The sequence below is a fragment of the Protopterus annectens genome, chromosome 2.part0, assembly GCF_019279795.1.
Source record: "Protopterus annectens isolate FY-2018-M chromosome 2.part0, PAN1.0, whole genome shotgun sequence".
NCBI classification, from domain to species: Eukaryota; Metazoa; Chordata; order Ceratodontiformes; family Protopteridae; genus Protopterus; species Protopterus annectens.
Genome location: NC_056728.1, coordinates 1,839,605,580 through 1,839,677,668, shown reverse-complemented (window position 1 = coordinate 1,839,677,668; position 72,089 = coordinate 1,839,605,580).

The window sequence follows — 72,089 nt, the reverse complement described above, 5'->3', positions numbered from 1 at the left end:
CCAGGAACCTAAATGTACAGCATGACATACATAGGACATGCTGGAGGGACAGGAACATCTGTTGAAGGTGGGCACTCCTCTGTAGCAGGTCTCACATCCATGTCAAGCAGAGCACCTCTATTACCCTGTTGAAGGGCAGGCTGCATGAATTTCTGTGAAACTGTTATCTAACATAGATCACTGCCACTGTGGACCTTACTAAACAATAAGACATTAGTTTTCATCACTATGGTCATACCTACAAGACAGAGGTATGAGTCTAAACTGTGGACATTCAGAAAATATCAGTACAGTTGACAATTGTGCAGACAGTACATAAACCCAGCTAGCAGGCCTGGGATGACACTTTAGCTAATGCATTGAAATATATCTACATCTCTGACAAAACAGTTTTCAGCTTACCAGCAGCAGGAGCATGGCCTATTCCAATTCCTGACAGTCCTGAAAAAAGTTGAGGAAGAGGTAATAGCAACAGCACCACATGTTAAAGTATAACAGAGGTTAATATGTCCAAATATGTCATATCTACAGTAACTACAAGATTAAGAGGTATGTGGGTGACTATCTCTACATGAGCTTAAAACTGCAACTAACTTGCTCTCCTCCCAAAAACACCTGACACCCATGTAAGACTATATACACCTTGACAGGATGAATGCAACAGTATTCTACTGCTGATCTAACTAAGCATACCTGGAAGCTCCTCTTGAGAGGAACAGGTGGCACCCACACCCACAACATATTGACTGATGTATGTCTGGGAGCTGTCCTGTGTAGCAAGGTTTGCAAGGATTTCTTCTGTGGTTGTGAGGGGAGGTTCTGCTGCAGGCATACCACCAGTGACTTGCCAATCCTTGGCCACATCACCTACGTGTCTCCTTGCTATGTTAATCATGTCCTTGGCATGGTCACACCTGCTTCTAGGTATGATTTTGATGACCCATGGCATTGATGTTATGCACCAGTTCATGTGAAATGTGAACATTCTGACCTATTTGCCCTTCCTCGGGACAGCGTGACCTGGTAATGTTGCCACAATGCTTCAATGTTGAGGTTGTTTTCCGCCTCAGAAAATCATGGCCTGTGACGTGCATGCATAATGTTTGCTAAAATACAAAGAAATGAGAACACATGTAAGGATCACATACATATGAGTAAACTATGTAGAGATACAGCAGTAAAGGAAGGCTATAAGTATTCAACGCTTGGTTACACATCTCATATTCAACAGTGGGCCAAACATACAAAAGGTGTGGATGCAATTAGGATAGTAGCAGTAGTGACATATTCCTGTTTGTGCCATGACAGATACTCATGTATGCTCACACACCCAACACAGCAGTCTGTTGTAGTGTGCTCCATAGCAGGAAATACCCCCCAAAGAAAATGAAATAAAAACAACAGTGCTAACAAAACAGCAGTGTTCTATTACAACTGCTATCAAAGGCAGTACCCAGGAGACCTGTGTACCTAGTTATCAGACAGCATTATATCCTTGGTGTACTCTACATCCTCTCTACATCTAACAGGGCTGGGGATCAATGCCATGTCATCAGTACAGTTCTAACACAGGCTTAATGATGTAATCCCCATTCTCCCTAAGTATATTCAAACACATGCATCATGTATGAAACAAAATGGATACATACCTGATGGAGTACAATACTCCTCTGTTGAAAGATACTGTTATATAAGTACTGTGTCAACGAGTTAGACATAAGATGTAACTCTTATCCACACTGGCTTGCCTAGCTAGAAATCTGCCTTTTTATGCTGGTTCTCATTAGCAGTTGATTGTATCTGAACCAGTCTGTGGTTCAGAAATGTGGTGTAGTGATACATTGCTCTGAGTATGGTGTACAAGGTCCTGGGTTCAAGACTTGGCAGAGCTGGTTAAATGCTAAATGCAGCCTACATAGCTGAATTGCAGTATAATCACCCAATCCCATGTGACTACTCAACAAGATATAAGGCCTCAATGTGCATTCAATCCCCTTTCTCATATGTTGGGGTGGAAATTACAGGGTAAAGATACACATCAGCACAGAAAGAATGTTTGTAGCAGCTACTTTTTATATAAAGATGTGCATGTTACAGGCTGAAGCTGCTGCGGGACAGAAACACAGAAGAGTAACTGTGGGACCTGTGGCAGCCTTGATTAGCAGTCAGAGCCAGATTGAGGTAACTCATCCCACTGGATATTAAGGTATGTATTTTAAGGTAAGTATGTTAGCCAAAGGTATATTTAACAGAGTAAAAGGTTACCTGCTAAGTGTGTCCTAGAACAAGGTAGGGGGTACATTAACCATTATGTCAACCACTCGAACAACTGCCAAGTCATGTGTAATGTCTTGGTAGTCATCTTGAAGGTGTGTGCTGGCAACCTTTACTTCTACCATGACTCCCATATATGTGTGTTACTTTTACACCTGTGATTGTCTGAAATATCACTGGCAAATCACTGAGGACTGCATTCTGAAATTACTGGGCCATATTTGCACTACATACTTCAAATTCCTTTGGGAATTCATGGTAATGCAAAAACTGACATTCTAAGAACTTTCTAGTGTTGTAATAGCAATAGTTAAATGTGTTCCTATCTGTAGGCCTTTGACCACCATTGTTTAGAAGCAGACATTCCATCTGTACTGCATTAGGTGGATAAATAGGTGATGACACAGTCATACAGATCACAATTTGTAATGGCAATGTACACATACATACTTTTGAAATGTTAGACACAGCTGTATTTGAACACAGGATCATGTGACCCAAAGAAAAAAGTTTTCAAAGCATTTTACAGATTGAGCTACAGAATCAGTGATACCACAGGTGATTTTTACATGTTGTACAGATAATTGCACACTGAACTGCTGTTACATACTTCACTTACACCTACAACTATTTGTATGGCTTTATAGTGATGTATTTCTCTACCAGATTCCCAGTTAATTTCCTATTTTCCATTATTCTTTTAGCAGATTTTCTGCACACTGTGATGCAATGTGCAGCATTGTGTAAATACACTTAATGATGAGAAAATGACAATTACTATGTTTTGCTTCCAATGCTTGTGCTAATTCATTCGCTGTGTGGCTTGGTGGGTTGGTGCACTATTTTTCAATTCAGACGGTACTGGGTTTGCTACAGGGCATAGGTGAACTTTTTGAATGTGATTATCATGCTTTCACATGCAGGTAGTAATACACTGTCATTTAGCTTAGCTTAAATATGTGTGCAAAATGGAGAGCTATGTATGGGACGAGATTTCTTTTTTGGGACAGGTGCCAGATCCCATGGATGTCAGACACGGTAACAGTGTGACTTAAGTCCTCTCCCATAGGGCTGTCAGCACTACACCTTCACTGTTTCTGTGGAGCAAGTGGCTGACGCCAGCACCTTTGGACGACTGATGTACCAGAATGGACAGCATGCTCTCCATCCAGCATAAGCATGTGCTGATAGTCTACTGCACAAGCCTACAATTCATGCCTGGAAGTTGTGCATATGTAACATAGTCATCCCCTCCACCTGCACTCCCAAAGGGGGCACATTCCCAGCCTTTGGGGTGGAACTACCTGACAGAGTAGGTAGTGCAGGAGCAGCATGGGGGATGCCAACAAGCTGCAGCCCAGACATGCTGGATCCTGGTGCCTCAGCAGGGGAGCCAAAGTAGATAGATCACCAGGAACTGGCCTACCTTGTTGTGCTGTGGTAAATAAAATAGAAGCATAATGCAAAAAACGTAATCCAAACAAATGTAATGAATAAGATAAAAGAAAACAATAATGAATAATGGAAGAAAATTGAAAAATAATATAATGAGGAACACAACAATAAACAATGCAAATGAAAATGTATTTAACAACAAAGCAATATTAAATTATAGATAAGGACAACATAAGAGACAATACCAAATAATACGATAATAGCAAATGGTAGTAGTTAATATATTGATTAAATAAATAAAAGAAGAGAAGGGGGTGGGGTGAGAGAAGACAGGAGAGTATTAGTAACTTCACAGACACTATAACAAAATGGATTCACTTCAGAGGACTGAAAGATCACAATCTCAAATCCCATAAGACTGACACCCAAAATCCTGAAATTTCAAAAGACTGAATCTCAGAATACTGTAAACACACACAGGATACAAACACTTACTATATTCCACTACATGGATATAGAGAAACAAATACAAGACAAACCATACTACTTTCCACCAAGTATAAGCAGGGGTGGCAAGCCTCCCTGCACCCCACGTGTGGGGGCCTTGACCCCCCTGCTACTTAAATATATCAACACTGAGATCGTATACCACAGAACAAAATGGCAAACATACCATTACATGTTTCATGACATCCTGTTGTAACCTTACTAGTGTTCCCTTCTAACTTGCTATACTATAACATAACTCATGTTAGTGCAGTGAAGTGCGATCTCAGAGTTGATATATTTAAGTAGCGGGGGAAAGTAATATGGTTTGTCTTGCATTTGTTTCTCTATATCCCTGTACTGGGATATAGTAAGTGTTTGTATCCTGTGTGTTTTAAATATTTTGAGATTCAGTCTTTTGTGTTTTCAGTCTTTTGAGCTTTCAAGATTTTGGGTGTCAGTCTTATGGGATTCAAGATTGTGAGCTTTCAGTCTTCTGAAGTGAATTCAACAAAGCATACTACAAATAAGTAATTTTATATATGGTATATTTTACTTATAACACTACTGGCTGCTATGACGTTTATTATTTGAAATACTACCCTGTTCCTTACACAGACACTAGCTCAGATCATATTGCATCCAGCAATCATTCAATGTTGCTTATATTGGATATATGATATTCCAAGCACATACTGTACCACTCAACCTCTTAGCATGAGACATTATGGCCCAAGCCATACATAATGGTGGAACAAAGGCACAACAACAGGGAATATTCTTAAATAGTGTGCTCTTACAATAATAGCAAGGTGTTCAGATAACAGATTTGCCATTAAATTGCATTTTGAGTGATATTGTATATCTGCAAATCATAGACTGACATTTTTTTCTGATGTTGATCCTCAGTAAGGTGGCAGACACTGGCCAGTAAAACAAGATCATATACCAAACAGACCAGACATATGGGGCAATACTCAGTACATTCTGCAAAAATCATGACAGTTGAGAGGTATGTCCCTGTACACTGATTACACTTGATAGCTCGACATTCAAGGCACAGGTCTATGGGTATGCATATCACATGCAAGCATGGTTATGTTTTATTGATGAAATGCTATAACAGTATTGAAAACCACACAATTTTTTCAGTTGCCTGGTGTGGGATTAGAACCCACAAGCAGTGACTATAGTACTATTGAACATTTTATTTGAAACACAACATTATAACAGCACTGTCTCCTTTTACACTTTATTGATTCATGTTGTTTCAACTCTTATATTTGCATGCATGGATAGCTGCCTAGGACTTCTGTTAACATACATGTTTACCCTAATCAGTTATTGACTGCAATCAACAGCATATGTCTGACAATGAGTGGACCACAACATTCACTCTTTATCTGGGTATTCTGCAACATTAACTAATGGTGGAAGCTATGCTACACAGTACTGCATGCTTACTTGCTTTAACCTGCTTTTATAGTCCAGGTATGCACTGACACATTAATGAAAGTCTATGATGTCCTAGGTATTTAATACATGACTGTTAAGATTTCAATATCTGTATTTATTTTATTTTATTAAGTTATGCATTCATTTATTATTTTCTTGGTTTTCTTACATACCACGTGCTTGCCTCATCCTGGCCAAACACCTTGCATGGGACTGGTTGTTGCAAGCCCTCTCTTCTGAGGCTGTGGTAAGAGAAAGAAACCATCATGCATACCAGTTTTACACAGCTTCAGCTTGTATATCTATAAATTACTAGAAAACATACTTTCATATCTGTGGGGTGTTCTCTGCCCATGCCTCTTGGATCCAGTGATCTAAAGTCGGCACAGTGGTGCAGTGGTTAACATTGTCACCTCACAGCAAGAGGTTCTCTGGTTCGATTCTCGGCTGGGGTGCCTTCTGTGTGGAGTTTACATGTTCTCCCTGTGTTCGCGTGGGTTTCCTCCGGGTACTCCGGTTTCCTCCCACATTCCAAAGACATGCATCTGGAGCATTTCTCCCCGGGCCTCCGCTGAAAACAGGCTCTGTGGAACCTAGTCGGACATTCCCGGTCAACAAATGTTAAATAAAATAAAAATAAAATAAATAAAAATAAAAGTACCCCTCTTCCATCAACAGAGGTCATCATAATGGTGATGACACTGCCCACCAGTGCAGGGGATACCAGCTGCACTGGTCAGGTCCCTGGCCAAAACATCTCAGGCCTCAAACTTGCATTCTGAGCCAAGATAGTTGACCTGCAGCAACTGGGGCCCATGGTGCTGTACCAGGAGTCCAATAAAAATTCTACACTCCTGAACACTTCAACCTTGTGCCTGAAAGCACACTCCTTTCCCACGACAGCCATATCCACACTCAGGATCAGGCTCCAAGGAATAATGTGCAATTCCAGCCTATTGCACTTTAAATAGGATGCATTCCCATCATTGTGCATCATTCTGAAATTTTCAAAAACACTCTGCATCATTTAGCATCGCACAAACACAGAAACCCTCTGTTTAAGTGATGTTTAGCAATGCGCAAACATGGAAAAAATTTTTTACCCATGTTTAAGCGATGCTTAGCATCATGCAGCTTTTCTAAATATAGTAATAACTGAATTTAAAGTGTACGGATGTTTCAGTGACCTAACACAGTTTCACAGCAGTATATGTAAAAGGTATCACTGCCTAGGACTCAAACCCAGGACCTGGTACACTATAGGTCATCCCTCAACCTATCTCACCACAAGAGTAGTGAAGGGACCTCATGTATCTTTAGATATACAGTGAAGGTGCTATTGTAAGCATAGCGCAGCTTCACTGCATGGGTTTGGGCAGTGCTAAGAACCATGCAGCTAAGACAACTGAAAGCATCCTGTTTCTATATTTTAATGTCTGGTGCATATCTGATGTGTGGTTAAGCAGATCACGTGGGGGATCACACAAACATATACAGAAAGAGCAAAACTGTTACTACACATGAGATATGATTACATAGGTCTGGATTACAACTCTCACTGCAATGCACCATCAGAAAACAGGAGGGGCACTTATCCATCTTTGTCCTACAAACAGCTTTGCAGCAAATACATGATGCAATTCCTCACACAACCAAGTGCAACTGAATGTACACTCATATCAAGGCATGACATGTTATTTGTAAATGTATTCTATGTAATATATTTGGATGTAGTGCATTTAGTAATCACACAACCTGCTATGATTATTCCTTGCAAATATACAGCTGTGTCCTACCTTTCTGTGTTTCTTGATCATTCATCTGCTATCTGACCAGTACTCAGAGACATGCAGACAGCTAGCCTATATCATTTATTATAAAATGTTTGAGGATATTAACTGGGAACACCGTGATATGCAGTTGACATCAAATTGACATCAAATTAGTGGCAGGTTGGATGGCATAAAGAAGAATAGACTGTTGTTTTTGGAGGGGAAATAGGTTACTGTCATGGTACTTGCAAGGGTATAATGTTCTTTTGAGGGGGGTGGACCCAGGCTGAACTACTGTTATGGCACAAACAAGACTATGTTGCTCTTGTTACTCTTCTTGTTTTGCATCCTGCTGGTTTGATCTTGCGAGGGTGGTGAAGCTGGAAACTGCTATGTGTCCCATCACTTTCAAACTTCTCTCTGTTATGATTTCCCATTACAAATGTACGGTGCTTAACTGTGGGCACTCAGTGATCATCATTACTTTGGGGAGGTATCAATGTGTGAATCTTTGAGGCCTGAGGCCTACTACTTGTTACTAGACACATACAAGTCAAATAACTCTCTGCTGTCACACGTGACATTAATTTCCATACAAATCTCCCACCTTGTAGTTGCTTACTGTACCAAGTGATGAAATACAAGGACATGTCATAATATTACTATACAATACAGTACATGTGCAGGACTTACCTTGTAAATGCAGCAGTTGCCACAGTGTTAGTTCAGGGCTGACTGTGATGCAAGCAGTACACAGCCAATACATGGGGAGATAAAGGCTGTGATTCTAAGATGAGGCTGCAGAGGTCACTGGGTTCCTGTATTGGGTCCATGTCCACCCTATAGCACTCTACAATGTCCATGTTGTGTATGTTGTGATAAGTTAAATGTGGCCTGAAAACTCTTTTCTGTCTTGGCCTATGCCTATTGGCAGCAGCAGCATTGCCTGCAGCTTGTAGCACATACAGATGGAGTTAAGCAGTAGCTCCTAACATTATGTCTGTGTAGACTTTCTGTGTCTGTACTCCACTACTTTTGAAATCCACAGGAAAAACCAGCATGGAGTCTACTTGGTTGCTTTATAAGTTGTTGAATAGCTCCCCCCAGATTGGTTGATTAGCATGCAATTCAGCTGCTTATGTTGTAATTAGTATCCCTGAAACACAGCCCAGACAGATGCAATCTGTTAATAATATATTCCAATATAAAAAGGCAAATGTATAGCTAGCCAAACTGATAGTGAGGATACTTGCTAGATGTTCAGAAAAGCAAAATATTTCCAAAGCTATCTTTACAGAACAGTATTGAACTCCAGCAGGTATGCTGTCATTTTGTTACCTACATAATGCATATGGTGGAATATATTAATGAATAATGTTAAGCAAAGCCTTTTACACTATATGTATGCATTAGTTAGAAGTATACTGATGGCTTGGCTATTTTTGTCAAGCCATTTCAGAGGTACAAATGATTAACAATACATGAAAATAATAAGCTGTGTGATACATATATACAACTGTTTCAGGGACAGATCCTTTGAATGCATGTTTAGCACTTCAGATGTGTTTTATTAGCAAAATGGTTCATATGTCTGTTCTTTTGAGGGTGGGGGTGCAAAGATAAGTTACTGTTATGTCATAAACTAGAATGGACTGTTCTTCGGGGGGGATCACAGTTGAGTTACTGCTATGGTACATACAAGGATCTGTTGTTCTTGCTACTCTCCTTGTTTTGCATTCTGCTTATTGTTAGCATTTCACATCTGTAGTATATTTTCTGTTTTTCCAGTGGGTACTACTGACTGCCTACCTTAACTATTTTATCCAGTAACAGTTACTTTGTAGTTATGTGATAGTTATGTGTATTATCATTCTGTTGTCTTTTAGGACCAAAAATGTCATTGACTTATGTATATTATCATTCTGTTGTCTTTTAGGACTGAAAATGTCATTGAGGCACAGATTCCCCTTCAGTGAGGCCGAAAATACTATTATTGTGGATGTATTCCAGCAACATGGTGCTTTTCTTCTCAGAAGGGGTCATCCCAATGTGCCAGAGAGGCTGAGACTGAGGCAGCAGATTGTTGCAAACATATATGCCGTGGGTGCCCATGGATGTACTTATGAACAGGTGTGCCACAGGGTCACTGACATGTTAACATCTGCACAGAGGCATGCAGCTCCTGTTGTCCGAGACCAGAGAGTAACCAGGGGTGGGCCTGCTGCAGAACCACCTCTCAACCTCGATGAGGAACTCCTGGTGAATCTTCTACAGTAGGACAACTCACAGCAGAGTGGCCCCTCAATATGTGATTGATGTGGGTGCCCTCCTTCTCAGTCCCAGGAAGAACTTCCAGGTAGGCTTTGTTATATGACCAGTTGAATACTGTTGTATAGTAAAACAACTGAAAAAAAGTTACTTCTGTGTCACATGTTTTTTTGGGGGGGGGGTTGAAGATTGGTACAGTGGTAAGCTCAGTTTGGAGTTGTCAGCCACATTCTTGTTGAACAAACACTTCATGCAGATTGAGGGGAGTACATGTAGTACCCCTGTCTTACTGTTAAATGTGATGATGTTGGCCTTACCTCTTGCTCAGCTTATTTCAGGACTGTCAGGAATCCACCAATGTATGCCTCCTGCAAATGGTAAGTGAAATAAAGTTATTTCAGTACTGCACATCAATTTCTAGAAATATAATGTGTCATTTTAGGTCTGTTGTGTGTATTGCTATACTATCTGTAATGGTGGCAGCATATATTGCACCATAATAGTGCAGGTATTAATGTATGCCTGTGTTTCCCCCTTTTATCACAGGTGATCATGACAGTGGGAGTGTGGACCCTGTGCACCTAATATCTGTGCCTCATCAGACACTGATGATGATGGGGGTGAAACTGAGGCACAGTTGGGGGTGGGTAAATCTGACACAGCGGTTGACATCCAGCCATCCCCTTCTTTATCCCTGGCCACAGCCAATAGGCCTATGCCTACCCAGTCTACTGAGGCCACAGATATAGGACAGGTGTTGGGCAATGACACTAAACAGTGAAGTGTGGCTACTGTGGCTTCAGTGCCTATTGACTCTGGCCATAGCCGAAGTGTTGGCGAGGTACCATGCAAGAGGGTTGATAGGGGTTCTCAAAGGGGGCCTTCTGTCCCTCCTCCACCTGGTGCAGGTGTCTCTTCCCATGTCACACAACATATGTTTAGGGCTGTCATGGAGGCACAGGCACATTCAGAAAGGTGCTCCAGACAAATGCTCAGGGTTGTGGATATGGCACAGTCTGACATGCATGACTGTCTCCACCAAGTCGCCGATTCCCTGGATTGGATGAATGACATATTAGAATGAGGGGTGTCTGTGATGGACCGAGGGGTTTATGTCACGAAACAAGAAGTGTCTGTGATGGAATGTTTGCTGGGAAGGGAACGGCGTCCTCTTGGGCATAGGTCAGCCACACCTGCTGATAGCCAATGTGATCGTTCATGATCATGCTCCTGTAGCTGCAGTACTTCCACTAGTTCATCGGTGAGTGCGCTGTCCACACCCAGACATGGCAGGCCATGGGGTTGTTGTTCTTGGTATTCCCATGAAGGAAGCACGTCTAGCAGACATCGGTCAGGCTCAGGTAGCAGCACGGCATCTAACCTTGGGAATGGAGGTGCTAGTGCAACTCCTGGCAAAGCCAGTTTTCATGGTCAGGGGCAACAACGATTAATTGCCACGTCTACCATGCACGGCTCGCACCTGTCCAACATACCAAAATGCAGAGCTAAGTACTGAGCTTGGCTGTGTTCATGCAGACTCTCTGACACACCACTTTCACATGGAGGACCCCTACAGACACACACACAGCCTGCCTGCTTCCCTTTCTACCTCACACACACTCATCAACCTTTTGTGTTAGCCTAGACCTCCTATCCCCCAACCCCGCCCCCAGCACCATGTGCAAGGGATTTGTGCTATATTTATGTTTTCTCTCTTTCAGATTTAGGGATACAAAAGCTTTTTGTCTGATGCACAGGGTGCATAGCTACAGTAGTGCGTAGTATATCTGCATTTGTGTTGTTGAACCTGTAATTGTACCCATCACTTATATTTGCCTTGCCAAATTATACAGTAGATATATCCATCATGTCAGTACTTTCTAATGTATTTTCTTGTAAGGGTTGTGAAGTCAGGAAATGCAATGTGTGTCATTACTTTATAACTTTTCTTTTTAATGTTTTCCAGTACATACGTATGGTACACACCATAAGACATGCCATCACATTCAGATCTCAGGATTGTATGACAGCACTGCAGTCAGACTCATCAGAACAGTAATACAGTATAACGCTCCCTTTTGCGTGAATCTCACCAGACACGTGCAGCAGCTGGACAGACCACAGGGCTTTCTCATCAAGATAACATAGGGCCTATTAACCATGATGCTGTATGTGGATAGATTAAAAAAAACATATCGTTGTCATCTGTCTGGTATCGTATTAAATTGTGACAGTTATTCTAAGCCTCTTACTTTTGGTTTAAGCACTTGGGCTTCAGGCCAGTTGTCTTACATTAAGAAGGTTTGTAGTCTACACTCTTGTGAAAGGAGAAGGTAGCCTCTGCCCTTCTGAAATGGGAATAGCTGTTTGAACACTTATTGTACCTGCTGTTCTAACTGTCTTTGTTATGGTTTAAGCATTTGACCTCCAAACCTGTTATTTTACATTAGGAAGGTTTGTGATGTAGACTCTTGTGGCAGGGAGGATAGCCTACACCCTTCTAAGCTAGGAATTGCTGTTTGAAGGCTTTTTCTGTCTGTTATTCTGAAAGTGTCTTAGTTGTGGTTTAATCACTTGGGTTCCAGACCATTTATTTCACACTAGGGAGGTTTCTTTCTTTACACTTTTGTTGGAGTATTCTACTGAATTGCTACTTTATTTTAATGTTTTTTCTGCTGTTGTGATTGCGATTTTCTGCACTTTAAATTTCTAGTACTTCTGCATTTCATAGCATAGGCTTGATTCAGGTTTGCTGAATCTAGAGTGTTTGGTATCATCTGAGCACTAAAACCACCCCTCTTACATTAAGAAGGCTCACCCTGCACCCTTGTGGCCGAATTATGCAGCCAAGGACCCATCTGAGTTGTGGATTGCTGGAATAAGGCTCACTCTTGACTTTGTTTACTTTTTTAAAATCATTTAACTTCACTTGTATTCCAGCATGTTTGGCTGGGTTTGCACTCAGTTTACTGGAGCTGCTCAGAGCCTGCACTGCTGCTCTTGGAGCAACTCAGCTGTGCATTGTGCAATATTGATACATTTTTGTACCCCCAGCCCTCTATAGCATAGACACTTTTTGTTAGTCTTACATCAAAACCTGGTCCATCTAGCCCACTCCTCACTAGTTACTACAGTATATACTTTCCATAATGAACGGACAGTTTCCCACCATTTCTCCAGATAGTGTGATTGACATAGGCATCCTGAGGCAATGTAGCATTTGCCTCATGTATACTGACAACCAGTTACTGCTAAAACAAACTAATAAAACATGTGAGAGCTGTAGCTATACTATGAATTTGGAATTAACTCTCTCACATAACAACAAACCAGATATCAAACATGCTGTCAGTACACGCACTTCACCTTTTGCACATAACAAGTTCACAACACATAAACCCACATACCTGGAGGTACATGGTAGAAACTTACCTAAAGATCAGAGATCTCCCAAGGGCAAACCTACTGCACACACTGCAGACCCAAAACAATCTACTATACATAATAATATACACAACAGTGTCTCACTCAATAATATCCTAAAGCAAAACACCTCAAAACCAAATGTCTTGGTCATAAGTGACTCCATAGTGAGACACACATATGTCCCCCTTGCCATGCTGGACAAGGAGAAGGTCACAGTCCACTGCCTCTCAGGTGCCAAAGTCCATCTGATCACACACATCATGCACATACTCAAGTCTCTTAACAACAAGTACTGTTATGATTCTGTTATATTCATGTTGTAGTGAATGACTGCAGATGTATCTCACTGTACTATATGAAGAGAGACATGATTGAGCTCTCAGATTATCTGTCCCAGGCAGGTATGTCCCTAGCAGCAGTAGGTGACACAGGCAGTCACCTAGGGCCCCATGACTATGTAGGAGGCTTAAGCATTCATTTTAATAATAAATTAAAAAAAAACTTCTAAACACCTTGGTGGCACATCTTCTCCTTTAAGGAGAACCATGTGTGCGTTCCCACCATGGAAGTAGGAAGTAAATGCATAATGCATTCCACACTTATGCACAGAATTTAAACTAGCCATTCCTCTAAGAGAGAAGGTAAGTGCATGTGTATGTATGTATGTATGTATGTATGTATGTAGAAAAGTGTTATTTAAACTATAGAGAAGTGTGTGTGTGTGTGTGTGTGTGTGTGTGTGTGTGTGTGTGTGTGTGTGTGTGTGTGTGTGTGTGTGTGTGTGTGTGCGTGCGTGTATGTATGTATGTGCATTTGAGTGTATGTAATTTAAAGTGGCCATTCTGTTTCTGTATGAGAGAGAAAGTGTGGGTATGTGTGTTTGTAAATTAAACTAGCCGTTCTGTTTGCCTGAGAGATAAAGTCTGTATATAATTTGAACTAGTGGTTCCATTCTGTATGAGAGAGAAAGTGTGTTGTGCTGCTGTTTGAGAGAGAAGGTGTGTGTGTGTGTGTGTGTGTGTGTGTGTGTGTGTGTGTGTGTGTGTGTGTGTGTGTGTGTGTGTGTGCGTTTCACATAGCTCTTAACTGTCCAGATTTAGCCTCATAGTTTTGGTGTGTTTCCTATTAAATATGTGGTTTTCTGGTAATTCATGGAGGACTGAAGTCACTAAATAATGACTTATATATGAGTTTCCAACTTCTTTTTCTTCAGAAAATTCATGCAAACACAAATCCTGTTATTTTAACAACTTTCTAAGTTTAAAAGAGCAATATTTAAAATCTATCCTCATTTTTGGGCCATTGTATCCCCATTATTTTAGGCTTTGTCCAGATTTCTTACACTAAGAGTTTGAGAGGTCTGCATACCTCTCAGCTGACCAGATTTCTGCCTCACATGCTTGGCCAATTCCTCATAAAATTTGTGCTTTTTTGGCAATTCACAGAAGACTGAAGTGACTAAATGATTATATCTATGAGTTTCAGACCTCACATCCCTCAGAAAATGCATTCTAACACAAATCATTTTATTCTAGCAACTTTCAAAGTTAAAAAGAGCAATATTTAAAATCTAACCCTATTTTGAGCCATTGTCTCTGCATTATTTTAGGCTTTGTTCAGATTTCTTGCACTAAGAGGTTGAGAGGTATGCACACCTTTTAACTGTTCAGATTTTTTCCTTATATTTTTGGCTTACTTCTCATAAAATTGTGGTTTTCTGGTAAATCACCGAGGACTGAAGTAACTAAATAATGTCATGCATTTGGGTTTCAGACTTCATATCCTTCAGAAAAATGCATGCTAAGGCAAATCCTATTATTCTAGCAACTTTCTAAATCTATAAGAGCGCTATTTGAAATCTGTCCCTATATTTGGGCCTTTGTCCCCCATTATTTTAGGCTTTGTCCAGATTTCTTGTGCTAAGAGGTTGAAGGGTATGGAGGTATCGTATGTAATTCCCTAGTTGGGGGGTAGGTTATTCAATTAACTTGATCAGGCTTGACTCTGTAATTTGATTACAGAAGACAAGTAACCGATGAAGAAATTATGAACTTTAGTGTTGACAAGAGCCTGAATACTCTACATGAACTACCAGCCTGCTGACAGAATTGTGAGTTTGTGTTTCAGTGCATTTTCATGGAATTGTGAGTTTCAAGGGAAGAGAAGTTTACTGTTGCTCATGCTAAGTCTGTTTTTCAATGTGCAACTAGCTGTTTTGCAAATAGCAAACAATGTTTGTGCTATAGAATTTGAAAGCAATGTTAGTAGCATAATTGCCTTTGGTGTAGAAGACTGTGGATTCTACCCCCACACTATGTAGATGGAGTGCTGGTATTGCAGTGCCATTTGATTGCTGATTATTTTGTGTAGTTTAAGGGGGAATAGGGGTTCTGCACTCCTGAGTGTGTCCTCCTTTGTATGAGATGCCTAGTAACTATGAACTTGAAGGTTTGTCAGTCATTCCCTACCGCAAAATTACCAGCTTACCAATTTTTTTTTATGTTACATAGGCAATTGATTCAAGGGCAGCAGGCACTAAATCTGTAGATGAAACACCGAAATGTACAGTTGTTAGCCAGTAGCAACTTCTTCATTAGTTTCAGATCTCTTTAATATGGAATTATTCGGCTGATTTTTACTTCTGCAGACATTGCACTTATTAACTGATATTGGTGGGTTGTAATGACAGATTTCTGAGTGTCCTTTTATGGTTGAAAGTTTCTGAAATGGATAGTTTTGTCATTATTGGTTCATACATTTTGTTTCATTGCTTACTGGAAGAATGTTCAAAACTACAAATTTAAAACACATTCTAACAAGTGGTGCTGTATTACACAAGGAATATAATTTATTATAATCAGGAAGGTGAATTAAAGAGCACTTACATGTATGCATGGCCCTAAAAATATGTGCAAGGAGCCTATGGTTTGAAAATGGCTCAAAGGTAAACTTAATCCTCCACTGACCAGATGCATTTTCTTTGAATGTGGGTTTTAATGTCATTTCAATGAATGAGAGTTTCAAGGGCAGAGAAGTTTACTGCTCATGCTGTCTGTTTTCATTGTGAGACTATATTGTTTGTTTAGCAAATGGCTATTATTGTTTGTGCTATTTTATTTCAATATCAGTACTCACTGTAGAAGCAAAAAAAAAAACAAAGCCATATGCACACTGACAGGTTTAAACAGTGTTTATGGTAACTGGGGAAAAATAGCCAAGTAGTAGAATACGGGAGTGGCTGGGAGGGGGGCTACTGTGGGGGGGGCAGGGGGTTGCCACAAAAGGGGCTGCTCTGGGGGGCCCGATCTGTTACCCTTCCTAGGTTCCCATTTGACCTTGATCTGGCTCTGCTAAGCAGCATTCCACCTTCATCCAAGATGATGGTTCAATATAAACAAAACATGATTGAATTCAACAATTGGCTTAGCTTCGGTTGTCAATCCAATGGGATCCAGTATCCATCAGCCTGGGAAGATATGGTTGACAGATCATGCTGCTTTGCCAGAGATGGTCTTCACCTGTCGCCTTTTGGCTTTCAGTGCAAAGGTACTTGCCTCCCCATAGTAGTCTTTTTAGGCAATGTCAGAACAACTAAATTTACATAGTCAAAGAATCCACTGAAGACAACTGAAGGTTATGTTGCTTAATGCAAGGAGTGTAGAAACTGCACCTTCTGGAAGAACTCCTTACCTTGGAAGAAGCCCATGTCTGTGCAGTCACACAGACATGGTTCAAGGCTGCAGAGACCCCCTCTGGTTATGCAAGGATGCAATGCCTTCCACACGTTCAGACATCAAAATGGGCATGAAAGAACCAAAGGCAGAGATGTATACATCTTCATTAAAGACAAATACACCACAAGACTGATCAAACAGTACAACTTCATAACACTAATTCAAGTCTAACTAACTGTATGTAAAACCCTTCCATATCATTGTTAGCTACAGGTCCTCCACCATGAACCAAGAGTACCACTCTGTCTACTTGGACCTACTTGAGTCACTCACTATACAGCCAAACACCTTGGTCATGTGTGATTTCAACTATTCTTCCATCGATTTGAAGTCATGAATGTGCACAAACACACTCACCCTAAGGTTCCCAGACTTTGTTAAGACGCATGCTGTGGAACAGATAATCTGCACCTCTACAAGTGGCTCAAATGTCCTAGACTTAGTACTAACCAACATTGTGGTTTTCTGCACTAACCCCTGTGTGTTGGCTCCCTGGTCAGGTTGGATCACAATTCAGTCTCATTCATATTCACAGTCATGCCCAACACCCCCTTAAGATCAGAAAAGATAAAACATTTATCCTAAGCAAACTATAGCCTCCTAACCAATGACATAAATAGATGCAAATCCTCTGCTACCACTGTCAGCAGTGACTGCTATACACAGGTATACACAAATGGCCTGTATAAACACCTATACAAATGCAATAAATGTAAAAATAAGTGATACACTGATGCACAGCTGAAAATAAGAACACGTTTAATAAAAGGTAAGTGCTTTCATGATCATAGGATCATTTCCTCAGACCATAATAAATAGATAAAAAAATGCATTAAATATACAAATGAACTAATACAAAATCTCATAGCATACACTCTAACCAATCAAACTGAGGCAAAGATGAAGCTTTGAATCAGATACAAAGTAGCAAATAACAATACATTGAATATACAGAAGAAACAATCTGAAATCACATAGCATACAATGTAACCAATCAGACTGACGCAAAGATAAAGCTTTGAATCAGATAAAAAGTAACAAATAAGTTAAAAAATAACTCAAAGTTAATAAAAGTATCACTTATTTTCACATTTAGTACAGTTTGCTTTTGTGATACTCTGTTTGTCTGTTTGTGGAGAATTTGTGTTCTTTCACCTATACACATGTATAGAGCTAGCTGAATGTGAACAGAAATCCTTCCCAAGTACACAGACTACATAACACAATACTATATGCAAGATCCACAACACAAATCTGACTTTTACATGTCTATAGATCAACTTATATTGGATGACATCAGCAGGCCATGTGGGAGACAAGAGATTGGGAGGCTGAATGAAATGAATGTGCAAGTATGAAATGACTAGCAAGACATGCTATTAGAGAAATAACTGCAGGATAGCACATCCACTTTTCTGAGTAGAGACACACACACACACACACACACACACACACACACACACACACACACACACACACACACAGTTGACTGTATTGAGAACATAACCCCCAACCTAAGTACAGAGACTACAGAACACAGTACTATACAGAAATGCCACAGTACTAGTCTGACTTTTACATGGCTGCAGGTCAACTTGTAGTGGATGAAATCAGTAGTGCATGTTGGAGAGAAGGTGGGAGGCCTGCCTGACATGGATTTGTAGGCAGGTGCAAGTATCAAAATACTGTCAATTTATGGGATTGGGGCAGTAACTGCAGGATACACACTTGCTATTCTGGCTGGACAAACAAACACACACACACACACACACACACACACACACACACACACACACACACACACACACACACACACATACCCTGTTGACTGCAGTGAAAACAGAACCCCCTACTTATCTATGTACACAGACTATAGAACAGAGTACTGTACGCAAGCACTATGGTACAAGTCTGCCTTTTACATGGCTGCAGGTCACCTTATAGTGTATGACATCAGCAGTGCATGCTGGAGAGAAGAAGTTGAGAAGCCTGCCTGACATGCATGTGTAGGCAAGTGTAAGTATTAAAATGCTGTCACTTTATGGGATTGGGGCAGTAACTGCAGGATGCACACTTGCTCTTCTGGTTGGAAACACACACACACACACACACACACACACACACACACACACACACACACACACACACACACACACACACACACACACACACACACACACACACACACAGACACACACACACACACACCCCATTGACTGCAGTAAGAACAGAACCCCTACCTATGCAAGTGCACAGACTATAGAACACAGTACTCTACGCAAGGACCATGGTAAATGTCTGGCTTTTACTTGGCTGCAGGTCACCTTATAGTGTATGAAATCAGCAGTGCATGTTGGAGAGAAGCAGGTGGGAGGCCTGCCTGAAATGGATGTGTAGGTAGGTGCAGGCATCAAAATGCTGTCAATTTATGGGATTGGGGCAGTAGCTGCTGGATACACACTTGCACTTCTGGCTGGACACACACACACACACACACACACACACACACACACACACACACACACACACACACACACACACACACACACACACACACACACACACACACACACAGTTGACTGCAGTGAGAACAGAACCCCTACCTAAGTACACAAACTACAGAACACAGTACTTTATGCGATCGCCATGCCACAAGTCTAACTTTTACATTGCTGCAGGTTAACTAATGGTACATGACATCATCAGGCCATGTGATGGACAACAGTTTGGGAGACCTGCATAGGCACATAGATTCATAGGTTCATATAAGGCCAGTAGCCTAAGTGTAGAGCCTGTCCTAGGTGTGTAGAAGCCTAGTTGTGTAAGAACACAAGTACCCTTATTGAGTGTAGTTGGATGTTTGGGTTTAGCAGAGCAACGTTGTCAGCACCACCAACTGGCCTTGTCTATAAAAAAGCGCACAACATTATATATTACACTTTGTAGTGTGGTTGATATACGTTTGTCTAAACTTTTGAGCCCCCAGGGTTGTACTGGTTCTGGGATGGGTGAACAACATATGAATGTACTGTGAATATATGACATATATTTAGAATATGCAATACATTTCTAATGTTTCCACATGTAGTTTTATGTCATACAAAGGAAATGTACAATAAACAGTAATAAGAAAGCATCATATATACAGTTCCATAGCACAGTGAGCAGCAGATTTGTGAGATGGTTAACAAAGTGTGCAGGAATGTGAATTATGCCTGTTTATGCATTAGTAAGTGATGTGCAAACATGAGTACCATTGCTAATGTCAGTTATAATAATACTATATAGTAAATAATGTATTCAAACCCAGGATCATGTGTATGCCAGTCCAATACTTACACATATTGCTATAAGACTGTTGAGGAAACAGTTGTCTATGTTGCACTTCATTGCTGTAAACTAAAATGTCACAGTCATAAAACAAAGGTTACACACTCTGTACTAGAACCCGGTACCATATGTACTCCAGGCTGGCTTTTCATGATGGCCAAGGGCATTAACTGAATGTATCCAGTTACTAGTTTTGGCCATCTGCTTTATATGTGGCAAATCACACAAAAAGGGCAATAAAAAAGGAGAGGAATAAGGAATAAAACCTTAGTAATGGATATATATGAGTAAAATATGCATCTGCTGTCACATGTTAAGGTACTTTCTGTACAAATCCACCACTATTTACTTTATTACTGCACCAAGTTAAGATATATAATGATATGTCATAATATTATTACAGAATACATTCTAGGTTCTGGACTTACCTTGCAAATGCAGAAGTTGAGACAATTTTATTTTAGGCCTAGAATTTCCTTGTGTCTACTCCCATGGGATGGAACTATGCAGGAAAAAACAGAATGTAGGCTAGATGGATGCTTTAGAGCTTGTTGGATAGTTCCACTATACTGGAATCACCTGCGTGTGCTGTAAGTAGCAGCTATGAAAAACATCTGCTACTTTACTGGATATATGAACTCTGTTATTGCCCATTGGTGCACTATGAGCACCTACATGCTGGTGCTCACATTGATGCTATGCGCATAGATGCTGAAATAAGCTGAACATAAGGAAACATATTACTTTTGTCTGTGCCTATGATATTGCACAAACGTGCAGTTCAAAAAGTAAAGGGAAGGTTGTAGACCCTGTAGTCGAACCAAGGACCTTCTATACCCTAACCCTACACATACACATGCTGCCACAGGAATAGTTATGTGACATGCATCGAGAAACCTGCCATTCATTCCTCTGTTTCCTGTGGTTGTGCTAAGCGCTGCATCGCAGAAACATGGATGAAAATTAAAAAATAAATTTTAATATAATGCAGATAGATAAGATACATTTTAACAAACAATAAAGAGGATGACACAGAACTTGTGAATTGTGTACTGCTCACGTGCACTTTTACACTTCGCAGACCTACATGTACACCTCTGTAAGTTTAACCTGACACACCACCCTGGTGTTATCATTCACTGTTGCCATGCATTCAACACGAACACTGTGGAAGTGCCTACATAAAGTGAACATTCCAACATGGTTACAAGTTTTTGCGATTCGGCAACTCTACTGAGTTTGGACCTCATTTGCATCTTCACCATGTTGACAGCCCTGAATCTACATGGTTGGTAAATGTGTAGGCAGGAAAACTGAAGGGGAGCCCAGTGTTGTACAGTCAAGGGAGGGTGTATATATGTGCACAGAGGAATTCAGGTTTGGGAGTCTATATTTCATGGGGTTTACACTTTTAGCTGTCTACATTAGTTATGATTACATTGTTCATTTAGGGTGTGGGGTGAAAAGCAGCATTTATATCATAGCACTTAATAAGGATTTGTTGCATTTTTTAACATAATTTTCTAGCATCCAACATGTCTGGGAATGTCATAATTTGTGTGAGGTTACATGTTAGGGTCTGTTCTGTACAAATATGTGGACAATTACTTGCTCTAGTTTCCATGTAGACACCTTTGTGTAGCTGTATTCGGAAAAAGTTCTCATACATGGCCAACAGAAACATGAAGTCTACATGGTTACTGTACAGCTTGTTGAATCATTCCACTTTGTTGATTTCCTTCGTTAGCATACAGTTTATCTACTTGTGCTGTAATTTACATGCCACAAAAGTTTCTGTGTTTCTGCATGAGTGTGCACTGGCACGTGGAGTTTACTGAATCTAAAACTTTTCATGGCCATGTATAGCTCACACTGCTATGTGCACACATCAAAATTATCATGCAGGCTTTATTAAATCCCTGCCAATATGTAAATTAAGACATTAAAACTATCAAGAAAAATACAAACATGGAAATTAAAAATTGATGATACAGCCAAAGATAGAAGGATGTGCTACAATAATGTGATGAAATAATATTATTAGGTAAATCTACAGGAAATTTTACAAGAAGAAGAAGTGGTTAAAGGCATTAAAGTAAGGAAAAGGTGTACCAAGATAGTGGACTGTCAAGATTTTCTATGGAGACTGGTAATAAATAAGATGTTCATCGTGTTACCCTGCTGCAGTCATCACACTTGGGTTATCCTGTCGTCAGGCAGTCCCGCAGTCGGACGGATTTCCAAAGTCTTGGTCTGACGTCGGTTGCTGTCACCTCATCCCTGACGTCAGTGTGCCAGGGGTACATATATTGCAACCGACGCCATTTTCTTCAGTCTTTCTTGCCGCGCGGTACCCAAAGCAGAAGCAGTTCGCAAGTGCCGGCCGGCCGACTCCTGAGATTTTCGAATTCGAATTTCAGACCGAAATCTTCTATAAAGCTAAGTACCCCATTGGGGAAACTTTTCTTGCCTCAGACCGATGTCAGAAAAAGTTAACAATTGTATTTCTTGTACCTCATAAGGATTTTCATTCTTATTGCATACCTTGCCTAGGCCCTGACCACGACGTCACTTCTTGTTGTTTTTCTGCTAGATTTAATAAACGTACTATTAAAAGACGTTTTGATTTTGCACAACACTTTTTTGGTAGAAAATTTAACTATAACATGCCGTCGGAGCTACCGACTACCGGTGTGCACAAAAAGCGCAGGGACAAGGACCGACAGCCCAGGCCTAAGCCCGATTCCGAGGCCTCGGTTGATCTGGTCTCCGGTTCTCCGGTTATCAGTGAGGCTCCAACGCAGCCTCTGACTACCGCAGTTCTGGGACCCGAAACTGCTTCAGATATTTTGACGGAATGTACTAGGCCGACGCAGCCTTTTACTTCAGGCCCTTCCGACGATTTACCTTCCAAGGACGTCGGTACTTCTGAAACGCCATCGGTTTCTGAAGGCGTTTTCAGACCGACGACTCTTACAGTCAAAACTTTTTCCAAGTCGAAGTCTCCTTCTAAATCGAAAAAGGCTTCACTTCAGTCTCCTGTTCAAGGTCCTATGCCTAAGAAACAGATGCTCAAAATGGCTGAAGATTTGATTTCTCTTATCAGGGGTTCACAGCCTCCTCCTGACAAAAGGTCTAGACAAGAGGAAGATTCTGCTTCCTCTGAACAACTGTCTATTTCTTCGGATTCCTCTGAGGACCAAGACTATTCCTTCTCTCCTTATGAAGATTCTGATGCTGAGGACTCTATTCCCTCAGCTTCCCCTCCAGAAGATTACTCTTTTGGGGAAATTTTACACACTATGAGGGAACATTTTCACTGGGAAGGTCAGGATTACTCTGATTCCAAGAAAAGGCTCAGAGAGTTTCTTTTACTCCCCCAACACAGACCTCTAGCCATCCCTCCTGTTTTGGACATTGTGGATGATGTCTACTTAGAATCCAGTTTCAACCCTGACTCTCTACCTCCTGCCCTGGCCAAGACTGACAGATACTACAGAGTACCTGATTCCCACAAATTCCTTTACAAAAGCCCAGTAGCTGACCCAGAGACTATCTCCCAGGGTCCCAAGGGGGCTAAGGCTTCCATGGCTAAAAATCCAGTACCTTCTGAAAGGGATTCAAGAGCACTAGACAGATGGGGGAAAAAGGTTTACACCTCAGCCACTTTAGCTATGAGAGCACTAAACTGTCAATTTCATATGCTTAAGTATCAGCAATTTCTGATCTCTCAGTTAAAACAAAAGATAACCACCCTACCTCAACAATCTGAAATGAAAGAAGTACAGGATTTGTTGCACGCCACCGAGCAGGTGGGCAAGCATACCTTACAATGTGGGTTTGATTCTTTAGAGGCCTCCTGCAGAGCAGCTGTCACTGGATCAGTTATACATAGGCATGCCTGGTTAAAGGAACAAAGTCTGCCTGATCATGTTAAAGCAAAACTACTAGATGCTCCCTTACAACAGGATGTTCTTTTTGGTGTTAAAGCAGAAGAAGTTTTAAAGAAAATGGAAGATAAGGCGAAATCAATGCAGACAGTCAAAGATTTCCTACAAGTACAACCCCCTCGCTTCAGCAGAAACTGGCCAACAAAAAATTGGTCCTTTCCAGCCACTGACAGGCCTCAGAGGGGTAAATACAGGTGCCCAAGGGGCAGAGGACAACCACAAATTTAGTATAAGTTTCGCCAATGGGGCACTCCAACCCAGAAGGGAGGAGAAGGCAGGTCTCAACCCACCAGAAGGCAAACTCAATGACTTGCACCTCAACTGGCCAAACAAAGCTCTTTTGTCAGCCCCCTTGGGGGGAAAACTAGCACTATTTGCAGACAACTGGCACATGGTCACAAAGGACAAATGGGTCCTAGACATAATTTTACGAGGATACAGATTCCACTTTCACACCTTGCCAATAAAAAGAGGAATGCCAAACCTGCCACAAAATCAAAGGGCAGAGGCTCAAAAACAAATTACAGCTCTCATGGCCATGAGAGCCATTCAAAGGGTACCAACTCAAGAGTAAGGCCAAGGATTTTACTCAAGACTCTTCCTAGTACCCAGAAAAGAAAATGCTTGGAGACCAATTCTGGACCTTTCAATTCTAAACACTTACTTACAAGTTCCCAAATTCAAGATGCTAACACTACAGCAGCTACTTCCCATGTTGGGCAAGGAAGCATGGCCGGTAACGTTGGACCTCAAGGAGGCATACCTGCATGTCCCTATCAGACAAAGTTGCAGAAGATACCTTCATTTCATTGCAGGTTAAACCCATTATCAATTCTCTGCACTGCCCTTTGGCTTATCTACTGCGCCCAGAGTATTCACAAAATGCCTGGCACCAGTAATTGCATATTGCAGACAAAGAGGAACTCAAATTTATCCATATCTGGACGACTGCCTCATCCAAGCAGAAAGAAAAGACATTCTCTTACAACATCTGGCTTTTGTGAAGCATCTACTAAATTGTCTGGGGTACACAGTAAATGAAAAGAAGTCAAAACGAGTACCCTCACAAAAAATGACATTCCTGGGTGCCAGCTTGGACACTACGGCCCAGAAGGCTTATCTTACACCAGACAAGCAATTACAACTGACTCAATATTTCAAGACAATGGCAACAAAGACCCAATTAACTGCAAGAAAAATTCTGCAGGCTTTGGGCTTCATGGCATCTTGCATTCTGATAATACCATTTGCAAAACTGCATATGAGGAAATTACAGTGGTATCTAAAAAGCGTATGGTCTCAACACAGCCACAGCTTGGACACAGTGATATCTCTCATTCCCTGCCTTCAACAGGAATTTCTATGGTGGGCACAGGCATGTCACCTCAACAAGGGTCAGCCTTTCACCTTGCCCCCACCCAGGCAAACTATCACAACAGATGCTTCAGACTATGCCTGGGGGGCAGACATGGCAGGGCAATGCATTCAAGGCCTATGGACTGCAGAACAAAGAAAACTGCACATAAACCTAAAAGAGATGCTAGCTGTACAGAAAGCTCTGACAGCCTTCAAGGATCTACTACAGCCAGGACATCTTGCAATAAAGACGGACAACACCACAGTAATGTGGTACATAAACAAACAAGGGGGCACACATTCCTACCCTCTTTGCAGGCTTACAATAATCTCATGGAACACAGCTCTGGCCTACCAAGTCCAGTTACAAGCTCAATTCCTGCCAGGACAGAAAAACACATTGGCAGACGACCTAAGCAGAAACATCAAAGATCCCCACGAGTGGAATCTAGACCCACAAATATTTACAATGATAACTCAAAGATGGGGTCTACCAAATATAGACCTGTTTGCCAGTCCTCAAAACTACCAGCTGACAAAATTTTGTACAAGGACATGCCATCATCAAGCTTGGAAAGTGGGCGCTCTCTCCTTCAGTTGGAAAAACCTGACAGCATATGCCTTTCCTCCATTACCTCTTCTCACAAAGGTTCTTTTGAAGGTCAAAAAGGAGAAACCTCGACTGATTCTCATAGCCCCAGACTGGCCACGCCAGCACTCGTACCCGCTATTGAAGAATATGGCTCACAGCCCACCATGGATATTGCCTCAAATACCTCATTTGCTCACGCAGCAAGACAAGCAGATTCTACACAGCCAGATCAAAACCTTAAACCTGGCTGCATGGCAAATCAATTAAGCATCCCACCAGCCCCTCTTTCACAAGCAGTACTGGATGTTATTCTAGAGGCCAGGAGGCCAAGCACCAGGAAGGCTTACTCGGACAAATGGAAGAGGTTTTGTGCTTGGAACCAAGCTAAAGGACAAGACACAACTCAGCCTCATATGCCTCACATTCAACAGTATTTAGCTGAGATGTTGCATAAAGGACTTTCCTTCTCCACAATTAAAATCCATGCTTCAGCTATTTCAGCTCACTACGACACAAATCCACCTTTATTTTCAAATCCTCTTCTAAGGCAGTTCCTCAAAGGGGCAAAAAACATTAGACCACCTAGAAGAGCCCCTACACCAACATGGGACCTCAACTTTGTTCTGGAAAAACTAACGCTACCTCCCTTTGAACCAGCTTTTTCTGCAGACCTTCAGTTCCTATCTTGGAAGAGTTCCCTGCTCCTGGCAATAACTTCTGCTAGGAGAGTCTCAGAATTACAGGCACTTATGGCAGTGGAACCTTTCCTCATTTTTCATCAAGACAGATTTTCTCTACGAACTAATCCTTCCTTCATGCCTAAGGTGGTTTCCAGTGTAGCTTTAAATCAAATCATCCACCTCCCCACTTTCTTCCCCAATCCACAGAATAAAGGTGAGAGACTCCTGCATTCCTTGGACATTCACAGGCAGCTTCGTTACTACTTGGATAAAATTTAAAAAAATAAAGGCTTTCAAAGGGATTAGTAAAATATTTATAGGTACATACTTGTTTATATTCACATAAGGAATTAGTTCATGCCTTTCTTTGACAATTGACATTATTGGCCATATATGCTTACAATGAATTTATTATAAGTTATTTATAAAATATTTATTGGTTTTACATATATATTAGTAGTTTTTAAATATTCAAATATTTATATATTATGTATAAAATATGTACTATGTTTCATATTAGGGTGAACAGATGTTTTGAATATCCATTGAATTACTCAGAAATTATGTATTATTATATCAAACAGTACAGCTTATCCAATACGCTGTTTTACACATATAGTGATGTGCCTTTAAGTACTTGTGCAAGTTTGGCGCCAAATATTGTTTAAATTGAATAGAGAGTAGCACTGAAAATTGTTCTGATGAAGTCTGCATTCGGCAGATGAAAGCGCTTAACATCGGAGTGTGTTACTTTCAGTGAGGATCGTTATTAATTTCTATTGGACTGTGTGCTTGTGGTGCTTACAGTTGTGCTTTTATCGTGCTTTTCTTATTAAAGACTTCAACGGAGGAACTGCGTCTGCCTTTATTGCTGTATTCCAGCCTAGTTGGCTTCTTGTTTGTGAGTTTTTGGGCTTGCTTTTTTTGATTCCTTATTGCATACCTTGCCTAGGCCCTGACCACGACGTCACTTCTTGTCGTTTTTGTGCTAGATTTAATAAACGTACTATTAAAAGACGTTTTGATTTCGCACAACACTTTTTTGGTAGAAAATTTAACTATAACATGCCGTCGGAGCTACCAACTACCAGCGTGCACAAAAAGTGCAGAGACAAGGACCGACAGCCCAGGCCTAAGCCCGATTCCGAGGCCTCGGTTGATCCGGTCTCCGGTTCTCCGGTTATCAGTGAGGCTCCAATGCAGCCTCTGACTACCGCAGTTCTGGAACCCGAAACCGCTTCAGATATTTTGACAGAATGTACTAGGCCGATGCAGCCTTTTACTTCAGGCCCTTCCGACGATTTGCCTTCCAAGGACGACGGTACTTCTGAAACTCCATCGGTTTCTGAAGGCGTTTTCAGACCGACGACCCTTACAGTCAAAACTTTTTCCAAGTCGAAGTCTCCTTCTAAATCGAAAAAGGCTTCACTTCAGTCTCCTGTTCAAGGTCCTATACCTAAGAAACAGATGCTCAAAATGGCTGAAGATTTGATTTCTTTTATCAGGGGTTCACAGCCTCCTCCTGACAAAAGGTCTAGACAAGAGGAAGATTCTGCTTCCTCTGAACAACTGTCTATTTCTTCGGATTCCTCTGAGGACCAAGACTATTCCTTCTCTCCTTATGAAGATTCTGATGCTGAGGACTCTATTCCCTCAGCTTTCCCTCCAGAAGATTACTCTTTTGGGGAAACTTTACACACTATGAGGGAACATTTTCACTGGGAAGGTCAGGATTACTCTGATTCCAAGAAAAGGCTCAGAGAGTTTATTTTACTCCCCCAACACAGACCTCTAGCCATCCCTCCTGTTTTGGACATTGTGGATGATGTCTACTTAGAATCCAGTTTCAACCCTGACTCTCTACCTCCTGCCCTGGCCAAGACTGACAGATACTACAGAGTACCTGATTCCCACAAATTCCTTTACAAAAGCCCAGTAGCTGACCCAGAGACTATCTCCCAGGGTCCCAAGGGGGCTAAGGCTTCCATGGCTAAAAATCCAGTACCTTCTGAAAGGGATTCAAGAGCACTAGACAGATGGGGGAAAAGGTTTACACCTCAGCCACTTTAGCTATGAGAGCACTAAACTGTCAATTTCATATGCTTAAGTATCAGCAATTTCTGATCTCTCAGTTAAAACAAAAGATAACCACCCTACCTCAACAATCTGAAATGAAAGAAGTACAGGATTTGTTGCATGCCACCGAGCAGGTGGGCAAGCATACCATACAATGTGGGTTTGATTCTTTAGAGGCCTCCTGCAGAGCAGCTGTCACTGGATCAGTTATACGTAGGCATGCCTGGTTAAAGGAACAAAGTCTGCCTGATCATGCTAAAGCAAAACTACTAGATGCTCCCTTACAGCAGGATGTTCTTTTTGGTGTTAAAGCAGAAGAAGTTTTAAAGAAAATGGAAGATAAGGCGAAATCAATGCAGACAGTCAAAGATTTCCTACAAGTACAACCCCCTCGCTTCAGCAGAAACTGGCCAACAAAAAATTGGTCCTTTCCAGCCACTAACAGGCCTCAGAGGGGTAAATACAGGCGCCCAAGGGGCAGAGGACAACCACAAATTCAATATAAGTTTCGCCAATGGGGCACTCCAACCCAGAAGGGAGGAGAAGGCAGGTCTCAACCCATCAGAAGGCAAACTCAATGACTTGCACCTCAAATGGCCAAACAAAGCTCTTTTGTCAGCCCCCTTGGGGGGAAAACTAGCACTATTTGCAGACAACTGGCACATGGTCACAAAGGACAAATGGGTCCTAGACATAATTTTATGAGGATACAGATTCCACTTTCACACCTTGCCAATAAAAAGAGGAATGCCAAACCTGCCACAAAATCAAAGGGCAGAGGCTCAAAACAAATTACAGCTCTCATGGCCATGAGAGCCATTCAAAGGGTACCAACTCAAGAGCAAGGCCAAGGATTTTACTCAAGACTCTTCCTAGTACCCAGAAAAGAAAATGCTTGGAGACCAATTCTGGACCTTTCAATTCTAAACACTTACTTACAAGTTCCCAAATTCAAGATGCTAACACTACAGCAGCTACTTCCCATTTTGGGCAAGGAAGCATGGCTGGTAACGTTGGACCTCAAGGTGGCATACCTGCATGTCCCTATCAGACAAAGTTGCAGAAGATACCTTCGTTTCATTGCAGGTTCAACCCATTATCAATTCTCTGCACTGCCCTTTGGCTTATCTACTGCACCCAGAGTATTCACAAAATCCCTGGCACCAGTAATTGCATATTGCAGACAAAGAGGAACTCAAATGTATCCATATCTGGATGAATGCCTCATCCAAGCAGAAAGAAAAGACATTCTCTTACAACATCTGGCTTTTGTGAAGCATCTACTAAATTGTCTGGGGTACACAGTAAATGAAAAGAAGTCAAAACTAGTACCCTCGCAAAAAATGACATTCCTGGGTGCCAGCTTGGACACTACGGCCCAGAAGGCTTATCTTACACCAGACAAGCAATTACAACTGACTCAATATTTCAAGACAATGGCAACAAAGACCCAATTAACTGCAAGAAAAATTCTGCAGGCTTTGGGCTTCATGGCATCTTGCATTCTGATAATACCATTTGCAAAACTGCATATGAGGAAATTACAGTGGTACCTAAAAAGCGTATGGTCTCAACACAGCCACAGCTTGGACACAGTGATATCTCTCATTCCCTGCCTTCAACAGGAATTTCTATGGTGGGCACAGGCATGTCACCTCAACAAGGGTCAGCCTTTCACCTTGCCCCCACCCAGGCAAACTATCACAACAGATGCTTCAGACTATGCCTGGGGGGCAGACATGGCAGGGCAATGCATTCAAGGCCTATGGACTGCAGATCAAAGAAATCTGCACATAAATCAAAAAGAGATGCTAGCTGTACAGAAAGCTCTGACAGCCTTCAAGGATCTACTACAGCCAGGACATCTTGCAATAAAGACGGACAACACCACAGTAATGTGGTACATAAACAAACAAGGGGGCACACATTCCTACCCTCTTTGCAGGCTAGCAATAATATTATGGAACACAGCTCTGGCCTACCAAGAACAGTTACAAGCTCAATTCCTGCCAGGACAGAAAAACACATTGGCAGACGACCTAAGCAGAAACATCAAAGATCCCCACGAGTGGAAGCTAGACCCACAAATATTTACAATGATAACTCAAAGATGGGGTCTACCAAATATAGACCTGTTTGTCAGTCCTCAAAACTACCAGCTGACAAAATTTTGTACAAGGACATGCCATCATCAAGCTTGGAAAGTGGACGCTCTCTCCTTCAGTTGGAAAAACCTGACAGCATATGCCTTTCCTCCATTACCTCTTCTCACAAAGGTTCTTTTGAAGGTCAAAAAGGAGAAACCTCGACTGATTCTCATAGCCCCAGACTGGCCATGCCAGCACTCGTACCCGCTATTGAAGAATATGGCTCACAGCCCACCATGGATATTGCCTCAAATACCTCATTTGCTCACGCAGCAAGGCAAGCAGATTCTACACAGCCAGATCAAAACCTTAAACCTGGCTGCATGGCAAATCAATTAAGCATCCCACCAGCCCCTCTTTCACAAGCAGTACTGGATGTTATTCTAGAGGCCAGGAGGCCAAGCACCAGGAAGGCTTACTCGGACAAATGGAAAAGGTTTTGTGCTTGGAACCAAGCTAAAGGACAAGACACAACTCAGCCTCATATGCCTCACATTCAACAGTATTTAGCTGAGATGTTGCATAAAGGACTTTCCTTCTCCACAATTAAAATCCATGCTTCAGCTATTTCAGCTCACTACGACACGAATCCACCTTTATTTTCAAATCCTCTTCTAAGGCAGTTCCTCAAAGGGGCAAAAAACATTAGACCACCTAGAAGAGCCCCTACACCAACATGGGACCTCAACTTTGTTCTGGAAAAACTAACGCTACCTCCCTTTGAACCAGCTTTTTCTGCAGACCTTCAGTTCCTATCTTGGAAGAGTGCCCTGCTCCTGGCAATAACTTCTGCTAGGAGAGTCTCAGAATTACAGGCACTTATGGCAGTGGAACCTTTCCTCATTTTTCATCAAGACAGAGTTTCTCTACGAACTAATCCTTCCTTTATGCCTAAGGTGGTTTCCAGTGTAGCTTTAAATCAAACCATCCACCTCCCCACTTTCTTCCCCAATCCACAGAATAAAGGTGAGAGACTCCTGCGTTCCTTGGACATTCACAGGCAGCTTTGTTACTACTTGGATAAAACTAAGGCTTTCAGAAAAACTGACCAGCTCTTTGTTTCCTATGCTACAGCTTCTCAAGGGAGGGCCATATCCAAGCAAACCATTTCTAAATGGATAGGCCACTTCATACGATTCTGCTATACCCATCATGGGAAACCAGTTCCTCCTACCATTAGATCCCACTCTACAAGGGCAACAGCTACCTCTACAGCCTTTCTCAGGGGGGTTCCTACCAAGGAAATTTTAGAAGCTGCAACTTGGAGTTCTGTACACACCTTCACCAAACACTATCACTTACCTCTTTATTCTAAGTCCAGGGCAGGCTTCGCCACTGCAGTTCTGCAGGGCCTCATTGCCTCCACTAAACCTCTATGATGCCTCCACCCTACCTTAGCTTTGGGACTCAACCCAAGTGTGATGACTGCAGCAGGGTAACACGATGAACATAGTACAGTTTTGTACCTACCATAAATGTAGATGTTCGAGTGTTCACCCTGCTGCAGTCCAGGTTACCCTCCCTCCAACCCCTCTGATCTACTGGCTAAATCTTTGCTATGCCTTTCTGATGTATTTGCTTATAGCTGAAGGGATTTTGTGTTTGTACAGTGTTCACACCTTTTGGTACTAATTTGGATCACCTTTTTGGGGGCACCTGACATCTGGGGCAAGAAAAACTGAAGAAAATGGTGTCAGTTGCAATATATGTATCCCTGGCACACTGACGTCAGGGATGAGGCGACAGCAACCGACGTCGGACCAAGACTTTGGAAATCCGGCCAACTGCGGGACTGCCTGACGACAGGATAACCCAAGTGTGATGACTGCAGCAGGGTGAACACTCGAACGTCTACATTTATGGTAGGTACAAAACTGTACTTTACCAGTAAAAGGGAATATACCATATAAAAAGAAAGTTGAAAGAGTGTGTTTATTTTGTGGGAAGGAATAGACAACACAGCATGTTTAATTATTTATTTGTTTATTTTTTTGAAATGTATAAGAGGGGTGAAACTCTGGAAAAAGTTGTGTGAAGAAAAATGTTTTTGAAAATATTATGGAGATTATATATATATATATATATATATATATATATATATATATATATATATATATATATATAAACAGGATTATGTATGGATATTATAAAAACAAGAAGAAAGAATATCTGAGAAGGGTAGTTAAGAATTTATGTAATATGAGTTATTTGGAATGAAAGACTGAATGAAAGTTGATTTAATCAGAACTGGATTTCAGCAGATATATTGTGAGAAATTAGATTATTGTTATGGAAGAAGGAGTGGAGGTCAATTATAGAAGACTAACAATGATAAATCGTTTAGAAATATGTATATATGAGCCTGTAAATATGTACATTTTGTAAATATATAAATAATGTTTTTTATGATGTGTTAAATAAAGGGTCCTATTTTTTTTGATAGGTGCTGTTTGATCTTTTACACCCACGTGAGCTACCATCAATTCAAGCGGTTGGGACTTGATTTAACATCTCATACAAAGGATGACACACTGAGGGGTGAAGCACCCCCTTATACTGCACTGCAATGCTAGCAACTGACCTACTTAATGTGGGGATAGAACCCACAGTGTTCTGCACCAAAGCACCACTGACACTGATACTTTGCATTTCCTTTCACTTCACTGATTATGCTCCTCCCTTCACTGCCTTCAACATACTAAGCCTTCACCATCTCTATACAGTTCCCTACAAAAAGGAAAACTTTTCTGGTGCTCTGACCTAACTTCCCCTAGTCAACATGAGCACCTCAGGTCTCCTCTGAAAATAGGCAATGTCTAATTGAACTAATCTCATCCATGAAAGCAAATACATAAATAATAAAAATAAAGCTAGAAAATTAACCAGCAAATGAAAAAAGGTCACAACACTAATTCTGATGCATGGTTCAAATAGAAAAGCTTTATTGACAAAGAATATTAAGCCCATCTTAATGGCTGGGTCTAAGGTTACAAAAGATTTCTTCAGAAACATAAGATTCCTTTGGAAAAATATCTTTCATATTTCTTGTAAAAATAGTCTAATTATGGATCTTATTTTTTACAATTGCCACTATGTATGCTACTGCACAGATCAGTATTTTTCTATCTGTGTGTCTGTCTGGGGGAATGTTCTAGAGACTGATATCAATATATGGGCAAGCAACTAAAAACTGGTAATTTGCTGAATAGTATTTCAAAGTGGCAGAGGCTGTCATTCAGGAGCAGACCCATAAGGTAAACCCATTGCTAATTGCATTTCCTGACACGTTTGCAATCCTCCTAGATTTTCCAGAACTATTATTATGCTATTTAAAAAAATAAACAGCATGTCCTTCTTCGTCCTCTGAAGATGACTTTTAAAACTGCGAGGCAAATGTAATCCCTGTTATGTTTTTAACACAGACATTAATGATGAGCAGGTTTTGTCATCTGCTTCTCTGTCTCAGGATGTTTCCCTCAGAGAAGCAGTTTACTTAAAATAATTTTATGTTAAGGTTGTAGGATGCAGCAGCTCCTAAAAAATTGCAACCTAATGAATGTAGATGAACCCCAGTGAACTGTACCGTTTTCCTGCCACAGCTCCGTCATACCAGGTAGACTCCTTCATGCATAGTTAAATCTGTATCAAAGGTTCTATATTCTTAGCCTTCTGTGGGGCTGTATTGTGACCCCTGTTTATAGTCATGATTTGTTTAGAAGTCTGAAGGCTGATAAAGGCAACTATTTTTTGTCTGCCCCATAATACCATTGTTGGATAATAGCTCTTGTCACTCTTCCACCTGACAATTGGCAAACTTGACTTTATCTCAGTTTTAAATTCTGACACTCTCAATTCTGAGCACAAATGAAGTGATGGATCTGAATGACTGATGACTGCAAACTGTCCAAACCTTATGAAAAGCTGCATCTGAGTTGACTTCCATCAACCTGCTTGATCTCATGTAGTGTTTTACTTGATGTGAATTCTGTAACACTTCTGAAACACTTTGTAGGCAGGCACCTCACAGCTACAAGAACAGATACAAATATCAGGAGCTATGAGAAAGCCTCCTCTGTCTTTACTGATGTGGTAGCAACTACCTAAGGAAGACAGAATGGCCTTTTCTTTGAACCCAACCCATTCAAATCTACTTTTTGCATCAGATCTTCTTTTTTGGCATACTGCAGACAAATACCCAAATTCCCCATGGTAAAACATATGCTTTAGGCTGACCAAAATAGTGTACAATTTCTTTTACGTGGACTAAAATAAATTACATTAGGTGTATGCAGTGTCTTAGCCTTATGGGATTCTTATACACCACTTTATACATTGCACTTAATACCTGTGATCATCTTGTGTTTCAAGTCATCACCAAATTACTAGACATTTTCCCCTGTAATCTTTCCACATGCATGATTTATTTATTTAATTGAATTTGCTTACTGAGATGGGGCACTGCTTGTTCTGACCAATTTCAGTTTTAAGCTAAGTTAAATAAATAATTAGTGATGCAATGATTACACAAAACGTACAAGTAGACAAAAGATAAAGTGAATATAACATACGTTGAACATATATTTTATACAAGGATTTGAGAAATATCCATGTGGGTAAATTAACTGAAGGAGGTATTGAGTGACTGACAAAAAAGGGGTGAGAAAGCGACAGTAGAATAGAGAGAGTGACAGAAAAGTAGAAGGATGGTTTAGAGTTTGTTACTTGATGGAATGCAGGTAAGTTTTGTTTGGTTACTTATACGTGATTTTAGCAGTGCTCAGAATTTGGTATGGGTAGGTTTCTTTAAGATGAGGAGGGAGCACTCCCATAGCTTGGGTTCAACAATTGAAAAGGTATGGTCTCTGGTATGATGCTTAGATTGAGGGGTTTACATAAGAGGACCAGAGTGGCAAATGTTTCTGAGGTTGTGTGTACAGGCATGTCTTTCTAGTTTTTATGTTGGGGATAGGTTGTTCATGCAGTAGCTTGAACAATTGAAAGTCTAGGAGAAGGTCTGATCTTTGCTTAACTGGAAGCCATTTTGTTTTTGCTAAAGTAATGCAGTGGTATTCCTTCTTGGGAAATGAGTGATGAATCTACAACTTTTGTTTGAGATGGTTTGCATGATAAAAGAGTTTTAGGTTGAGTCTGCTGTGACAAGTGATAGGCTGAATTCAAGATGAGGGAATATCTCTTTCCCAGTTGTGATCTGGCTGAGTAGGAGAGAAATTATATGTGTTTTTATGCCCATTAAAGGAGGAAGTTATTATTTTTATGTGTGTTATCCAGTAAGTTGAAGTTGAGATAGGGGTCTAACCCAGGCCCAAGATATTTAAATGCAGAAACCTATTCTAAAGGAATGCTACTGTTGTCATAAATTGTGAGAGAATTTGTGGATCTGTTCAGTTTCTGTTTGGTGCTGAAGAACATAGTTTTTGGTTTTGATGGATTGAGTGTAAGTTTTTTTTTTCTTCTCAATCCATCGGATAAGGCGGTGGAAGTCTGATTAAAGGTCCTGTTCTAATGAAAAAATTGAATGGTCAGAGTGGTAAAGGACCAAATCATCTTTATATAAAATAAAAGAAAGGTGAGCATGGTCTAGTGGGAGTTTGTTAATGTAGATTCAAAACAGCAGAGGAGAGAGAACGGAGCCTTGTGGAATTGATGGAGGTGTTGCAATTCTAGTTGCCAATGTCAGGACAATTTAAGAGATAGCTGTGGAATCAGGATGGCTTCAAGACTAATGACAATTTCTGTCAGGTGGTTTAAGAGTGTGGTGTGGTTAATGGAGTCAAAAGCCCTAGTGAGGTCTATGAAGAAGCATCTGGACAGCATACCTTTGTCCATAGTCATGCGAATGTTGTCAGTGAGAGACAAAGGGGTGGTGGAGATTTTCTTAACTAAACAAAACCCATGTTCTTTGTAGCAGAGGATAATATTTGCTGATAAATTCAGTGAGTTGGAATTAGATAATTTTTGGAAGATCTTACATAGGGTAGGTAAGATGGAGGAGGAAGAAAGTGAGAGGGCATGTAGGATGTTTTTTTCTGTGGGAACAGGTTTGATTATAGCAAGTTTTCAAATAATGGGCATGGAGTTGGTTGAGAGGCAGAGATTATAGATGTTTTGGCGAGGTTTCAAAGTAAGATCATGGCTGTGATCAATGAAACATGGCTGGATGTTGTCTGTGCCTGGAGATCCATCTAGCTGAGTATGTTCTAGCAGTGGAGTGATGTCTTTAGATTGCATTTGTTTGATGTGGAAGAGAGAGAGATGTATTCTGGGAGAGGGGGGGCTGAGGAATGGCTGGTGAAGGAGTTCTAGAAGAAGTGGAGATGTCACTATAGTGTTTGAGGAAATCATTATTGGTGCTGGTGGGCCATAACCAGCTTTGTTGTCCGGGATAGGCTGTGTCCAGTGTGATTACCAACTTCTTTCCAGAATTTTTTGGGGGGCTGAACTTGAGATAGTTTTGAAGATGTAGCATGGAATAAATTTTGTGCATTTTAACAACTTTTAGCTTGTTTGCATAGATTGGTGAACTGTTCCCTGTTTTTTGGAGAGGGAGTTGCTTTCTATGAGTGCCAGGAATAGTCCTTTAGTTTAATGAGTGCTTTTTGTTTGCAGGTCAGCCACTGTTTTTGTCTAGATTTATATAATATTGAGATTAGTGGGAAACAGGAGTTTTGTATAAGTGTTAGGAGGCTAGTGAGGAGCTCAGCTGAGTGGTTGGGACCTGTGGGGTTGAGAATTGTGGTTCAATACAAAAGTTAACAGTTTGGAGTTAAGGTTGGCAATGTTGTTGATTTAGATTGGAAAGAAATTAGTTTGGGAGGAGGCTTTAGTGATGGTCAGACGATAGAGAAGGAGATGTAGGATCACTGAGTGAAGGGGAGTGAACTGAAATGTTGGAGTTTGTGGAAGGATTGTTAGTTATGACGAGGTCAGTTGAGTGATGTGAAGTGCTAAGGTTGGGTCTGGTGGGCTGATTAACTAGTTATGTTAGTTGTGGGTCAGTTAGAAAAGTCTGATACTTCCATTTGAATGGGGCTAAATAGATTTTTGGTAAATTCACCTAAAAGTATTGTATTTTTTGTATGAGTTTGTGTAGGAAGCAATTGCATAGATTAACTGTTTGAATTTGTTGGGGGGGGGGGGGGTAGGTAGGTAATTACTGTTTGATGGAGACAGACATAGACAAGTGAATTTTGCTAGAAGCCAGTTTCAGACATAGCAAGTGGCAGCATTCACTTGGCTAAGAATATTAACTTTCATGTAAAATTTGCAACAGAAGTTATATTCCTTTTTTATTGCTATCTCTGCAATCTGGAAAATAGCTGTAGCCAGGAAAAAGGTGATATAAAAAGGGTTATCAGGTTTGAGCCAAATTTTGATAATGGCTAGGAGATCTTTGCTGTGAAGTGTAAATAGAACATTGATTTGGTCTGTTTTGTTTGGAATGTTTTAAGCATTACTAAGAGACACTGGACTAGGGTTTGCTCTCAGTATTGTTTTGGAGAAGAAGAAGCAGAAAAGTGGGGAACAGTTTGTATGAGTATTTTGGTAATTTGAGTTGGTGTCTAATAGGCAAAATGTATGACTGATTGTCTTGTGTATGATGATAGTAGAGAGTTAAATGGGCATATGAAGGCCAGGTGTGGGCGAAGAATTGAAAAAGGTGATAAAGCTGGAATAGCTAAGGTGTAGGTAGTGATTGCTTTGAAGGGGAATGTTAACTAGAGAAGCAGTGGTGATGTGGGGTAGTATGATGGGGGAGAAGAACTGAGTATGATGGCTGGTGTAAGACTGGTGCAAAATAGTGAAGACGTAATGGTAGAAGGATAGGAAGTGCATGGTGGCAAGAGAGTGAGACTAACTTACGGGGAAGGTAATGAATCGTCAAATAGTTACGTTGAGCCGAGTGGATTTGTGGACAGCAAGCTTAGTGGGGTAAGTATTTAAGAGTGCAGTAAGATGAGAAATAAAAAGTGTAAGGGGTATAGGTGGTGGGATAGGATGCAGTGGTTAGTGGATATCAGAGCTTGAGTGGAAGACAAGCAGGTGAGCAATAGTAGGGAGGCTTATTCCTGATGGAATGGGTACAATTCAAAACCTAAAGCATACACAAGAGAAGGAGGGTGCAATTGGAAACCCATTTGTTTTTCTGAAGTGCTGATGTAGAGGGGGATGCTAAGAGTGGTATTAGGTCAGAATGATGATTCCTAGAGAAGGGGTTAAGTTCTTTTGGGAGATACTTAGTGAGGAAAATATATTGCAGAGCTTGTGTATGGCATATCTTTAAGATGATTGGGTGATGTAAAAACTTGTAAATAAATTTGATAATTCTTGGGGTGGCTGGAGAATTGTGGGTGGAAGGGGAGTGATGCAGGTGATGCTCTCAAGTTAGTAGGAGCTAATCAGGCTGTGCAACTGATCATGGGAAAGATTTTGTGAGCCCTAAGCGATGATAACTTTAACGCAGTGATCATGCAGGGTTTACTCCCCTTGTCCCCGACATTCATCATTCCTTATCATCTGCCACACTTCAGGTCTTCCCATCGTACATCCACCGTCTGCGCTGGAGTTGTCAACCATTTGATGAATGGTAATTAATTGAATGAAATCTTCCTGATCCAAACTCCTTGAATATATGTGTCCTTAAATGTATTTATAATAATCATCTTAACGGTGAGATTATAGTTGTATGTGCCATTTTCATCTCTGCTTGCCCGCATGTTTATTGACTATCAGTCTTAGCTCATTGATTTCTCCGTACTGGGCAACCCAGTATGGAGGAGACAGCCAACTAGAGGGAACGTCATCCAGCCAGGCATGGCAACTGCTTATGCATCAGCATCCTGGCAATGACAAGTTTGTAATTCTACTCTTATCCTTCCACCTGAGATGGAAGATGTATGACTCATGTCACTGTAGTGACCACTGTGTCTTTTTTCATGTGAGTATACTCTTTTGTGCACCCACATCTGAATGCTACAAGAAATTGATGTTTTGAAGAGCTAAACACCCATTCCCCAGACTGCATTTGCTTCTGTCAACTCCCTTCTTTGAGGGATCATGATAGGTTATGGCCTGCTCCAACATGTTCCTCCCTCCAGGTTGTTCACACCCATCAGCCCGATGCCAGCTCCAATAGCTACCCATTCTGCTAATCGAACTGGGGTTGCTTGGGCTGTAGTCAGGGCTTTATCCATCTTTGTTACTAGACCTGGCTTGTATAAGCTATTTTTTTTGCCCTTGGTGGGTACTTCTTTATTCCCCATCATTGTGCGAACAGGGGGTTTATATATATAAGTAAGGGTGTGTGACGCTAGAAGGGAGCTTGCTCCACCCTACAAAAAATGTCTTATTTCTGATGACACCCTCCATTTTGGTGGGTGTGTTGCTTGACAAGTTTGACTTTTTCAGTTTATCATCTGGTTATGCATTCACCTCTCATAGCAGACCACTTTGACTGACATACGGAATCTTTTCTACAACTTTCACTTCCCTTCTTCTTTGCTACCTCTCCATTTAACTTTTTTTACTTCTAATAACCAGTTTCTTTCCTTTGTTACATCCCGCATATCCATATACACATTGTGAAATATTAAGTGCTAGGTGTAGTAGCGGAAGTGTGTCATCTGCCACTCACCTTGCTCTCTTTTAGGTCTAAACCTTTCCTTTGTGATCCTGAATCCCCCTTATCCCCCTATCTTCCAGATGTGAAGCAGTGTTTCTAATGACAATGTACCACAACTGGGAGGATCTAAGAAAATCAGTCAAATGCAGCACACTGAAGTAGTGCAATTAATGAATGCCCATTTGAATTAGATATGGGAGTCAAGAGAAGAGCTAAATGCAAAACCTAGAACTGGATCAGAGAACTGCAAATCATTGCACCTACAGCACTATGCCAGACTACTCATCACACTTGCTCACTGTATTTTTTGCAGGAGACCAGAGTTCCAATATCTGCACCCCTGTGCCATGTGGGTTTAATATTCTAGTGCTGCCATCTACATGGTCAATATACTGTAGCTGGGCCACACTTATGCCTTCCATTCCATCCTCTTACACAACCCCACTCTTTGCACAGTAAACCTTCTTTTAAAGAGTTTACTGAACTTTCTGCCCAATCTTTGTGTGTTGCAGCTTTTTATGCAGTGTGATAGACCTCATAATCCCTTTCTGGCCTTTGAAAGGTGCACTGCGATGTACAGACGTTTCCCTTACTTGCATATATGGCAGCTATTTATATTCAATAACATTATTTCATCAGCGTGATTTTGTAGGTACTTTTTCCCTATGTTTGCTGACCATCATGCCTTCCCCAATTGGGCCTTCCTAGTGGTGGTGGAGAGTTAGCAGATCCACTACACTGAAAATTGTCTAGAGCATGATCCTCCAGGCAGACAGACAAATGGAGTTTATCTTCTGACTAACATTCTGGCAATGAGAGCATTTTAAGTCTCCAACTCAACCTCTGCATGTGAGAACAGGTTACTTATGTCACTGTGGGGAATCACAATGTCTTCCCACTGAAAGTCCATGCTCCTGTGCACTCACTAATGACGTCTACGACAATGCAGTGGCTTGGTGAGCTGAATGCCTGCCCCCAGGATTCCCACTGCAATGTCATTATTCCTCAGAGGGATCGTGGCTGTGCATGTCCTGCTCTTCCCTCACCTATCCCCAGGATTGGCACCCCAATCCTTCCCTGCCAGGGCTGTCAAGCACCAGAGTAACAAATCAAACTCAGGCCACTTGGGGTCATAGTTAGGGTATTCTCCCTATACACTACCAGTGCTGGCATAAGCTTAGACTTTTAATTATTTCACCATCAATGTACTGTCCTGGGTCCCATCCTGGGTTGTCATCAAATTAACATTTTCCTGACCCATTACTGCCCCTTTCTTCTTGTCTTCCCTAGATAGAAACTCTTAAAACCAAATTTTCAGCTTCTCTATTATTCCTCTACATAGTGTCCAGCAATAAAATTCACACCAGCAGCATATGATACTTGGGGTAAAGGATATCAGCTCGCTTGATCCCCTTCCACCTTCTCCCCATCCCCATCCTTACCATTTTCTTCCCATTACATTCAAGGTTGGAAACCTAACCAAATCTATGGAATGCCTCCACCACGACCTTCAGTGTCTTTTCAATTTTTTTTCCACCATCAATATGCAGTCAAACTAGTTCCCCAGTTATAGGTTACCTTCAGTTATGGCCTCATATAGATGGCCTTCACTATCCTCAAACTCTCTTTCAAAACCTTGTACTACATAAGGTTTCCCATAAAAAAAACAAAAAAACAAAAAAAATCCCAATCCACGTTATTGAGAGCTTTTTTGTAGACCAAATAACAAATACCATTTCAGCACCCTTCCACACTGACCCTTAATTTTCTATTTTCCTCACAAAGTCTGTCACTACCAATCACTTATCTCAGAGGTTCCCAAAGCGTGGGTCGCGACCCACTGGTGGGTTGCAAGCTGATTTTGGGTGGGTCACATTACATATTAAATTAATTATAAGAGTTGGATCCAGTACTAGGCAACAAGGGCAGGCAGTTGCCTACAGCCCCTGTGGCTATGGGGGCCCACTCTGGCCTGAAGCCTTCAACATAAAAAAAAAAAATACTTCTTAACATAGTGGTGGTGTTTTTTTCTCCTTTAAGAGGACCATGAGTGAATCATATGCACACACACCAACATGGATCCAAAGCTATTCTGCACTCGTGCACAGAATTTAAACTAGCTGTTCCACTTACAGAGAAATAAAATAAAATTGTCATACCTCTCTTACAAACTTCTGACTTATTATCTGTGTCCCTCTCTGGGAAGTCTAAACTTGTTAGCTTATCTTGGTCCTTTATCTTTAATTTTCCCTCATGCTGGAAGATTGTAACCCTCCAATCAATTTCTGAAAAAAATGTCTTCATTTTAATCAGGTGTAAGCACACTGGTGTTCTAGATAAGTACCCTGCACCTCTTTGTGTTGGCTCTGCTTCCATCTCCTTCTTCAAAGATCATTCTAACAACAAAGTACTAAAGAATAAAGAATAAAAGATGATTACCATGGCTAAAATAAAACAAAAAACTTTAATATGAAACCAAAAAACAAAGGTAAGTGCTTTCACAGTCCTCAGACTGCTTCTTCAAACCTATTCAACAGTGTTTTACATGTCAGAATTTAAATACCAAAGCAACCAATCAGCTGCCATAGAATATAACTACCTTGTAATGACAAACTAATGTACCTTCAACACTGGTTTTAGAGAAACACGCTCATTAATACCAGGGTGTTTATCTGCATTTAAATAAACAATCCACTTCTGTTCAATTAAGTTAAGTTCTTAAAATCACCATCTCTTATACTTGGACTGAGTAGTTCTAAAGCCATGCATTTAAACATATGTTCCTGACCTTTATCAGAAACTTGTGCTTGGGGGCGTGGCCAAGGATGAACACAGGACAGCAACAGATTTCTTCAGCTCCACCAACATAACTACATTAACAGGAAATTATTACTTCAAAGTTCAACTAATGGAATAATTTTCTTTCTAATAACGTTTGGAATATCAGTATCTTGAATAATATCTAAAAAAGAAAGAAAATTTAACTAATTTTCCTGTCAGAAATCTTTTTGGAAATTTCTCTCTCATCACTTCTGTTCAGAATGAGTTCCAGCAAGGCTAACAGTCAGGATTCCAGCATTAAGAAAGAGCTTCAGTCTTTACTATCAACTATTCAGCAACTAACAACTAAAATGGACAGACTTGATGTTAAAATTGATAACTTTATAGAGAAAACCACAAAACAAATGGATGTGCTACACCAAGATCTACAACATCAAAAAGCTCTGATTAGTGGTATAGAAGAGACACTTAATGATATGGACAACAGAATTAAGGAAGAATAAATAAACATTGAATTCTTATTGAAACAAAACACACACCTTCAATCCAAACTAGATGACTTGGAAAACAGATCCAGACGCAATAATATAAGGATTTTTGGACTGCCAGAAAATATAGAAGGTAATGACATTACATCTTTTTTAAATACTTGGCTTCCCAAAACTTTATATCTGTCAGAGGCATTTTCTTTTGGTATTGAAAGAGCCCATAGGTCTTTATCTAATTCTAATACAAATAAAAAGTATCCTAGATCAGTTATTGTAAGATTTTTATCATCTTATGACAAGGAGATGGTATTAAAATCTGCATGGGCTAAAGCACCTATAAAAATTAATGAAGCAACAGTGCGCTTTGACAATGACTATTCTTCTCTGGTAATATCAAAAGAAAGGTCTTTTTACCATTAATAAGAGAGCTTAAGAAAGCACAGTTCAAAACTCATCTTTTATTTCCTTCCAAGCTAAAAATCTTTTTACTGGATGGCCCTAGAATTTTTGAAGACTTGGACTCGGCTTTGCTGCACATTAAAAAAAATAAAATACTAGATAAAATAGAGGATATGGAATGGGCAAGTCCTTCGTTAAAGAGAATGGCAACAGGAACTTCTTGGAAGACATCAGAGAAACAAAAAAGACTAAAAAACAAATGACATGTTTTATATTTCTTTGAACTCTTTAATTACTGTTACTACATTTTCAAGAAAACCACAAATATTTTAATGGTTTGTTCAAAGTTATTTCAATATGCAAGAATTGAATTTTGTTTTATAAATAATCAAACTTCCTGAGGAACAAATAACCTGATATGAATCAACTTGTTTCTCTTTTGTGACAAAGAGACCTAAGGTTAGTAATTTAATACATTTCCTTTCTTTTCTTGTTTTAAATAATGGCATTCTCTTTAAACTAAACATCTAGAGAGGGGGGAGAGCAGGAGATGGGAAGGATGAAAAGAAGGAAATAAGGGGAAAATAATCTATTATCTCTTTAAAATTATTTATGCTGTTTAAATGTTACTGCTATTTATTACACCATGACTAAATTGCTTAAATATATGATATCAAATAATATGTCATGATATAACTGCAGTTGATTAGAACTAAAAGTGTCTGAAAGTAATATGTTTCAGGTTTTACTTTATTAAAACAAACAGCAAGTAAATATCTTTGTAGGTACCTTTTTTTTTTCTCTCTCTCTCTCTCTCTCTCTCTTACTTATAGGGTAATAAAGTTCTAATAATAATGATATGTGTATGTAACAAACTCTGAATGAGAAAATGAAATGGGACATATAAAAATAAGTTATGTTTATGTTAAACAATTGAAGGCTTGGTTTCACTGCCATAGAGACTGCAATGACTTGTGAAATGCTTCGAGAAGGTTTTACACTGCATAGATCCATTTGTACTACAAAATGAATGTCTGTCACTTACTTTTATTAAAATTCCCGCCAGAATGTTATGAGAGACAATTTGGGTGTGGGTATCCTCGTGAATAGTGTCCTCGAGTCATTTTTAAAGCTTCAACATCAAGAAAACACGCAGAGAAGCTGAAAGCAGCCATTTTGAACTTTGACCCCTGATTTCACACAGACTCATCGCAAATTCAAGAAGTAAACTGTTTCAGGAAGTAAAACTGCTGTAAATGCTGTATTGTGATGAAAAACGAACTTTATGACAACAAAATGTGAGTTTTTCTTTATAATAATTTACTTATTTAAGATGTAACTTATAAAATATAAAAGTTATAATGATTTTAAATGACTTAATATGCCATAGTAAACAAATTAGATAATTTAGAAGGCATAGAAGGTAAAACTCATGCACATATGTTTTTGAAGGCTTATATGACTGCTGCACCTTAAAACATATAGATGCATATGATTTAAAGATATGTAATGTTATAATGCATCTGCCTTGACTAAAATACAAGTATGTGCATTATTATGATTATATTTCAGAAGAAAATGTCATGTGATACATTTTAAAGCTGCAGTGCAGATATATAGGATACAGATGGCTTTCATCACAATGATTTATGTATAAACCAGGGATCAATATTGCTGTGCAGTATGTTCTTTTAACTTATATATTGTGAATATTCATTTTATTTATATGATAAGAATGAGTATAAGAAGGAAGCTTTTAGTGCATGTAATTTAAAGTTTTAAAACTACTAACAGTACTGCTTTGACAGAAAATGGGTATACCCTAATGTAAGTAATGTCTGAGTCATGATAGCTTGAGATAACAAATGTTATTGAATTCAACTGAGCATAAACATATAATATGAACTTATTATTACAAATTTTTATTAAACTACCATATGGGTATTCCTCCTTTTTTTTTTTTTTTTTTTCTCTCTCTCTCTCTTCTCAGCTCTCACTTTCAAGATTGTTAGAATGCTATTATGATTATGAATTTATTATATAGAATAGATGTACATAGCAATATTAGTTGATTATAAATGTTTTATATGATTATATGAAGCTGTTATATAAATTATTTAAGCTTTGCTATAATAGATAACCAAATTAAATGAGGTTAACTTTAGTTAATAATAGTTAGTATTGAAGTAATTTGGTGGCAGCTGGAGTACTGCTGCTTAGGATAGGGGGATAACTTGAGTGGTATTTGCTACTCGAAGTTGGAGTTTTTAACTCCAGGCTGGAAGCATTGTTTTATCCAAACAATATTTTCACTTGATTATTATCATGTGTATATAGTTTTGACATCCACATTACATTTTATAAACTCATTGTCACTACAAACAAGAGTTAGAATTACACAAAATTCCATAAGATTTTTATTAAATACAGTTGTAATTAATAGAATACCTAAAGGAGGAGACATAATACTACTTATTTTAGTAAATGTTACTCTGATTATGAGTTTTATATGTTTATAACAGTTAAATGGTAACTTTAAAAGGAATTTCTTTAAACATTAATGGACTGAATAACCCATGTAAAAGGGCAAGTTTAATGAGATATATTAATCTACATAGAGCCAATTTAATATTCCTTCAAGAAACACATCTCCTAAAAAAAGATATAGATAAATTAGCCACTAATAAATATACAGTCTTGGCTAGCTCAGAACACACACAGAAAAAAAGAGGAGTGGCTATCTTATGGAACAAAAATATGCCTATACCTAAAACTATTATGTCTTATAAAGATGATAAAGGAATGTTCTGTATGGTCACAATACAGATTAATGGGAAAATATATACATTAATTAATGTATACTGGATTCCAGGAATTGGCACTAATACAGTGAAACACCATCTCAATAAGATTATATCATTCTCTATAGGAGATATTATTTTAGCAGGAGATTTTAACTGTATTCTGCATGAAAAGACACTACTACTATAGGAAAAGGAAAATCACATCTAATGCAAAACATTTAAAGGATTTCATTAACTTATATCATTTGAATGATATTAATAATCAGGCAGATTCTAAATCATTACCATACACTTTTTTTCTAATAGACATAAAACTTATTCAAGAATAGATAGAGTCTTTATTTCTAACCAACTGGTAACAGACTTAATTAATTCTAAGATAATTTCATGTCCTATATCAGATCATAATTCAATTGTCTTTGAATTTATGGTAAATAGTACTTATAATGTTCAGATTAAAAGAATACCAGCATACTTAACTCAACTGAAGGATTATAAAGATTATATACTTATAGAGGTGCAACATTTCTTAGACTTAAACACTACACCTGACGTCTCCATTATTTACATTTGGGATGCTCTAAAATCATATTTATATGGACAAAGTATCAAATGGTATAATAATAAAAGGAAATCCTGGGACAAAGAATTAATAGACATTCAAAACAAGTTAGACTCATATAAACATAATAATAAGGAAAATATTATGGACAAGAAAGTCATTGAGGAAATAAATAAATTAAATGAGAAATACAAAGAAATTTTAAGTCACAAAGTCAAAATAACATTAGAGAAATATAAATTCTTGTCTTACTCAATAAGTCCCAAATACTTACATAGACTTAAAAATAAAACGAAAGGGCTGAATAAACAAAATCACATCAAAGAAATTTTCTCTCCAAGGAAAAAGAAGAACGTTTCTAGTTTACCAGAAATATTAGATGAATTTAGAAATCACTTTCATAACATTAACCATAATAACATTAATATGGATTCTAAAGACAAACTAAAGAACTTTATAGTTACAAACATGAACAAAAAACTTAATAAACAACAGACTAAATTAATAGATAAAAATATTTCATATACAGAGGTTATCACACAAATAAATAAACTTAAATCAAACAAAGCACCAGGTAATGATGGTATTATTCCAGAGATTTATAAAATTCTTCCTAAAAGTACTTACTCATTAATACATAAGGTTTTCATTTCAGCTCAAAATGAGTTATCAACTCCCCCATCCTGGCAATACACATTTATTTCACCAATTTTGAAACCCAATAAAGACCCAGCCAGATGCATTTCATATAGACCTATTTCATTACTTAATGTTGACTATAAAATGTTCATGAATATATTTGCTGACAGATTAAAGACAATTATTCCATGTATAATAGATATAGATCAGACAGGCTTTATTATAAATAGAAATACTTTTGAAAATATAAGGAGAACCTTAACGCTAATTGATTATGCAAACAGAAAAAAGAAAGACTTGACACTTATTAGTCTTGATATAGGTTCAGCATTTGATTCAGTAAGTTGGGACTATTTGTTTATTTTATTGAAATGTACAAATTTCTCTGATGCATTTGTGAATTTAATTGAACATCTATATAAAGGAGCATTGGCTTACATTAAAATAGGAACATATGTCTCACAAAAAATACCCATATTAAAAGGTACAAAACAAGAGTGTCCACTTTCACCATTATTATTTACTTTAATAATGGAGCCTTGGGCTAATTTGATTAGAAACAGCAATGATATAGAAGGATTTGATATAGATGAAAATACAATATCTAAAATCTAACTTTTTGCAGATGATGTTCTAATTACATCAACAGGAACAAATTCTTCTATGTGCTCATTATTTGACAAGATGACAGATTTCAAGAATGTTTCTGGTTTGGTATTTAATAAAGAAAAAACTAAAATATTACCAATATATACATGGAATAATGTTCTCAATAATGATTTTCTCAAATATATACCCAATTCAGGTCAAATAACTTACTTAGGCATAATATTAACTAAAGATATAAAATCCATTATACATAATAATTATAGTAATTGTTTTCATAATATACAAAATCTTTTCAATAGCTGGAACAATATGTTTTTTACCATGGAAGAAAGACTCACAATTATTAAAATGACAATATTCCCCAAGATATTATACATAATACAATCAATAATACTCCCACCTACAAAAACAATTATTAAGAAATTGAATTCACAAATGTTAAATTTCTTATGGGCACCTAATAGACCTAGGATTGCATTAAAAAAACATACTAATAGTTGGTCTCAAGGGGGCATATCATTTCCAGACCTTAATTTATATGCTATCTCTTCTATTATAAAAGTTATAACATTGCTAATAGATCAGTCATATGTTGCAAAATGGAAGGAATATTGGGAACTAATTAGCATGCACTTCATGAAAATATCATTAGTACACAAAAATACTATTGTAAATAATCCCATGTTATGGTTACTAAAAGAGTTTTGTACTTCATCTATTACACCAAAATATATAGCTAGTTACCCATTAAATATTATTATTAGATATCGTAATTTTATATTTATGCATCCTAAATATAAGAAATGGAATTTTATCTTATTTCCTATAATGTATACACAAGGTATTCTTTTATCATCCACCCCTGAAAGAATTCTTCAAGTTACAGAGAATGATTTAAAGTATTGGTATCAGTTGCTGTCTGACAATAAAGCAAAAAATTTAGACTTCTTAAAGCAAGAATTAGATTTGAGAGAAACATGTTGGTTAGAGATTCAAACTTTCAGACAACATCTTATTAATAAACTTGATTTAATGTCTTTAACAGTTAAAAAATCTGTCCCAATTCTGATTGATTACTTGATATTAAATTTACAACATAGGGTTTCTGATAAAGGTAAGCTCTCACACATACATAAAATTATTAGGGAAGAAACACATTACAGTTCAGATACTTACTGGAATTATTTCATTTTCATTAATGGTGAATCACCAAAACAACAAGATAAACAATATATACTGGAATCTGCTTATAAAACTACTTCTTCTATTAATTGGAGACTTTTTACCTGGAAATTTTTACATAGATCTTTCTATACACCCTTAATGATGAATAAAATAAACAATAAAGACAACACATGTAAGAGATGTAATGTAGAAATAAATGCCGATTGGGCTCATATGTTTTATGACTGTATAAAATTGAAGGAATATTGGATGTTAATTAATGATTTTTTGCAACCTCTTTTCACAGATAATTTTACAGTCTCTAAATCACTTATATTATTTAACACCCCTGTTCCTAAATGTGTTAAAAAAGTTAAGCTTCCCTTATTATGGTCTATTCTAGCAGTGGCTAGAAAAATAATAACCAGAAATTGGATTTCAGATACTCCTCCTTCATTTAATGAATTTAAAAATGTTATGATTGAAGTTTGTCATATGGAACTAATGACAATAAAGTCAAGAACCATTAGGAAAACATCTTACTACAATATATGGGATACTTTACAAAATTTGTTAAAACAGTCTTAGTTTCATTAGTAAGATGTTACAGTTTATTTAATTAATTGATTTGATTTGCAGTGGATGTCTTTGTAAATACTTTGGTTGTTTTATCAAATGTTATAACTGTTTATATATTAACTTCTTGTATAAGATTGTTATAATATTTATTTTGTATGTTAAAAATAATAAACTTGTTTAAAAAAAAAAAGAAACTTGTGCTTAAGTATTACTCCATTTCTTGTTCTTAATATCATTCATATGCTGTAAAATTCTGTCTTTAAAAAGCATGTTCATTTTACCTACATAAAACACAAAGCACTTTACACAAAAGGCAAAATATATAAGATTTTGCCATCCTTTTTGACTCTTTTTCATATTGGAATGTTTATTCAGCTGAAATATATCATAAGATTCAGATTCTGTGTCTGTATTATAGGATTGTTCTGAAGTAGAATCAGAATATTTCAAAATAGAAACTAGAGGAGAGACTGTTTTACATTTATATCACCCCTTATTCACATAACCCTGTTCTAATGTTTTATTGGCAACATGGACTGCCCCTTTCTTCATTTTTCCATAAAAAAACCACTTCAAAAATTGCATACAAATGTGACATCTATTGTATTTAATGTACAACCACACTCTAAACACAACATTTCCTTTCCCCAGAATGCATTTTCCTTCAGTGGAAAATGATCCCCATTCTTTTACATATTTGAAAAAGATTTAACATTTTTTTCCCTTTGTGACATTTCTGTCTTAGCTTCCCCAGTGCTCACTATGTTTAGACTGAATTAAATATTGTGATACTTTGGAAATTTGTGTTCCTATTACACTTCAATGTCTTTTGACAAGGAAAACACACAACAAGGTATTTGTAGCTCCTTTATATTACTCCACACCCACTGAGGTCATAAAGCTATTCAGTCTCAAAATTCACTCTCAGATATTGTGCTGTCATATAAAGCTGCATTGTTTTCCTTTCCTGTGCCTGTAATTCCATGAAGCCTTTTGTAGACTGAAGTAGACTGAAGTGAATAAAAGCAATCGCCACTGAGAGTAACTTCACTAATTAGCTGAGATTAGCAAGTCAAGCAATTTGGCACTGTCTCAAACAGGGAAGGAAGACGGGACCCAAAGCTTAGAAAATAAGACTTTCACAAAGTCTACATATTCAATTATTTCTTTATCTTTTTTTTTCAAAAGCTTTTCACTGGTAGTATAACACAGATGCAAGAAACAAATATGTAACATATACTACAAAATAGTCTCTGACATTTTTAATGAAAATTCCTTGAGTGATTGTATTTCTCCCCAATTCCATTCTAAGTGAATGTGTCTGTGATCTGACAATATATACTAAGGTACTGTAATCCCATAAACTGTGCCTTCACAATGCATTATTGCAAGAAGTGTATTTCCAAGAAAACAAGATCATGTCAGCCTATCTGCCCGTAAAAGGGAATTCACGGTTAGAAAACAATAAAACTAGCAGCATGTAGTTATTATTCTACTAGCAGGTTTGGATTGAGAAGAACTCCGTGGTAGCTTAGAATATTCAGTTTCTATTAGCTGTAGTCCTTAAAGCTTAATACTGCAGTAGAGTGCAACACAATGTCTCAGTCTAATAAATGTATACTAAGAAAACATTACTCCTTACAGTCGACAGGCAGTCACTGCTGTACCAAATGCAATGTTTTTCTCAGTGCTGGATGCTAATTAGGGATGATTGTAACATCTAAAGTTACATGAAGCTATCTGTGCGATGTGCACCTTCAATGTATCCTTAGGCAGATATGGATTTATTGAGACTGCATTTTGGCATTTCTTTCACATCAGCATCTTTCAATGTTCTGTAGCTGATATGAATGGAGGCTTAGAAAATGTAAATATTACCAGTGATGTTCTAGTCTGGGGCAATACCAAGTAACAGCATTACATCAGATTAATCATGTTATCAGATAGAATGAGATCACAAGGTTTGAAAAAAAAAACAGAGCAAAGTTTGAGACTGGTGTCTCCTCTTTGATTTTCTGACTGTTGTTCATAGGTTTATAGGTTCATAGGTAGGTACTAGGCTATTGGCCCTAGGGCCTATATAAGCCTAGCCAAAAAGTTACCCTGGCTTTTGCCACCCAAGAATGAATTCCAGAAAACATTGAGCAAAAGAGTTGGTACATGAGTAGTTTTCCCAGTTAATGGTGGGATAGTTGAAATCACCCATTATTAGGGTGTTAGGTTGTACCCTAATATTTTCCAGTGTATCAAGAAATGGGAGTGGGGGCTAAAAGCAGATGATACTGCTATAAATACACAAATTCCAGTAGGCAACCCCTCATTAATGCAATTCTTAGGGAAGATGCAACACTGTCCAAATGTATACCCTACTTGTCTGATATATCTGTACCTCTGAGAAAGCTACTCGATCAAATTGCTGTTTGTAGCTGATCAGAAGGAAAAGCTAGAAACTATGTACTGACAACCAGACTGCTAACCACTGCACCTACATTCAAACATATTGTAGCAACATTGCCTACAATGCTTCAAGTAGATGCAAATTAGAAAGACCTAGGAGAAGTGTGAATAAAAGAGGGTAGCCCTATTACCAATACATTAAGAAATTTAACAGATGCACAAATCATATGTGCATACATTGAGAAGGAGATGCTATTTATAGCCCTTGCTTGTCATAAATCTGAAGCATATTAAAGTGGAGATGGATCACAAAACCTTGCAAAGCGTTTCCAAAAATGGTTGCACAAAGCATCAGCTGCATTACAAAGAATGTTGCAGTCACTGCAGAATTATGATGTTGAATTTCATTACAAGCTAAGAAGATTTATGCATGTAAGTGACACAGGTTCATAGGAAATTACTAGGCTAATGGCTTAACAGCCCTTACAACCCTTGGCAGTGTAATCCGATTTTACTAAATATATGGCTCCTAGGGGCAAGAAGATGGCGTGGATTTGTGCCCATGCATTAGCTATCTTACAAATTGCCCCTATCCATAAGGGCACATGCACTACCACAGGTGTGAATCTGTGATTCTCCATCCATTTTTCCAAACTTCATTTGAAGAGGGCCAGGGAAGTGGTCTACTTAATGTGAATAGGAAGTTTGTTCCAAAGAAGGGGCAATCTCTGAGACACATATTTGTGTCTCCAGCATGTTTGTTTGAGCCACTGACTAAGTTTAGATCCCTAGATTGGGTGACCCTTGTGTTGTTTGACTTTTGGATGTGTAGCAACTCTATCAGGACTGGATTTGTGAATGCCTTGTAGGTCAGGCATAGGTCACCCCTTAATAGTTGGTAGGAGACAGAGTAGGGAGATAGAGCTTTCAGTCTATCCACATAGAGCATGTTGTCTACACCCTATACTTTCTTTGTGAGGAACCTCTGAGGCTACTGTAAGTGCCCGGTCTGGTATGTGCCAAATGTCACATTGTGCTCAGTTATTGGTCTAATGATGGCTGAGTACTGCAGGACTATAATTTCCTTTGATCTGGATGCATTATCTTTACTTATAAGTTGTGCCACATAGGAGGACTTCCTCAGCACTGTAGACACATAACAGTCAAAGTTCAGGCTACTATCTATATGTGCACCTAGGTCTCTCACCTCTGAGTCTACTCTTAGGGGTGTGCTATTGATGTTGTAAGTTGCAGGGGTATTTGACTTCCCAAAGGGTATGATAATATTTTTTTTGCATTAAATTTAAGCCATGATTCTGGCATCAATCATTTGTCTGATCTACACCCTCCTGAAGGATATCTACATCACTGGGAGGATTCAGTGTATGCCCCCAGCTTGCAGTTGTTGGCAAACTTTGTCATGCAGTGGCCTTCCTCATTAGCCTTGACTTCAGAGAAGAATATTTCGAAAAGAATGGTCCCAGCACTGAGCACTGTGACACACCACTAGTAATTGGCCTCTTACTATATCTGGATTCATCCACTTTAATCACGTGTCCTGTCTGTGAGCCAATTGGCTATCCATCTGGTGACATAGGGATTTATGCATAGTTTTGTGAGTTTATTTATAATACCTGAATGGGGAATTGTGTAAAATGCCTTGGCCAGGTCAAAGTAGGTGGTGTGTACTGTTTAACCCTCATCCATGGTCTTAGTGACTTTCTCAAAGAAATTCCTCAGATTCAGTAGGCATGACCTGCCGTTGACAAAGCCAAATTGGGTTGGGTCCAGTGTCTGCAGGTTTCCTATGTCATTATTTATCAGATTCATGATTATTCTTTTCATGTCCTTACATATAAGACTAGTCAGACTTATAGGTATAATTTCCTGGGTCAGTAGATGGTCCCCCTTTATGCAGAAGGATGACTGTTGCTGCCCTCCACTATCAGACAAAGCCAGTCCAAAGGCTGTGGTTAAATAGAGATCCTAATGTGCCTGATAAGTCTTGATTTAAGCTGTTTATGAGGTAACCTGATATATCTTCAGGCCCCATTGAAGCCGTTTTTTAGCTTTAGAGAGCTCAGTGGCAATCTGTTCTTTGGTGATAATTGGAGGTGGAATGGTGGAGAACACTTCTTGAGGGAGAACTGGGGGTGATGGGGAGGTGAAATTTCAGGTGAATTTTTTGGCAAGCAGATTTGCTATACCACCCAGCTGAGTATAGGTGATGCCATCTATAACTAATTCTGCACATTGTTGGGTGTTGCCTTTAAGATTGCAGACATAACCAAAAATGCCTTATGGTTATCTTTAGCTTTGGAGGCTATTTTTATCACAAATTCTGCTTTCAGGGACTTCACTAGTTCCAATTCACTTATTTTGACTAATGAGGAACCTTTTGCTCTGTTGTGCACATCCCCTCTTATTTCTGGACAGGATTTTCTTTCTTTTGTTTTACAACCTATTAATACCAGGGTTCCACCAGCATGGCTTGTTTTTGCATTTTGACCTGGGTTTATTTCGGTCTGGTACTGCTGTTTTTATGCAGTTGCTTATATGGTTGTACAGGGCTTTTGTGTATGCCTCTGCATAGGTTTCTATGTTTTCTGGATTTGGGGAGCTTGGAAACTAGCTATGCCATCCCTTAATAGAGGTACTTTACATTAGATAAGTTCTTAATGTTTTTGGGGTTAGGTGGGGGGGGGACTAGTTTTTACTTTTATTCTAAGGGAGACAACTTTGTCATCTGATCTTACCAGTGAGGACATCACACTAAGGGGGGGGGGTGCAGCACTCTCCCATATTTGTGAGTACTACATATAAGATATTTGTTCCCCTAGTAGAAGTGCAGACTAGCTGCTCCAGAACATTTTAATTTACAAAGTCAAGAAATCTTTGGGCCTGCATTTTAGTGGTCAAGTATGCCTCCCAATTAATGGAGGGGTAGATAAAATCACCCATGAGTGTGGTATTGGGCTGGATGGTAAGTGATTCTAGTAACTTCAGGTATGATATATGGATTTTCTTGTTCATGGTGGGGGACTTGTATCTAGCAACAATATGGTAATGGATTTTTTCCATGGTTAGCTGAATATGGAGTAGCTCAAGCATGTCATATTGTTTGACCAGCCTAGAGATGTGTTTATCCCTTATGTAGATAGATGCACCTCCACTTTTTGCTCTTTCATATTCAGTGGATGGTCAGAATATAGGAAATTTGTTATAGCCATGTACTTACTGGAGTGCTTTCCATGGCTTTGAACCATGTTTCAGTAGCTGCACAGACATCAGCATTCTCCAGGGTGAGGAGAGCTTCCAGGGAGTGCAGTTTCTTTTTGAGACTCCTAGTACTGAGTAGTGACATGTTTAGCTTGTCTTGAGTAGCTTTTGTTATGTTGTAAAGTTTGTATATTTGACAATGCCTAAAAAAGGCACTACAGGGTTGGATAATGTTTTGGCCAATATCTGAAAGCCTAGAGGTGTCAGGTGAAGACTATCCCTGGCAAAGCAGCATGGCCTGTCAACCATGCCTCCCAGGCTGACAAGTATTGGACCCCTTTGGAATGACATGAGTAGCTAAGCCAATTCTTAAAGTCTATCATTTTCTGCTGATATTGTGGCATCATTGTTCGAGACAGTAGAATGCTGTTTAATGTTAGCCTCATACTTGCCTGTATCACATATTTTGAGAGCTCAATCATGTCTCTCTTCATATAGTCCAAGGAGGTACATTTCAGATCATTCATGCTCACATGGAATATGACTGAGTCATACTGGTATTTAAGTGACCTGAATGCTTGTGTAATCTGACAAATCTTGGTCCCTGACAGGTAACTAAGTGTAACTTTCCTGTTATCCAGCTTGGTAAGAGGGACATCAGTGTATCTCACAACAGAGTCTCCTATGAACAGAATATTGGGTTGTGGAGTGTTTCACTTTATGGGCTTGGTAGTTGAGACACAATAAGATGTGACTTTATGTGTTGTGATGGGAATTGTTTGTGTGCATGCAGAGTTTCTGAGGACTGCGCCTGAGAGGCCTTTGAAGTTTGGGTAAGTTACATATAAGCACCAGCGTATATGTGGGTCTATGTGTGTGTGGTCCTTTGTGGGTGAGGTGAGTGATGTGTGTGAGTCACTGACAACCTGTTTGTTGCTTTTTGTTTCTATATGTGAGAGTCTAATCTGCAGTGTCAACATGTAATGACATCTCTAACATACTGTATTTGTCTGTTCAAGAAGTAAGTTGATGTCACTGTACATAAGGCAATTGTTAGATTGCCTCTGGATGCCCATTTCCACCTAGCTGGTTGCAAAGGTAGCAGGAAAGTGCCCATCCATGATTGCAGGTCCTAATGATTACTTTAAAGGATAGGAATGGAAGGTGTTTGTAACAGGATGAGGGAGGGGTGCTTACTAGGTGTAATCTGCAGCTAACCTAACTAGCGATAATGCCTTGCACCAAACCAGATGCTATCTGAGTAGCAATAGTTCTGAGTGCTATAATAAGGTAAGGTAGACCTACATAGTCCTACCTAAATTCATAGATGCTGCTCACCATGCAAACTAGTTGCCCTGTGAGTACCACAAGACTGAGGTAAAGTTCTAAGGTGTTTCATAGGGAAATTTCAACTTCTGGTGATTGCATGCATATAAGGCACCAGTAATCATTTTTGCAAAAAGAGCAGCTTCTCACAAATGTGAAGCTTATATATGATCAGAAAAAAGCAATTTTTACACTAACTAGTCCCTAAAGGCCAAACAGGTAAGCTCACGATGAGCTTTCTACCAGCAATTTCCCACTCAGATAGTTGAAATCAGCCTTCTCCTGCCACAAGAGTGCAGACTTTGACCCTCTTAAAGTACAGAAACTGGTTTGGAGCCCAAGTGTTAGCAAACCTCAAACAGATGCCTAATACTAATTAAGAAATGTTACATACAATGTATTTCAGTGCAGAACAGCAGCCCTTACAACAGCTTGAAAATGCAACTTTAAACTTTAAAGAAGTGCAACCCTCCCCAAGTAAATAACCAGCAAACTTTCATAATATAATGAAAATAAGCAATGTTTCCAGATGTTTGTGTCTGTACATCGCACTGGTACAGTGAGCAGCTCCATGCAAATGTGTCGGATTTATACCAGTACTGGAAATACAAACAACTGTCCACTGAACCCTCTGGCCAGTAAAACAACTGCACTTAGAGCCTTTGTGTGTGCTTTCCAACTCAGATAGACCAAGTAATCACCTACTGCCACTGTATGAATAATCCCAGTCATCTTAATGTAAAAGCAGAGTAAAACAGTGAACAAACTTAAACTTAAGAAAAAGGCACTAAGTAATTCAAGATACAGCAGTGTACTTTAAACAGCTTATAAAAGTGTGATTATTCAGTAAAATTACTTCGCTTTGTAGAAATGAACCAAGAGCCACTCAACTGTGCAAAATTTATAAAAACACTGAAAACAAGGTAAGCTGATTAATTAGCCCTCCAGCAAATAAAACAACTACATGCAAAGCCCTCCAGCAAATAAAACAACTACATGCAGGAATCTCTAGTGTGTTTCCCCAACTTATACAGACCAGGTTACCAACCAGTGTCACTAAATGGAAAATCCTCTGTTCTCTTGATATAAAAAAACACAGAAAAGTGCTTTTAGAGTGTAAAAATACACTACTTTATCTAACAGCTATCTAGATAATGCACTGAGAACAAATAAATCAGTAGAACATACAATGAGAGGCAATTTTTTTTTCAAAATAAGCATAAGGATAAATAATTCAAAATACAGACAGCAGTGTAGAAAGGGAGTAGCTTGTAAAGCTCATTTTACAGTAAGGGTAGGCAGCTTAAAATCACCAAGTTTAAAAAGTGGATCAAGGAATGTGAGAGTGGGTGGGGAAAATAACTAGCAGGGAGTTACCAACAGTACTTGCAGTTTTTGTAGACCTTGATTCTTATCAGAAAAGAAAAAGAAACAGAAATAGTCTGTGTATTTAAGTATTACTCAAGAAACAAATTAATCAGTGTGTGTGTGAGGGGGGGGGGGCATATGAAATGTGTAGCCTAGGTAATTTAAGTGTCTAAAACACCAGGCCAAGAAGATTTATTAAAACCAAAAACAAAATGGAACAGGCAAAATAAAAAGCTGCTCTATCAGTTTAAGCAACTCACAGACAAAAAATATAGATTTACTTTTCCTCACCCAGCAAGGAGTCACCAACAGTGTTGTTGCTGGTAATATTTGCAGGCCTTGAATCTTATTAGAAAAGACAAAAACACAGAAATTCTATTTGTATTTCAGTATCTCTCAGGAAACAAATTAACCAATGAAAGAAATGTGAAATGTGTAGCCTAGATGATTTAAGTGTCTGTCTACCACATAGAGCAAAAACACCAGACCAGGCAGATTTTTAAAATTTAAAACAAAATGGAGCAAGCAAAACAGAAAGCAGCTCTATCAGTTTAAGCAACTCAATAACAAAAAAATATAGATTTACTTTCCTCTCCAAGCAGGGAGTCATTAACAGTGCTTATAGTTTTTGCAGGTCTTGAGTCTTATCAGAAAAGGCTTGATAAGACCTGCTTATTAAAACTTATCTGAATGAATACAGAGAAGATGTACTGGAGGAAGATGTGGAAGTCCTTTAGGATATAACACAGATTCTAGTAATGCACTAAAAGCTGCAAAAGCTGCAAGAACTTAACAATGTGATGAGACAAGGCACAGAAATGCAACTGATGATAGAGTCATCATGTTAGGATGGCCATAAGGCAGAACATTTGCATCCATTGATCAAACAACATTATGATTTCACATTATTGAATGCCAGGTTTATTTTTTAAATTTGAGAAACTAATGATCCCATCTCAGCTAAAAAATGGATATTAATTAAAATTCATGAGTCTCATTTAGAAAGTTTTAAGTGCAAGGAGAGTACAATACTTGTTTCAGCAAAATAATCTAAATTTCTACTATCATTCAAAATACCAAGAACTCAATGATGCAATATTCACTACAGTAATCATTGTGTGTGAAAGTCAACATTTACAAGCCATGGAATTCAAGAGGAGGTGACAACAGATCACAGACTGCAATTTGCATATCAAGACTTCAGAAAATGTTTATGTACATATGAGCTCCATGTTGATATGAGTCTAAAATATCTGCAAACAAATGGGCAAGTGATACAAGACTCTGAAAAACATAATGAAGAAATGTGATGCATCAGACAGTAAGTTTCTCAAGTAAAGAATCTTGACACTATAGTCAGCACTTTCTCCATCATAACTACTAATGAGAAGAAAGTTGAGGACAAATTCTGGTTTCCTATGTAAAGTGCACACAGATGTGTATCAGTACGGTGTGCACCATGATTAGTATGCTGCTGGTGATGACCATGATTCATAGACAAGCAGCACTGTAGTCCTTAGTCTCATACAACAGCTTACCCATTTACTGAATGATGCACAAGAGCCTCTAGTACCCTGATGTGTATTAGGCACTTTTCTGCTGTGGCTGGCATGCAGCACCTTATACTGTGATATTGCTACAAATTACAGTGAAGTAAAGTAGTTACGTACAATATAATCTGCATTAACAAATAGGTATGTGTAGCTTCTTGGTAAGATACACCGGGATCTATAGCCATTTATCAAATGACCAAATTGTTGAAACCCATATGGTCGAGACTATATGGTTGACAATTCAGTTTGTCGATAAACAACATAAACAATGTTTTTGCAGGGAGGAACCCCTCTGCACCCCCACATGGAGGCTACTCCCACCTTGCTAATTATTTATACCAACTCTGAGACTGTAGTACAGTGGGGAAGAAGACAAATTCCCCAATCCTTATTATACTGTGATTTCATTCAGAATGGTTTGACAAACCAAATTGTCAACCATACGGGTTTTGACAATTTGGTTGTTCGACAAATTAACATAGGCCTGATATACTGTACCATAACTAACTGCCTTGCACTAGCATGCTGTGGTCCACAGTCATACCTGTAATTCATAAAGATGTCACATTTATTGGACATGAGGGCAGAGAAGGGATCATTATTACACTGATGTAACGAAGGGATATGGTGTGAGTCTGTTTTGGTAGGAGCTCACCAGAATAACTGTCAGGGATAAGGCAAGGTATTGTGTGGAAGCATGTCTGTCTGTTGCACCATAGAAAGCTCCATTGCCAGTAGGCGGTTTTCTTGCCATGCAACAGGGTTTGTGATTTATTTAATTATTTATTTATTTTTATGTATTTAATTTATTTACTTGCTAATTTGTTTTACTGTACTTGTATGTTGCTTAGCATAGTATGCTGTGCAACATACTAGCAGAGAGGAGCTTGTTCCACTTGGGAGCATGGCACCATTGAAAGGTACCTGTTAGTTGTCTTATAGATTACTCTGCCTGGAGTGGCCAGTGCTGTGCTGGCTCTTTGAATTGCATACAGTTGTAGGGAATTTCAGGGGTGTAGCCAGAAATTTATATTTGTTTTACTCAGAGTTTATGCTGCTAACCCCACCACCAACCTTTAAAAAGGTACTCAACCTTCAAAATGTTGCCACTGTACATTTTGGAAAGGGGACACTATTTTTAATTGCTGCCCCTTCTAACCTTAAAATGAGTATATTTCTTGGTGCATTCCTATCATATAATCATGGTTTATAAAGCTTTACTTGCTAGTTTAGATAGTTCTAAACATTTTGTGCTGTTTGAATCATAAGGTTTCTGAGAGGTGTTTAGGAAAAAATGTACTCAGTTGAGTACAATGAGTATGCTTAGCTTCACCCTTGGGGAACTGGCTTGCATATGTACTTCATGCATAGAGTATTATGCCTACACAATGGGGAAAGAATGCATATGTAGTCTTGTCTCACTGTGTACTGGTATTTTTGAACTGGTACGGGTTTGGTATGTAGATTTACTGAGAATCAGCCCTGCACCATTGAGCTTCAGTGCTTATGACTACAGCTCAGAGATTCAAGTGCCTTTTACACTTCTAGTTCCAGACATGGAAGCACCAGATATTATGAAGCAGAGGCACTTAAATAGTAAATACTATCACAAAAATGCTAAATAATTAATTTTTATGGGAGGAAGAAAGAGTAAGAGTCATACCATTTCAAAACTTGAGTCAGGATCTGTTTGCAGAGGATATAGGATTTATTTGTAAACAATATGTATTCTTTCTTCTAATAAAAGTATACCTTTGAGAAGTCAGGCATAATTTATGTAACTCATGTGACTGGGAAGGTCTTGGCGCTTGTGAGTAAATTTCATTGTACAGCAACTAAGTCTCTGTCTGTCCCATATCTATACAGATCTTAAGTCTCATCTCGTGTGCTAACAAATAATTATATTTTAAGAATCTCAGAATTTGATGCTGGAAGCCAGGACATTGTCAAATGGTTGAAGCAGGAAACTTTACTTTGTGGGTATTGCTTGAAGACAAGGAGGAGGAATATGATCCTCACACAGTTTCACTCTAGGGCAGTGAATGGTAATCCTAAGTGGGATTTGCCCACCCTGTTCAGGCCTTACCTGTCCCTGTCCAATCCCCCCATAAGAATATTTAAGATAACATAATAGATGGTGGCTACAAGAGGTCAGTAAAGGTCAGATAGCAATAAGGAGGTCTCTACAATAAGGAAATAACATTTGGGGGATACCAGTCTCATTGTTACATAATGGTAAAAGAAGCAATTGTTATAATACAATACTGCAAAATTCTAAAACATAAACTTATAGCTGAATATCGAAATGGTCATTTACTATTAATGTACTATCCTGCCAAACAAACAAACAAATAAATAAATAAACTTTAACTCAAGGGAGGAAAATATAGTATTGCAGATAAAAATTATGCAAGACAGATAAAACTTCTATGTTATGTCCTGTTGTCAAGGGGTACAGGGTTTGATTCCTTCAACCACCATTTTCCTGTTATGTAGCTCTGAGCAAGTCATTTAAACAGGAAGTGAAACTGGGTTGCCCTTGAACACTGGATGCTTGCATTCGGTGGTCTTACTCAATTTACAAACTGTAAAATAAATAAACAAAAATGTATAGGTCTGACATAATGTTATGTACAACAGTGCAATGTGTTGTTTTCAAATAATTACAAACTCTTGCTGAGACTTAATTGTTGACATATGGCTTTAGAAATGGTGATATTAGGTAGTTAACACCAGATTTAAAAAGTGGCCAGTTAAGTCAGCAAAGAAAAACTCTCAGTCTAACCATGAGGGCATGAAGTTGCTATAACTCAATAAAGTAAAAAAGGCTGACTTCTCCATGCTTCAAATGATGAGGGGTAATCTACAATAATTTCCCTAAAACATGAGATGCCAACTGTCTAAATTATCCAACCATGTTTTGAGGAAAATTTGCATCTTAGAATGGGAAACAAATAGGATCCCAAATAGTGAAAGGTTCAAAATTCAAGATCCAAAGAATATGTGAGGCTGTATATGTTTTTAAAGGACTAAAAAAGTCAAATCATTCCAGAACAATACGTAAGACAGTCACAGATTATTCAGGCAGACCACAAATGATGGACTGTTTTGTTACTTGCAGCTCAGTTAGTCCAGTTGGACCTATTTAGACTCATCTATAAACATCAGACAGAAAGAAGCATAGCTTCAGCTTGGCCAGTTATTCCAGGCTTAACATAGCTCTATTCCCAATTGATATGCTAAGTGATGTAGTTATAGAATCTTTAATTAAAAAAAACAGACTGAGCGCTTTCATCCCCTCATGGGGATTTCATCAGAAATCAATATGGCCAGAGCCAAGTTCACAAAAGGTACAGCACATACTATGAACTAACCTGCTTCAGTTCCAGAGAAGTATAATGGCCGTCATGCAATAAATTCACTGCTCAGTGCCAGTAATCATTTTACATGATAAGCTTATCAGCCATTGAACTTTGATTCCCAATGTTAATCTCCCTCAGGAACACTAACAGATTCTCCAGGTATTCAAGCAGTAAAGTAAATGTTAAGGACTAACAGCAGTGCACTACCATTTCATAGCACCACAATCCCCAATGCAAGGTCTCCGAGCATGCAGCAGCCAAATCAAATGACAAAGATCACCAAAAGCTCTGGTAAATCTGCCTCACAACCAAGAGCCCTGTGTACACCAAAAGTGGGTCATAGGACAAACAAGTGCATAAACCACAGCAGAGAAATATGAGAAGAGAGCCGTCCCTTGTGTGAAAATAGCAGACTGTCTTCATTTCTTTATTTGACAAAAATGTAAAATAAAAACTCTTAAACTTAGAATTAAAAGCAACAGTAAAAACAGTCCAAAATTTCAGATATTAATTCTTCTATAACTATACCAATCATTATTAACGAAAAGTTGATCTGTTGAAGTCCATTCGGTTGACAAAAGTGCTTATCATAAATACAAAATGGGTTATTCCAGTGACTAAATCTGCACAAGCTTTTCTAATGCATTTTTATAGAAGAGAAATTAACATCTGATGTTTTGGGTTATTTATTACTGTTGCTTTTATTTCTAACTTTGAGTTTTATTTTTAATTTTCTCAAATAATACCTTTTTTATTGTATGAGTTGGAGAGTTCCGCTGAGGTTGTTTTCATCTGTTTGTCTCCATGGTTTCCAGGTGGAGAATGCTTATGTTTTGGCACTTAATGTATAAATCTATCATCAATCTCCATTATGGATAAAGGCTTTGATTAGTGAATACAATAACTGCCATATTGGTGATGAATTCCAGCATGCCATGATTCAGACATATAACCTAAGGCTCTTGGAATGCTGACAACAAAAACAACTGCTGCATTTCACTTTCTTTCACTCATAGTTTGAAATCAGATTTTTTTTTTTGCTATTATGCAGTTTGTTCTCTTAGGTATTACATAACATTTTATTTGATTTTTTTCGTAAATGGTGATTTACAAACTATAACAGTATATTAAGTCTATCATAGCATATTGTTCTATCACAGCTTCATAAACTCTGCCCACAAAAACAACTTTCAAAAAAAGAGATTAATGCAAATAAGATGACAGTTTGTGATACAAGATGCTTGTCTTAGGTGAGAAAATTTTTTTAACAGTAAGTGTGGTGGATGATTGGAGTAGTCTTTTCTCAAAGAAGCAGTGAGCTGTAAAATGTGAAGAAATGAATATGATGGACACATTGCAGTTTTATAACATATGAGAAAATATGGTATTGGTTAACTAGGATCTGGAACTCTTCCAAAGGAATACAAATGGGCAGATTAACTAGGCTAGGTGGTCATTATCTACCAGGAAATTGATATAGCCATGCTACCAGGTCATATGTAGCTCCTACAGTGATCCCATAAATAGCTGCAGTTATCCACAGGGTTTACTAGCAAGTAGATTGATAGGCTTGTCTTCCATATCATGCACACAGTGGCAATTTAAAGTCAACAGTCTATCTACTGCATGTCTCCAGGAGGAAACCTTCATGAATACAATAAGGACATTCTGTACAGAAGGCGCCCCAGAACTGAACATATGGGCTACGTCTATAAGGCTTACTGCCTCCTCTAGTTCACAAAAGGCAGCTACTGCTATGCACTGCCTTACTCACATATGTTATTCTGCTAGGAAAATAACATAAATATATTGCTGGCTGTGCAAAAACTTTGTTTTACAGTATCTGGCAGTAAGTGCACATTCTATTGCACAACAGAATAATCATGTAGTCCTCCAATCTGGTCAGTTTGAGTAGATCTAAATGAAAGTGAAATGAATGTCTCACTAATAGTATTGCCAGTTACAGCATGTAATTCGAGCATTTACTCACCCATGTTAGTAAGGCTGATAACATCATCAGAATTTACCTGAATACTTGGATCTGGGTCTATTTCAAAGGATCGAATGGAAAAATGATTGAAATCCATTTTGTCGAGACCATATGGTTGACATTTCTGTCCGTTGAACTGTTCTGACTGAGATCGTGGTACAGTGGGGATTGGGGAATTTGCCCTTTTCCTCACTGTAGTGCGATCTCAGAGTTGGTATATATAGTCAGCAGGGGTATGACGGTTGCAGGGGGCTTACCCCCCTGCAAAAGCATTGTTGCTGTTGTTTGCAGGTGTTGGTTGGGTTTCTGTTTTTTGCTGACTGACTGACTTGTCGAACATATGCTCTCGACTATATTCATTTTGACAATTTCCCTGTTCAATCCTTTGAAACAGACCTCTTGGATCTATCATACTGAAAAAAAGGAAAAGACAAGAAATAATAATTAATAATTTATATTTCCATAATCAGGGATTATCTACCATACGAAAACACAATGCATAACAGAACACAAATTAGTTTTGTCTGTCTTTGGTAAGCAGCCATCTGCTTAAGATAACTGTTGTTAAAACTACCTGTAAAAACAGTCTATACTGTAATAATTGGAACAAGTAGAAGTAAATCACCAAATAAATCCAACATCAAAAGGAACCAAAAAAGTTTTGTTGCAAAGCATTTGGGTCACAAACACCCTTCCTCAGTTTCTATTCTAATAAATCTATTTTATTCTAACAATAAAAGTACACAGTTTAAATAGGAGCTTTTCTAAAACACATGATAACATCCGGCCTATCACAACACATCTATTTATTCCCCCACCCCCTTGTTTTTCATTAAAACTTTTAAGAACAGTTTTATAAACAATTTTGTGAAATACATAAAACTTATATAAAAGTCCAAATACATATAAAGAAAAAAAACTTTCAATCTATTACATATAAGACTCAATGATACTAACTACAAATTCTCAGCCTGCTTCTTAACTAATATTGGTTTCAAACTAACAGCATTCTTCAAACCAGGTAATAAATTTGCTTGTAGCCTAACTATCAATTCATATTCTCTGGTTTCAACTATATTATTCATACTCCCACCCCTACTGTTACTATGTATTACATCAATAACTCTAAACTTAAATTGATGTTCCTGACCTTTATCTAAAATATGTTTACTTAAAGCATTAGTACTGACACTTCTCATAATGTCTGATTTATGTTCTACTATATGCTCACTTAATTTTCTTGTAGTTTTTCCAACATAGAATGATAAGACAGGATGTGCAAGTAGCTAATTATACAATGACCACCCATTAATATTCCAAAACATGCACGCTGATTTACCAGCATGCCCGTTGTAAATCCCACGATATACCAACGGAAAAAGGTCCAGTCACCCGGACTTTTTTCCATTGGTATAAAGTGTCCAAAACCTTTTTTTTTTTTTTTTTTAATAAATAAAAAGAAAAAAGAAAGAAAAAAAAACAGAGCAATGGAAACTTTATTTTCTCCATTACTTCTGTTTCAAAGCATTGATGTACTGGGTATGCGTAGGAACCCAAGTCCCAAACCTATGAGCAGTACATCAACACAAGGAAGCAGTATACCACTACCAGCAGAAGAACAGTAATGCGCCGTTATACAAAGACATTATTTAAGAAAAGTAAGTATTTTTTTTCTTAAATAATATCATTGTATAATAGTAATAACCGACTCCATGGTTGTGGTGTTTTGAAATTTACCACGGTTGGCTTTATTTAATCACTCGGGCTTAGCACTCGTGATTAAACCATGCCAACTGTGGGTAAATTAAGCAATAAGCCATGCCTAGGTGTGGGTAATGCTGGATTTATCCATGGTTGGTGTGGTTTAGTCACGAGGGCGAAGCCCGAGTGGCCAAACAAAGACAACCGTGGGTAAATCCAGCATTACCCACACCCAGAAGTTGGTTATTGCTATTATACAATGACATTATTTAAGAAAAAAATACTTATTTTTCTTAAATAATGGCATTGTATAATGCCTCCGTGCTGCCCTTCCGCAGCTGTCTGGTATTCTGCGGCAGTTCTGATGTACTGCGCATGCGTATGCTTATGCAGTACATCAGAGCTGTGGGTGGAAGCAACGGAGAAAGCAAGATCTCCGTTGCTTTTTACAAAGTGTCTCGTTATGTTAAAGGAGTTTAACATCGCAAGACAGCTTTAAAAAAAGTAACAGAGGTCTCCGTTGCTTTTTTAAAGCTGTCTCGCTATGTTAAAGGAGTTTAACATAGCGAGACAGCTTTAAAAAAAGCAACGGAGAAAAGAAGATCTTCGTTGCCTTTTTTAAAGCTGTCTCGCTATGTTAAACTCCTTTAACATAGCGAGACAATTTCTAGAAAGCAATGGAGATCTTGCGTTCTCCGTTGCTGTAAAAAAAAAGACTTATACTAATGGAAAAAGTCCGGGTGACCGGACCTTTTGCCATTAGTATAAGTCTGATTTACAACATGCATGCTGAACAATCAGCGTGCACATTTTGGAATATTAATGGGGGGGGTCATTGTATAATCTTCAATATACCACACCACGTCATTGGTTATTGCTTAAATATACCACATTAGTAGTATTACAGTTTGCTGAGCAGTAGAAGGTGTATTCTTTATTAGTTAAAGGAATAGATGTCTACGCAACAGCTACAGTTCACACATTTTGAAGTACCTGGTTTATTTATAATTTTCTTTTTATTTTTAACTTGTAGGAAGTCTTCATAATATAATTTTCTTTTTAAACTTTTTTGGTTTCTATAAGCAAAATGTGGTCTATCACCACAAATCTGTTGTAATTCGGGCATTGCCATCAGGATTATCCAATTCTTTTCTATAAATTCCTTTACTTCATTAGTCTTTATATTAAACATTGTTGCATATCTGATTTTATCACTTTTATCAGTTTTTGATAATGAAGGGTTAATCTTACCATGTATATATATGGATTTACTATTGATACATCTCTCATTACAATCCTCTTCATAAACGCCCCTCACCTTTCCTATATCATATCCACTTTCATAGAATTCTTGCATCATCTCTTCTGCCTGTTCTTTAAATATCTCATCTTCTGTATTGAGCCTACTCCACCTAGTCAATTGTGCTTTCAATATACCTATAAAAATATGTGGTGCATGCATGCTTTGCCTATTAACATACCGGTTTACTTGAACTTCTTTCTTATGCACCCTTGTCTCTATTTTTCCTTCTCTATTTCTTAATTCTACATTTAGAAACACTATTTTCTTACTGGAACTCTCCATTTTAAATTTCAAAATCTAGTAGTAGAGTTTAAGTAAGCAACATACTGATCCAATTCTTGTACTGTGCCTTTCCAAATGAGGAAGCAGTCATCCACAAACCTTTGGTAAAAAAGAACATTATTATTCAAGACATTGTATTGGCTATAAATAAATTTATTTTCCCATTCATACAATGCCAAATTGGCATAGCTATTTGCTATGGGAGTACCCATGGCAACCCCTGCCAATTGTAAATAAGGTTCATTGTTTAAAAGGAAGATGTTTTTAGCCAACACTAATTCCAATAATGTACAAATATTTTCTGTATGTCTAGCCTGCAGACCTATTTATGTATTTAAAAAATCTCGTATTGCTTCAACCCCATACTCATTTGGTATAACCATAAATAGAGACGTGATATCAAGGGTGACGAACAAATAATTTATAATTTGATGTTGAGAATACCATTCTTTCAGCTTACATAGAAAAGTCTGTTGTGTCTTTTAAAATGCTAGGACATTTTTTCAAATATACACTTAGCTGCCACTGTAAATACATAGAAATAGGTTCAGTTATCCAACCACCCCCTGAGACAATTGGTCACGGTGGGGATTGGTCAACATTTTATGTATTTTGGAATACCATATAATTGTGGTATTCTAGGGCATGTGACAGTTAAGTAGTTAAACAATTCCACACTTATATCATTCATTAGCTGTAACTTATATATGGGTCTATATCATATGAGCGAATCCCACAAATTGCGAACACTCATAATATCGAATGTACCGGGCCTCGAAGTGCTTTTTCTGAGATTGCCTTATAGTGAAGAATGGGATATTTGCCCTTTCCTCACTGCAGTGCGATCTCGGAGTTGGAATATATATTTAGTGGGGTGTGGGGGGCACAGCCCCCCACAATAGGAAGATCGGGGTCCGGTATGTTTGATATTATGAGCATTCACAATTTGGGCGATTCGCTCATATGATATAGACCCCTCATATATAGCCATATTGATCTCAGAGATATGTCTTTTCACTTCAAGGAAAGTTATCGGGCAGGATTCACGAAGCCTCCGTGTAAGAGTTACAAGGCTTACATGGAGGCTGCAGTTAAACGGTGTGCCGTCAGCATGTCATGCATATGCATGAGGGCATGCTGAATCACACCTAAGGCTAACACGGTCCGTGGAAGACAGTAGGAGGCGTGTCCGTAGGCCGAGCCCTGCAAGCGGACATGCCCCCAGAAGAGTAAAAGTGCCCAGAGTAAACCCCCATGACAGAGTACATGGAAATGTGAATAAACACAACACAACACATGCCCCCACAGACTATGAACATAAAATCATATAAATGAACATGTTATATTTTTTTTAAACTGTAAAGATGTTTGCCTGTGAGTGCGCTTGTTTGCGCGGGCATGCCCGTAGCTCAGCCACAGTTAGCAGTAAGTGGAAAAGCATATAAGAACTAACTATGCAAAGTAAGCCAAAAAGCAATAGCGTAGCGGTAGAGACATTGGCTGAAAAGCAGACAGTCATAGTTCGAGCCCCCACAACATCAATTTTTATTTTTAGTGAAATAAGCACGAAACAAGTCCCTGACACATATGTACACATATAAAATTATATTTTAAGTAAAATGTAATGAAATGGGCCAGTTATAGTGAAGAAATGTGAGATAACAAAATAATAACAAATGCCAGATGTGCCCATAGCTGAGCTATAGTTTAACAAGTTGAGTTCATCTGCCCGTAGGTGAGCAGTGGTTTAACAGGTGCAAAATGAGTGCCCGTAGGGGAGCCGTGTTTTAACACGCTGAAACTGTGTGCCCGTAGATGAGCTGAGCGTAATATGCGTGCTGACAGCCAAATGAGGTGTAAACCAGCGTAACCCGTTTGCGCGGAGCTGCGCACCGCGCCAACAAGCTAACTGACGGGCAATGTTGAGCAAGCTGTAACAAAACTGCCTTTACACAGACACACCCCCTAGCCTGTCTAGACAGTCATAAAATATAAAAAGTAGTGGCCAGGTTCGAACCCAGGACACCATGCACCATAGTCAAGGTACTGAACCACTAAGCCATGACAGCTGTACTTAGAAATGCAGTAATAGCAAATATATAGGAATGAATAGAAAGTGGAGCATGACAAAGCAGGTTTTGTGAAGCTGATACAATTCCAAAATGGCCAATCACAGATAAGTGCGAGAAAAACGGCATATATAAGCCCCATAGGTGGGAATACACAGCATAACCAATTGTAGAACTAACTTGCAGCCAGAATGTCAGGAGTAGGTGAGGGTAGTTGCTTTTGAGCACAGAGGTGGGACATTGAGGAGTCCAGATATATGGTCTGGCTCCTTGTCCACAATCATGAGGCCCAACTCATGCAGGGCCAGGTCCTGTGGGGAGCATATAGGGCTGAGGCATGGGACCGGTTGGCTCATGATCTCACCAGTGCCACAGGGATTCCAAGGACTGGTGAGCAGGTCCGTCACCACCATGCGGACCTGAAGAGACGTAAGCAGGACCAATTGAACCTTTGGATCCAGGAGGCCCGGCAAATGCCCAACGCCCCACTACTGAGTAAGTTACATTTAATTATGTATGTAAGAAATTAAACTAGCTGATATTATGGAGATGTGTATTCCAATATTACTTCATTTATATTACAGCTGCAGGTGTCCGTTCTGCTAACTGCAGAGCCTATGGCGATAGGCTGGTGCGGTTGCCACCAGGCAGGTCAGTAATCCTCTCCCAGTAACTGTAAAGAAATATAAAAGTATGACAGTTAGCAAAAGAGTGCAGTGTAGTCACTAAGTAATAAAATGTGCAAGTAACAGTGTAAGAGTGTTTGCAAGTATTGCTTGATTACAAAAGTGTGTTGCAGTCTGTAATCCAAACAGAAAAATGAAAATGTCTGAAATAAAGTCTGAAATAAAGATGCCTCACCTGTAATATAATAGTACACAACCTGCAGCAGGCTGAAAAGTACAGCTGCAGA